We start from the raw sequence: 66,882 nt of genomic DNA on the forward strand, positions 1-66,882 counted from the left end.
CGAATTGCATGCATAATAATTACAACATAACAAAATAGCATGCAAACAAATAAAACAAAAACACATAAAGAGAAGAGAGAGAAGCTCACCCTAGACGTGTGCTTCGCTCACTAATTGAGCTCGGACTTGGAAAACTTCAAGCCCCACAAATGCAAGACCTCCGACGTCTCACACCCTCGATTATCGAACCGGCCCCTACCCCGTAGCTTAGACGGGGCTAGACCAAAATTACTAGAGTTTTACGAACTTAAGGCTTTCTCACTTAATAGGAGATTCCTTTTGATTTCTACTCAAGTGAGTATTCCTAATACCCAAGGTAGGTATTTATAGAGAAATACTCCCAAGAGTTTCCATCAACTTTCCATGTGGGAGAGTTGGTGAAATATGAAAATAAACAATCAATTTAATTCTAAATTAAATTAAATAAGCTGTGCAATAGTCAAATGACAAGTGTCAACATGAGGGAGGGAGTAGGTTAGTACCACAAACCCATCCTTGGAGAGCAAGCATAAACCCACTAACTCACACTTGGTCAACACAAGGAAGACCGGCCTCAAGCCTTGGGCTCCAAGGCACGCCCAGCTGGCGGCCTTACCCTTGGCTGGGCCTGCTAGCACGCCGCAAGCCCACGAGAGCTGCTGGGTGCTAGCGGGCTGCTGCTAGGCCTGCTCGCGTGCTTGCTGGCTGGTAAACAATCACCACGGTAACTAGAGCCCAAAACTGGTTACCGTGCCAGGTAACAGGAGTCCAAAACTGGTTACCATGGCTGGTAACCGGTTTTGGGCTCCGGTTACCGATGTTGTCGGAAATAAAAAAAACCACCACCTTCCCATCGGCGAGGGAAGGTGGTGGGTCTTCATTGAAGGGGATGTGGTGAGTCGCCAGTCAGGGTGGGGGTGGTTGTCATCGCCGGTCAATGTGGTGGTGGTGGTCATCGTCGATCAGGGTGGCGGTGTTAGTGATTGGTGGCAAGAGGGAAGATAGTGGTGAAGTACTAAGAGTATGGTTGTCCATTCACACTAAATGTTGGCGATTTTGATCATTTTGTTGGCGGTATTTAACATCCCCAAATTATACGGAGTAGTTCTTGTCATGCTCATGTTATAAATGTGGACCCTCTGAATATGAAGATGTGCCGTGAGTATGGAGGATAGAAGTTGTGCCGTGAGTATGGAGGATAGAAGTTTCCTGACAAAATGATAGTCTTAATTTCATAATCTTACGAGTTATTCCATCTACTACTACTGACCACTCTAATCAAAACATTCATGAATCTGCTGTCGGTCTGTCTCCTTTGTTAAACCCATCACATGCACATTAATACGAGACTGATTAATCATAAATTTCTATATTTGTTTATGATTATTTCATGTACCTCATATCGGACAATATATTCCTGTCTCTAGTATGTCTTTGCATTTTCCGTACTAATTTACACTAATTGTGATAAGTAGATGACAACATCAAATTGTATTATAGAGAATCTTAATAATAATAAAAAATTAATGAAGATAGAGATTATTAATTATATAAATGAAGAATATAATTGCTTATATGGTTTAAGTATATAATATCATTGTTCTATTAAAAGTCTCCTAAATGAGCTGTTTAAACATCGAAAAATTCAAATGTGATCGATTAATATAATATTATCGAGGAGGTAATATAGGCACTTAATAAAATTGAAAATTTGGATCTTTTGGTTTAATCTATTATAGCCTGCTTTTGAATTTTTGCACATCCCTATATACATATTCCTACATACATATCAAGATATCATATATGATAACTCGATGTTTAGAAAACTAAAAATATGTATGTGAAGCAATGTGAAGTAAATAGAGTCTAATCAAATAAATAAATTAAACACCACTGTGATAATGTTACAAAATTAGGAGTAATAATTTAGTTTTATCACATGTATTCTAAGCAGATATTAACACAATAAACAAATAAATATTAGCCTGAAAATATATATCTCATTTAACTAATAGAGTACAAACATAGAAAAAAGCATCTAACTTGTAAGAACCCTAATTTAGTACTCCGTAGTAGAGTAAAAGAGTAATTTACTTATCCATATACTCTAGTGGGTAAGTTTATCTCATCCACATTTTTTGAACATAGGCTAACATATACTACTACGTACATGTGCTTCATTGTTGGAAACTATTACATCTTACATGATTGATACCACCATTAACACACATTCAAGGTATGTATCTGATTCTAGTTGTGGGGCTAGGCTTCGCCGCCAACAGCTTGGGCCTCATGTGGACCACAACAACGACGACAATGTCCCCCATACCAACCACCACAACAACCACCATACCTACAACCACCACCGTAGCTGCCACCTCCACCTCCACCAGGACCATGACCACTGCCACCATATCCTCCGCCATGACCATGGCTTCCACCACCACCATATATAGCCTCCACCATAGTTGCCACTCACATTGTACTGATCCGGGAATTCCATTGTGTTTGTCCCTTGAACATATGTTGCAATATAATCAAAACAATTAATTGTATGGAATATGTGTATAATTTATGTATACAAGACAATGGAATAATTGTATATCAAACGACTCAATGTACAATATATAATCCGTAGTCCGTACTCTGCTAAATTATAATATGCTCCTCTGCTTTAGATTATAAACCCATGATGATTCAAGTCACATAATTAATACTCTCTTAACAGCCCAACATCTATTGTATAAACATGCCTAAACAAAGATATTTTACAACTACTCCATATATTGTACTCCTTATAAGACTTTTGAGGGAGTATAATAGAATACAAATCAAAGTATATATTTAAGGCTTAATATTGTAGTCAGAAATAGTATGGAGTATAACAATATGTATGTAGTCACACAAGAGGATAGATATAATAAAAAATTTAGAAGACAAATACTTCTCATGATAGATTTAATTCAGTAATTCTATATAGTATACGAGAAATATTTTTCAAAACACCGCACATGTATATAGATAATGAACAAGTTTAGATACTAACATGTTTCTTGATATTTTCCACCAATGCCTCCACCAACCACCTCCTTTTCCACCTCCCCCATAGCCTCCACTGCCACCACCCTTACCACCATGTCCCCCTTTAGAGCCACCTTTCCCCACTCACCCCCACCTCCTACATGGCCACCCCCACCCTTGCCTCCTTGCTTTCCACCACCACCACCACCACCCCCTTTGCCAACTTGTCCTCCTCCAGAGCCACCTTTCCCTCCTTGACTACCTCCCCCTCCTCCATAACCGCCTTGTCCTCCACCCCCAGCGCCGCCTTGACCACCCCTTTACTTCCTTGTCCTCCTCCTGAGCTACCCTTTCCACCACCTCCATAGCCGCCTTGCCCTCCTCCACCACCTCCTTTGCTTCCTCCTGAGCCACCTTTTGCTCCTCCACTACTGCCTTGTCCACCACCACCTTGGCCTCCTCCCGAGCCTCCCTTTCCTCCACCTCCTCCATAACTACCTCGTCCCCCTCCACTTCCGCCCTTCCCACCGCCACCTAGTCCATTACCAACTTGTCCTCCTCATTATCCTCTACCCACTTGTGACCTATCATTGATGATTCCCCCATCCGCTATATATACATGCAAATGACATGCAAGGTCAGTATAATTAAATTAATTTGTATTGCCTCTTGAAATAGCAATATTACTTTAATTTACTCTTAAAATTACCCGTTGATTCTTTATCATGGTCTTATAATTATAAGTTTTATAAAAGCTCATTGTGCTTAAGTAGTAAGAAATACGAGTAGTTTCTTATTGAAACAATACTGCAAGCAAGCTAACCTTTTTCCGTGGATGCCTCAGTTACAGAGTTACTATACTTATTAGATTCCTCATCTTCATCCCCTGCGAAAATTTAAGTATAATATAATCTTATCATCATATTAGTACACTCACCGTCATCATAACATAACAAACTACCCCTTCCGTAACACAATAATTAATTTATGCCGCTTTAATTTTGCACAATATTTTAACGTGTGATATATGTCACATATTTGCTCGATCTTCCAATAAGATAACTTGAAAAGAACTGAATTACCATGCAAAAAGCCAAAAAAAGGCTCCTATTTGAGAGTGATAGCAGATGTTCATGGTGAATACTACTTATGACTTGAGAATTATGTTTAAGTTTTGCAGAGCATTAAATTATGGACATGCAGAAAGTATTAAACAAAACTATACAATTAAGAGTACAAATTTTGTATTACTGTATTATTATTTGTCCAAAATAATTTATAGTAATCTCCATCTCTTCGTACTTAATAGGAATACCAAGACATTCCTTTTAAAAAAAAAAAAAATGGCTAAACATATATTTGGCTAAATAAAAGCTTTCTTATAGTAAAAGTGTTATAATAACTCATTATGTAATCTTCTAACAATATATGTGGGAGCTATCCCACATAGAAAGATTAGAGAAGAATGTATTGGTATAGTTTGTAAAATGTTATTGTACTTTTGATGATGTCAACATTATACTAATTTGTTTGTATCCCACATTAACAAAATAGAATGGGCTTGTAATGTTTATGTTACTTGGACCATTTTATTTTGTATATTAAGGAGTCCCACATTGTTAGTTTAGTTTGGTCATTGGATATTTATAATGTGTTTGCATTTTTCTCTATAAATAAAACATGATTATTTTTTCCAAACTACATTCTTCTCTTCTCTTCTCTTTTATTTTTCCTTTATAAACGTTCGTCGAGTGTAAATTGATTTTTGCAGTCATAAACTCTAGTATCTTAGGGAATATCTTGGAAATATCTTTGCCATCTCCCAAGTGCAAATTTAGTGGGGGCAAATATTACTTTAATGACAGTGATTCTTCACGTGCCTTTGATTATTTCCTAACAAAAAGTGACAGATAAATTGAAACATAAAAGTAGTTAAAGCGAAATATATCTAGATAGAAATTAGTAATAAAGGGAGTTTATAATGAAACTTCGTAACATCTTACAAGGCCTACATACCTTACATCAAAGTAAGAGATAAGATCAAAATGACATAATTAATTTATACTCCGAAATCATAAATTTACAAGGTATTAAAGCACAGTGACAACTATTTTCGATCACAGGGCGTGCTAAGAACATGGATGCATGATTAAATTGGGATTATACTGAGTTAATACTTACGCTTATGTACTTCATTAGCTGTGTTGCTATCGGCTACAGCGGTTGAACAGATGAGAACTGCGAAAGTAAGTAGCCCTACTATAACATAAGCCTTAAACTTCATTGTTGTTAAAGATACAAACTGTCAAAAGTTAAGTTTATTTTTAGAAAATCTAGTGTTTTTTACTTATGATATTACACTGATTAGGAGTTTCCTAAAATTGCAAATTTATAGAGGAAATTTAAGGGACAAATTTGTGCTTGGAATTTTGGTGCGCCGCATAAAGTTTTTGGACATAAATGAACCGATCAATATATTCAACATAATTTCGGACTTATCTTATAATGTTTTAGTGTTCACAATTATATTGAGGTCAAATTTTCATTCATTAATATAAAGGAATTAAAAAAAAACTATGTAATATAGAGTATGTAATTATGTATGTACCATGTATGAGCTCCTAACTACAAGTACATGGGAAGAATATCAAATTTGTAAGGAGTAGTTAACTAATTTTTATATCTCACAAAAATACTCAGTTGTTGCACTTAATTATGTAAAATCAAATGTAATATTACCTCCGTTTCACATTCTATGTAACAATAAAAATTTTAATATCTCACAAAAAAAACCCCAGTTATTGCACATAATAATGTAAAATAGAGATAGTAAGTAAAAAAGAAATAATAGGAGTATTCCGTAGTTAGATTAAATCAAGGGAGTTATTATATCATATAAAACGTGGCGAAAAATCCCTTGTGAAGAGGTTGGGCTGGAGTGATGAAGGGCAGCCAGGCCTGAAAGTGTCACGCTACAATGTCATTCTAATTTTGATAAGCTTCATTTATGATAAAATCATCCAAATCGTTGGTTACAAAATAAGTCAACTCTTACATATATCCAAACATATATTACCTAACATATCTTTCTCCATTAAAGTACCTAATATATCTTTCTCAATTAAAGTACTTATACGAAGTATAAATGAGGGTGGAATACGTACTAGAGATGTCAAGAAATCTATAACAAGGTGACCTACATTAGTTGAACGATAAGCACTATTTGCTTCTTGATAAATATGTTTAATCCAATGCTTGTGATCTGAAATGCCGGTGAAAGACATTTTGTTGAACTAAAAGTAGAGAACATACTAAGTGTTCACCCGTGTGCATAATAGAGATTCTAATGACTCATTATTCTAGATGATATAGTACATGTTAAGAGTAATCCATTATATTTACTGATTAATATAAGTCAAATTGTTATTGAGTTTCTTCATATCAATTCCAAAGTTTATTCTAAAATTATTTTTTAAAAAACTAATTGGAATATCCTTATGCTTATGATGAAAAAAATTTACTTCGTATTTGTTCAGTATTACAAGATTTGATCAATGGTGAAAAAAACTTCTTTGTTTGAGGAAATCTCATCAAAATAAACCATAGAATAATAGTTACATATTTAACCAATTGTTATATTTATTCCAACAAGAGTAAGTAGTAATTCTTCGAAAAAAAGCAAATTAAAGAGAACAAAGCCTACGATATTAGAATAAAAAATGCTTCATTTCTCCCAACTTTTATCAAGAACTTTGTAATATTATATTTTTAGTTACTATAAATGGTTGGCATAATGTAACTAATACTTGTACAATTTTTCTTTTTAAGTAAAGGAGATAATTATTTGGACTTGTAATGCATTTATTCTTTTTTGAATCCTTGTGCTTTGTTTTTGAAGGGGCCAAAACAAGCTAAGAATAAGACATTGATACAAAGTAGTGTTTCGTGGTGGCAAGCTTGGGCAACTCCATAGCTAATTTTGGTGATCCCACGACAGCTAAAACATGGGGATTTAGAAGTGTAGCGAGTTTTTTTTCATGTTTTTATTTTTTGTTTGGTACTTTAATTTGCTATGAGGGTTTTGCTTGCAAATTATTACTTCCTAAGCTAGCTAGTTCCTATATTTCTTGAAATTTAGGACATTTTGATTTGGGCTTGATTGATATGAAATACAAGAAACGACATAATATATATTAAAGTACTATATCGGTTTCTATCAATAATGATTTAACTTATCAATTTCATCTTCTTTTCCGTTAATACTAGGAAGACATTGTTCATTTCTTAGTGAAATTAGGTTCTTATTAGCATGTATAATTAAAATGGTTGGTTGCAATAAGAGTTCTCATAGCAAAATCTCTTTCTGTCCTTGAATTTACATAATGCTCATATTCAAAACTATGGTGATAAGTTGGTTAATTACTTCTATTCCTCGGCTCCAAAGATGTTCTTAATTTGCATTGTACTCTTTCAAAATTGATGGTGATAAATTCGTTAGCTTTTTCCTCTAATCTAAAGTTTTATATCGCCTTCATAAGGCACCGCGCTCTATCCTAATTTCATGAGATTAAGAAGATAATGAAATTAAAGTACTAGAGAAAGTCTCATGCATATATATAAGGGTTACGTTACAAGATAGTATTTTTCTTGACAATCTCTTATTCGATCTCTTCAAGTCTAACATCTATATATACTACATATACTGATATACACTATAACTACGTACTATAGATACTTAACCCCATGGTGTGCCGATCACGTCGAAGGTTGTACGATTTTAGCACTTGAACCCTCATAACATCGATTATCCACCATGTGTTTTATAAAGATTCCCTGAACAACACAAAAACATGAAGAAAAAAAAAACAAATTAATTCATTTACTCTTATATAATAAATTTATCAGCAACTTAAATTAATTACATTACAAGAATTATATAATCAATAACTTTTTACAAAATTATCACTCCATGATAAACTAGCATGCAAAATTATCCATAGATGATTAAAGGCACTTGCATCAGTGGTTGCATTCAATGTACAGGACCTCCCCTACTTTGAGGATTGTCTTCTTAACTTACCACAACAATGCTATATTGCTATATAAACCTCTTTAAATTCAAAAGGTACTAAACTTGCAAGGGAAGAAAAATCAAGAGGATATGCACTTGCCTTCGTACTTAGTTCAATCCTCCTCCTCCACCACCACCACCTCCTTTGCCTCCTCCGGAACCGCCTCCTCCTCTACCTCCTCCTTGGCTACCTCCTTGTCCTCCACCAGAATGACCTTTGCCGCCTCCTTGGCTTCCTCCTGATCCACCTTTGCCTCCCCCTTGACTACCTCCTTGTCCCCCGCCAGAACTACCTTTGCCTCCACCTTGACTACCTCCTTGTCCTCCGCCGGAATGACCTTTGCCTCCACCTTGACTACCTCCTTGGCTTCCTCCGGAACCACCTTTACCTCCTCCTTGACTACCTCCACGTCCTCCGCTCGAACCGCCTTTGCTTCCTCCTTGACTACCTCCTTGTCCACCACCTCTTCCTCCTCCTTGACTACCTCCTTGTCCACCCCCTCTTCCTCCTCCTTGTCCTCCGCCACTTCCTTTACCTCCTGCTCCTTGTCCTCCACCTTGACCACCTCCTTGTCCTCCTTGTCCACCGCCTTGACCACCCCCTTTACCTCCTTGTCCTCCACCTTGACCACCTCCTCTTGCCTGATCAATATCAAATTCTTCTTCTTCTTCAAACCCTCCTCCGCCTCCACCGCCTCTTCCTCCTCCTTGTCCTCCGCCACTTCCTTTACCTCTTCCTCCTTGTCCTCCGCCTTGACCACCTCCTTTACCTCCTTGTCCTCCGCCTTGACCACCTCCTTTACCTCCTTGTCCTCCGCCTTGACCACCTCCTTTACCTCCTTGTCCTCTACCTTGACCACCTCCTCTTACCTGATCAATATCAAATTCTTCTTCTTCAAACCCTCCTCCGCCTCTCCCTCCATGTCCTCCGCCTCCCCCTCCATGTCCTCCTCCTCCCCCTCCATACCCACCTCCCCCGTGTCCTCCTCCACCATACCCACCTCCTCCATGCCCTCCACCATACCCACCTCCTCCGTGCCCTCCACCATACCCACCTCCTCCATGCCCTCCACCATACCCACCTCCTCCGTGCCCTCCACCATACCCACCTCCTCCGTGTCCTCCACCATAACCACCTCCTCCGTGTCCGTTAATGTCTATAGCCTCTTCTCCACCACCACCACCGCCTCCTTTACCTCCTCCGGAGCCACCACCTTTACCTTTTCCTCCTCCTTGGCCTCCTCCTGAGCCACCTCCACCTTTTTCTCCTCCGGAGCCACCACCTCCACCTTTACCTCCTCCTATACCACCTTTACCACCACCTTGACCTCCTCCAGAACCGCCTCCAACTTGATTGATGTCAAACGCGGGTACTTCATCTTGTCCTCCGCCGCCGCCGCCTCCACCTCCTTTACCACCACCCTGGCCGCCTCCCCCTTTGCCACCTCCTTTGCCTCTTTGGTTAATTCCTTCCCTTGTGTCTTCTACAATCTCCCCACCAACTGTGTACGTACACATGCATGCAAATTATTATTACAATAATCATTATTTAAGTATACATACAATCTAAGTCATATATAACATTACATTATCACTTAAATTTATTAGTTACTAAAATTAAAATTCCACTAATATAATTGATTTTAGAACATATATAATATAATAAAGGACAAAAAACATAATCACATAAAAATGCATGCTCACCTTTTCCAAGTGAAGAGATGAAGAGAGCCGAACCAAGCAAAAGTCCTAGCAAAATAAACGTCTTGAACGTCATTATATCTTTTTTTGGTAATGTTTTAATGAAATATATAAGTAATATACTTTACTAAAATGGTAATAAAGCCAATTTGTAGGCCAATATTTTTGGGTAAACCATGATTAATACAAATAGAGTAGCGTATTACGTCATGCAAGTATACACTCTTATCGGGATATTATCGTAAAGTAATTACTACGGAGTATCTTAAACTATATTTTACAATAATTTGACAACTTTTTCTCACATCTTAAAATTATTTATGAATGGATCAACTTGTATTTAGACTAATTCCATATATCTAAATAATGGATCATAAATAACGTTGATTATTATTATTATTATTATTATTAAAGGAAAGATATATAAAAAGTTAGATACGTCTTCTTTTAATAGTCAAGATTTTAACCCTAATTTGTCAAATAAAAGAAAATAATTAAGAAAATTTGCTATCAATAAAAGGGTTAATAAATAAGTCGAAAAAAACTCACGAGGAGTCCAATATATCTGACAATAATAATCTAATATTTGACAATAATATTTTAATATATGACATTAATAATCTAATATTTGACATTAATAATAATCTAATATCTGACATTAGATTTTTAGATTATTAATGTCATATTAGATTTTTCATGTTAGGTATTAGATTATTAATGTCAGATATTAGGTTATTAATGTCAAATACTATGTCAGATATTAGAATATTAATATTATATATTAAAATATTATTGTCAGAAATATTGAACTTACGGTGAGTGATTTCACGCAAAAACTTCTCTAGATAATTAATTGTTTATAAACACTATAACCTTTATTTCAATAATAAAAAATTACGGAGTATTATTTGACGACAAAAAAGACATGAACCTATCCTAAATATCATACACCATTACATAGAGAAAAGAATTGTACTAGAAATAAGGGTTAAGTCGAGAATGATAAGGCTTAATAAATTTGGTATATAGCTTTCACAACCAAAAAAAATAAAAAAAATGAATAAATAAATAAAAATCTAGTATACAAACAAAGACCCATGCAGTGAGACATGGAGAATTTAAAAGCTACAATCTAAATTCTCTGTTAAATACGGGTCTAGGCCGCACCCGTAATCAAAAGAGAGAGTGCAATTTACAAGTTTAATTTTCATCTCAAAACCATATGGCAATAAAAGGGGTAGCTAGCCTCTTAACCTTATAATAAAGTACGTGTTTAACTCTCTCAACTTTTCTCAATGTAGGACACTTATATGTATTGTTTGAGAAATCAACTTCAGCACTCCCCCTCACGTGTAAGGTCTCTTTAATTCCATCACATGTGATGTTTCATGGGGCTAGAGTGCATTTTTCATTCTCTTTTCTGGTTAAGTATTGGCGTATAGCTGCTATTTGCCATGTAAATAGCAGCTATAAGACAAAAGAGTGGTGAATTTTTTTTTTCTTCTAGTGGTACAAATATTGTACCACTGTTACGTGTAATGACTATAAATACTACTATTAAAACAACTTATATTCTATAAGTATAAAATACATGTATAATAGTACATTAAAAATACCACTGTAAGTATAATAGTACATTAAAAATACCACTGTAGCAATAAAAAATCACAAAATTAAGTGAATTTACCAATTAGCCCTCCTATATGCATCCCAAACAAATAGCAGCTATGTGCCTAGTTGCACTCCTCTTTTCTATTATACGGAGTGTATTTTATACTCCCTTCGTTTTTCAAAGTTCTACTCACTTTTTCTTTATTATTCTTTCGATGAAGCTTTTTATTCATTTTTTACTCCACAGTCCCACTTTGTGAAGCCCAATTTTATTTAATAAATCTCTTATGTTCTATCTTTTTTCTCTTTAATACAAAAGTACCTTCATGGATGATCCCCAATTTCTTTAAAACAAGCTAACATAACATTTTTACAAACAAACAAACTTGTTTGGAACCACATAAACTTGTACCCAAAAAGAAAGACAAAAAGGAAATATGGTAGAATGAGAGCTATTTCTTAAAAGTTTGTATCAACAACGGACTAATTATGTATTAATACATATTCACAAACATTATTATAGTAGTTCAAAAGGAAGTTATTACTTCATTAAAAGAGAAAAGATCTAAAAAAAAATGTTTAAATTGCATAAGCTATCATTAAAAGTTTCTGGTCACATGCGATGATAAAAGATTGGAATTGTGGCATATAAAAGAGAAAATACGAGAGATGTCTATTATTAACTAATAATAACTGTTAAATTAGATTCTATAATGTCTTGGGTTATATGATATTCAAGTTATCTCAAGTCGAGTTGAATAGGGTACTAATAAATATTCGGATTGGGTTGATTAGGATAAGGTTGACTCATGTCACTGGATCTATAATAGTTTGGGATGAATCTGAGTCCGATTTAACTCAGGTCGGGTCCATAATGGTGCTTCTCAAGTTCAATCGAGCTAGTTAGATAGCAATGTCATGCGAAGTTATATTGGATTTTGGGTTATTGTCAGGATAGGTGCGGATACAACTAACACCAAGGGTATGCCTTTGCACACCCTGCATGTTCATTAAAATAAAATTTGAAGTAGCCTTATAGCAAAAAATTAAGTGTAGCTTGTTGGTTTTTCAAGTGTCTCTTATGCTTTTTTGAATTATCACTCTAGTCAAGAGTTCGAATCCATTGTTACATATTTTTCCCAACCATTGTTTTTGCTGACTACAACATGTTTAGATCGTTCATGCAAACAAGTTAGGATTATTGTCTATTAAGTATATAATTGTGCACACCCTATACGTGAATCTTGGATACGCTACTTAGGACAAGTATTAGTTCAGTTTGGTTTACCATTATCAAGTCTACATTAGATGTCGACTTTCTTTCAGTTGGGTGCAGATAAATTTAAGTTTTTAATTTGCTGGTCAATTTGAGAATCTGTCGTTAGATTAACATTACAACGGTTCGAGTCGGTTTTAGAGCCCTTCAGATCGATCAAATGATTGTTAATTTTTGACTAACTCTAATTGTATGTTATGTATGAATATATTATATATATAATAAAGATGGAAGGAAAAGAAAGAAACAACAACGTATATCCACATAATATATATTATGAATGGATAACAACGAATTGAAGTCCATAGAAAGATGTAGTCAAAGAGTAAGTACATACTACATTAAATGCATAATGCTCTACTAAAAAATAATTGCAAAACGATTTTTTATCCCTCTACTAATCTAATTTTTTTAACAAAAGGCTTGGATTTGTCTTAGCAATCAGTCAATTGACGATCATTTATACAACGAACCTTAATTTAAATTAGGGAATTTATCAGAAGAAAGTACATCTTGTATTGGCAGGAAGAGATCATTACAATTAGGTATAGCATATAACTTTATAGTTAGAGGATTTAAATGGGTCTAAAATAAATCAATGAGTGAATTTCTAGAATACTCACTTAAGGTGACTTTTATGCGTAAGAATATATATATATATATATATTTCTCGTACCTTTCTAAATAATTATTGACCTTTGTATTAATTAAAAATTTAACTTTAATGGTCAAATCATATTAATACTGACCTAAATTTCTCCCAAATTCTTAAAAATGAAACTTTGATAAAAAAAAATAATAAAAAAATAAAAAAATACTTATATTGTTAATTTCAATTCAAATTTTCGCCAATGCATGATACTAATGCTGTTACAATTACAACAAAATTGAAAGAATATAGGATCAAATGAAAAAGATCAAATTAACAACATATGTAATGAAACTCTTTCACTTACTTACAGTGAATGGCAGATAGCATTAAATATATATGTTCATGATAATAAATTAGATCTATGATTTCAACATCCAACTACAACTAAACTTTGATCATTAAATTAAATCTGGTACGGTACGTTCCTGCACCATGTTTCCTAGGGCTTGTTATATAAGGTATGTAAATGAACACAATATTCATCATCAAAATTTCATCAAATTATCAAATTTGTGAGTTGTTATTAGTTTACAAAAAAATATGGTTTCTAAGGTTTTTCTGCTATTGTCTCTTTTGGCTATAGTTTTCCTCATCGCTTCTGAGGTTGCAGCTAAAGATTTGACTCAAACTTCCACTAACTCAGAAGGAATTAAGGGTAAGCTAGCTTTCCATAATCTTTCATTTCTCAAAAACAAAATATAAGTAGACTAGACGGGTGATTGTTACATATTTTTCGAGTCGGAGTCATTTTTACTATTTGTCCATGTATATATAACTTTAAATGTCTAATTATAATAACGACTTATTGTGGAGTAGTGTCGTCACATAAGATAATAAGATATGTAGACCTTCGAAACTACTTCTTTCGTTTTATAATAATCGCAATAATTTGATTAACACACGTGTTAATACACAGCTTTAACCATTAATATTTTTAATTATATTAGTAAGAAGTATATTGGTAAAACTAATCTAAGAATATTTTATTTATTTTTTGAGGAGAACTGATCTAAGAATATATTACATGGCATCCTATATTTTTTATATATTGGTAACTATATACTACGTAAAAACATTGTAATAAGTATATGAAATTGTGCAAAGTCAAACTGTTATAAACTTATAATTATTATGAAACGAAGGGAGTATAAATTACCTCTCTAAATAATTCTTGTACAACCGTTGTAAATGCTAAGTAAAAATTAATATTTTCTTCAAAACAAAAATTAAAAATTAATACTTGTAAGCAACTTATATTGACACCAAAACAAAAATTTTTATAAGCAACTTATATTGAAGCCAGACCCATTAGAGTAACTAATATTCATATGTGAACGTAACAATATTTTGCAGATAAGAAAGTTGACACCAAAGTAGAGGATGCCAAGTACGGATACGGTGGATACCCCGGCGGAGGATACGGTGGCTACCCAGGTGGTGGTTATGGAGACCGAGGTGGAGGATATGGAGGCCGCGGAGGATACGGAGGCCGCGGAGGATATGGAGGCCGAGGAGGATACGGAGGAGAATGCGGGCGTTACGGTTGCTGCTACCGTGGATACAATGGTTGTAGAAGGTGTTGTGCTTATGCTGGTGAGGCCGTTGAAACACACGTTGAAAACAAGCCTCATAACTAAGAACTAATAATAATAGGCCGGTCTTTGGTTTGTTTATCATTAATTAAGCTGCTTAATTACTATGTAATCGTATGAGTGGAGTTGTGTTATTATCTAATACTACGTACTATGTACCATGTAATAATGTATGGTGTTTGTGCGAAGTTTAAAGAGAATGTAATATGAAAATGTTTTAATAATGTAATATGCATCTTTCCTTTTTCTATGAGTACTAATAAAGTAATAATAGTATCTACTAGCGCGGCACTTTAATTTAACGTATACCTTAATGATGATTTAAAGTAAAACCATGTTCACTTCACCTTAAAAAATAATCCCTCCTTTTCAATATATAGTTCTTATTTGTATTTTTTCACGGGATTTAAGTAATGGGAGGGAAAAGTGGATGTAGTACATTAAAAGTGGAAAAAAAGTTGGATAAATGTACAAGGCAAGTGGATAATTTAAAGGGGACTAAGTGAAAAGTACAATTATAAACAAAAATTAGAGAGAGAAAGTGGAAAAAAGTACATGGCAAGTGAATAATTTAAGGGTAAGTTAGGAAGTTCAATGAATAAAGTTTATAAAATAAGGGTATAATAGTCTTAATATACTATCGAAAAATAAAAACATGAACAACATTTTGGATCTCCAAAATAGGAAACAGGAACTATAATATGAGACAGAGGGAGTAATATTCTGTAAAAATATCATTTCAGCAAAAATAATTTCAATTTAGTAAAATTATTTCTGTTCAATAAAAATCAATAACTTTAAAACGGAAATATTATAGATCGGTAAAAATAATTTTAGTTTAATAAAAATAATTCTAGTTCAGCAAAAATACAGTGAAGTGAACAGGGCCTAAAATAAAGGTATACCTTGCGTCAGTTTACAAACTATTTGTTCAATAAAAATCAATAACTTTAAAACGGAAATATTATAGATCGGTAAAAATAATTTTAGTTTAATAAAAATAATTCTAGTTCAGCAAAAATACAGTGAAGTGAACAGGGCCTAAAATAAAGGTATACCTTGCGTCAGTTTACAAACTATTTCTCAAAAATAGGATGCAAATTAATCGACAACATTGATAATTATAAGTAGTAATGGTATGATGTGATGACTAAATTCCTGATAGTGTTAGTTTATTGGCTAGAATAGCAAGTGAAGAACAAACGACTTGTGTAATGATATTCTTTTTTTGTAAAGGATACATCATTATCATCATTAATTCCTTGATTTTTGGTCTAATGTATCTAGTTATTGTTACTCATGTACTCCCTCCGTTAAATATTATCTGCAACTGCAGTACAATTCACGGTTGTCAATGTAATTTTTGAAAGGCAAAGATTAGAGAAAGTTGATGCACTTGTAATTAAGGTGGAGAGAGATTAATTAATCAAAACCCACTGCAACCACCAAGACCAGGCAACAGCCGCAAGTCTGCAACACCACCTACACCGCCGCCTTCACCACCACCACTACCACCCCCACAAAACCACCACCACTACCAACTCCACGAAACCACCTCCACCACCCTCACGAAAACCCAGAATTCTAACCTTCCCCTCCACCACCAGCCCTAACCACCTCCAACCCAGACCACCCCACCACCCATGTACCTAGACCCACCCACCACCGTAGAAAACCCCTTAATCCTAACCCACCCACCCCCTATACCCACCCACCACCGTAGAAACCAAAATCAATACCCATAAAATCAAAACCTATAAAATCGAAACCCATAAAATCAATACCCATAAAATCGAAATCAAAACCCATAAAATCAATGTCCACAAAATCGAAACCCATAAAATCGAAAAAAAACCCTGAAAATTCGAACGTAAATCACCCAAAAAATAAACGAATAAAGTACAAAATCAAACCCCAAAGTAGATCCGGCTGAAATTCGAGGAGGAGAGTGAATGGTGGTGGGAGTGGCGGTGGCCGTGACTCGTGAAGGAGAAGAGAGAATGGTGGTGGGAGGGGCGATGGTCGTGAAGGAGGAGAGAGATTGGTGATGGGAGGGGCGGTGGTCGTGAAGGAGGAGAGAGAATGGCGGTGGAAGGGGCTAGAATGGTGGTGGGAGGGGCGGTGGTCGTGAAGGAGGAGAGAGAATAGTGGTGGGAGGGGCGGTGGTCGTGAAGGAGGAGAAAGAATGGTGGTGGGAAGAGATGAAGAGGGTGAAGGTGAAAGAGATGAAAGAGGGTGAAGGTTGAAGAAAGAGATGAATGGGTGGTGGTAAATTAGGAGATGAGTAGATGGGGTGGGTAGAATTAGGTTCATGATTTTAGATTAGATTAAAAAAGGTTATTGTGATTAAAATAAGATAAGGGTAAAATTAAGAAAATTAAAATTTTTAGGTAAGGGTAAATATGTAATTTAAAGGGTTTTTGTTTACTAAAAATAGAAAAAAAAAACAGATAGTTGCACATAACCCTGATCGGACAAAAATGACAAAAGTTGCAGATAATATTTAATGGAGGGAGTATTATATATATTCATAGAATTGCATCAGTATAATATGTTTTCTTTATACGAGTACTCTCTAAGCTTTCTCTCATTCTCTCAAACCTTTCCAACATTGTCTTTCTCTTAACTCGATAATATTTAGGTGTTTGGGAACTTTGATCCATACATAGTTACAGATTGTTAATTTGTTACCCATGTTTTGTTTCCTACTACAACATTCCCATAATTGAAAACCGAGAGTCTATCTTAGAGGTAATAAAAAAATCTACCAAATTGGGCCTTAATATCATATATTGTGCCCAAACCTGCAAAAAAATAGCGAGCTTTTCGGATCGGGATTGGATTCTTAGGCTTTTTCAAACCCACCTTATTTTCGGGTCAGATTAGCGGGTCGAGCCATAATTGATCACCTCTAAACTACCTCTTGTGGTTATCCACAAAGACCTTCCTTCAATCCATTACACTGGAAATTATTATATCCTAAATACATGATACACCAAAGGGTATTTTTTTGCTTATATGATAATTAAAGAGTGCTATTGTCAAAAAAAAAAAAAAAAAAAAAAAAAAAAAAAAAAAAAAAAGAAAAGATAATTAAAGAGAAAAAATCATCAAAATAAGCAAACAATACCTTTAAATGCATCATGGCCCCAAGTATATATAAAAATCACTAGTACTTCGTACCGGTATCAGTTTGTAATAAGCCCACTCCATATACTTATAAACTCCAAGTCATCACTAGTCTTCCTCGACTATGCTTGAGAATTGAGATCTCCTATACCAAAATAGCCAAACCCTCCAATTAACCAATACATTTTCTGACTAATGTTGCTCATGCTCATACATTCAACTAATACAAAATAATTGTAATACGTAGTTGTAGTAGCCCTCCTGAAATACATTAGAATTAGATGGAAGTCCGTGCGATGTACGGATTTTTCATTTAAGATTTTTAATTATTTGATTTATTGTATTTAATAATTTCAGACAAAATTACAAAAGTTTAATTTTTTTTTTTTTTACTCTGATTTACTCCCTCTGCCCAAGGTTATTTGCAACAAAGGACAATATTTCGGACTCCTAGGCAAAACTTTTAGGAGAGTTCTAATTGAGCTTTAGTGGGTTTAATTAAGGTTGAAAATGGAGGGAAAAGGAGTGGTCCCACTTAATTTTTGTTTTGAGTGGGTTTTAGTTAGTGGGGAATAGGTGGTGGAGGGGACCACTAACCAAAAAAGTGGGTAATTGATAGTTAAATATTACCCAAAAAGGAAAGAAAAAAAATTGTTGCAAATAATATAAAGCACCCATTTTAGGTAAATATTGCAGATAATTGCGAGCGGAGGGAGTATAATGAATTATTAAATATAAATAAATTGTAAATATGATATTTTTCCGTTATATAAAATCTTTAGCGTGAAATGATAAATTTTTAATAATAAATCCAAAATCATTATTCATTGTTTTACCATATCATTTATTTCGATAGAATCACCAACCTAGTCCACAACCAACCTACTACATCAATGGATAAATTGAACTGTGAAATGTTAGCCAAACTGAAATTGATATAAATTAAATCATTACATTTATATAAAATAAATCAATATATTTACCAATAAATAAAAAATTGTTGCCATATAAAATCAAAGCTATGCATTGGAATTTTTTCATCATCTCAAAAAATAACCAAAGCCATCCATATATAAAATTCGCTTGATGGGGTTTTGTATTGATACGAAATTTATTTGTGTTGTATGATGTGTTAGATCTGCATGTAAAAAAACATTTATTAATAAAACATAAACATATAATCGTTGAGTATCCCAAATTAATACAATGTAAGTAATAATTAGAAATACTAAAATTTAAACATTGGATTTTAAAAATTAAGCTAAAAATTACCCGGCCATCGATGACCCAAAATTAACACAAAATTACTAACACAAAATTCGCTTGATGGGATTTTTTATTGATACGAAATTTTGTTTGTGTCGTATGATGTGTCAATTTATAATGGTAGGTATCACAAAATTTAATTTAATTATAATTAACGAACAATTTGTATTTCTTATCATAAATACTATCAAAATTTATCTTATAATGATAGGTATCAAACTTTATTATAAGCGTTTATCATTTAAATATTTCTTAGTATATTTTTTTTGAATTTCTTATACTCGTAGTATTGAATTAATAAATTATCTTTTCCTATATTTTTACTTTATTTTTTTCATTAAAATAATTTAATTCGTGAATTATAATCTACGTGGCATTAAAATTTTAGATATATTCGTTACTTTTATCTAGGTGGCAACATAATTTTATAATTCAAAAATAAAATACAAATCTTTCTTCTTATTGGTCGAAATAAGTATATTTCTTACGTGGAGCTCTAAATACTCTCCAAAAATACCTACTTTTTATATATATATAAGCTTCATCACATTGAGAATGTAGGTCATAACTCATAAACTTGGTGCACTATCTGTCTATTGCTAATTATGTTCTAGATCAACCACCACAGCTTTCCTGCGAGCCAAAAACCGCTTCTTGGTGGACACAAACTCAAAAGTAATGTATTAAACACAGGATTCACTGCCAGCCAATCATAACCATTTCACTGGTTTTGCAGCAGCAAGCCAGCAACACAAGAAAAAAATCCTGTTGTACTCACAAGACAGCAGTTGTATCAGCAATATATATTCAAGATCAATGCTTGAGAGATGGCTCTTCAAGTTTTTAGTAGTTGAACCCATATGTTTACGAACCAAAAGGCATTCTGAAATTATATTATAAATTAAAATACTGATACATATCCTAAGAAAGCAAATAAAGACATCCATAAGAACATAGGCTAATGCATAGCATTGCAACATCAAACAAAACTTAATTGTTTTTCTATTGAGTATGTTCCTATCAAAAATGACAGAGATCATCTAGTTGAACAAACATGGAACAAAATACAAGTTAAATGATTCCGATCTTGTTTGCAACGTCCAAGGCATCATAGTCAGGTGTCAAACGAACATACGCCTTCTTGGTGCCATCAGGCCTGCAAAAGGAAATAAATCATAACAATTAGAATGACAGGAAACTTTCAGTAAACCCTAGTCAATGATGACAAGCTATAAATCAGCAAACAGCATTACAAAAACTGCAAGGATGGCACTACTTAGTTCAATTTAAAATTTATGGCACTACTTAGTTCAATTTATAATTTATGGCACTACTGAGTTTCGAGTGATTAGTTTGTCATTTGTAAAAATCAGTGCCACGAGAAAACTATATCGTGAACAGTATGCAATTCTTCGTGATGAATGAGGAAAATAAGTTCTTTCTATAGAAGATACAATTATGTCTTAGTCTCACACTTTTAACCTTACGTGTGAAGAGAGAATCGAAACATAATATTAATGAAACACAGATAATGATATGAAGCAAAGAGCAACAATTTGATTTGCAGAAAAATTCACCTGATCAAGGTATTCACTTTCTTGGCCTGAATGTCATACATCTTCTTGACGGCAGCCTTAATCTTCTTCTTGTCAGAACGGATGTCAACAATGAAAACCAAGGTGTTGTTGTCCTCAATCTTCTTCATTGCAGACTCAGTGGTCAGGGGATATTTAAGTATCTGGTAATGATCCAACTTATTTCTTGGTGTTGCACTAATACGAGGGTACTTGGGGTTTCTGTCCTTCTTCAATGTCTTTGGCCTATGGAAAGTAACCTTGGTCCTGATCTTCTTGGCCTTCTTCTTCAAGGTACTTGAGCCAGATTTCACAGCTTTAGCAGCTTTCAAGGCCTGTGCCTTGGGATCAGCCTTCTTTACATCTGCCAGATAAATGATGTCAGGTATCGTTCAAGTCTTTTAAAGATGTAATACAATTTTATCACAGCTAAACAGAATTTGTGACACAACCATGAGTGCAACTGTCCGGAAGCTCGGAATCGAAGAACAAATAAATAAACAAAATTGAAAATTGGAAAGAGAAATTGCATAAGTAACTAATAAATATAGCAGGGTACATGAGTAATGCACTGTACAACAATCAAGGAAGAATTTTTCCAACACTTACTAACTGATTAAATGTACCCAAAATATTGTCAGCCTTAAAATAAAACACTACCAAGAATTTGTATAGCCACGCAGCTCTCAATCAAGGAGAAGGGACAAACCCCGGTAATAGCAATTAGAAGTTTAGAACGGCAATCTTGGTTTAACACAATATCTCAAGGCTTTTACAGAACATAGTCACACAACTCTCAATCAAGTAGACGGGACTAAGCCCCGGAATAGCGATTAAGCACGGCAATCTTATACTTCATACGGCAGAACACTTTAAAACTTTCTGAACCAAATCAAACACTCAAACTGACATAATGAAATGCATCAACAACGAACGCAGCACACTATTAAGCAAAAACATTTGCATTTAGAACCATTTGATTCTTCTCTATACATAAGATTTCTCAATGTATAGCACAAGGTAGCAACAAACCCATTGTCAACCATCTGTCTAACATTCAATTTGCTATAATTCCAAATAAATTTACCAAAAAAATTGAGCAACAAATGAATAAATGAAAGAAAAATCACAACAAATCTATAGCAAAACTGCAATCATACGAATTCACGAAAGGGCACGAATCGTTAAATACAAAGTTCAGTTGATTAAAGAAACAGCTAGTATTCTAATTATCACTTAACATATACAAAATAGCTAGGTTTATCAACCATAAGTATTGTAATAACTATAATCAAATTGAGCCCAAATTAAATTGATACTGTTAATAATTCATAAATTTGCAAAATATAATCCAATAATTCATGTGTTCCTAGTCAATTATTAACATTAAAATTAGAAATTGATAAGAAATGGAAGAATAATACCTTTCGCAGGAGGCGCCATTGATGCTGTAATAGAAACCCTAAATCAAGAGAAAATCAATGGAATTAATATAGTGAAAATGTGGTAAGATAATTGGTAAAAGTAGCAGAAGATAGAAGAGAGAACCTGAGGAGAGAGATGAGAATAATATACGGCGCGGCAAGTAGGGTTTATGAAAATGAGCTAGGTTTTTTTATTTATATCAGTCTTACAAATCTTACGGGCTCATCTCGTTTGCAATTACAGTAGTTAGTTTTTGTTGGGCTGGGCTACTCGATTGTTGCCTACAAAAACACACACACACTCTTATTTTACTCACTCACAAGTCACAATTGCCATTCAATCTCTATTATTGTCCGTCATCGACTCAATTCATTTCCTTTTTTCTTTTATAGATTAATTGTTTTAATTGTTTTTCCGATAGCTAAACATATAATATTACACAATTAGAATAAGCAATACTAGTATAATAAGGGTGAGAAATAATTCAAGTGGTTAAAGCTCCTCACTCGATTTTACGATATATTAAAATCGATTCTCATCACCCACACAGTGTATCCGTACTCAACATGTAGTAGACACACAATCACATGATGATTGGCTTAAAATTTACTTAAGTATCCCTACTTTATGAAGCGAAATGACGGTATTACTCTGAGATAAATTTCATATGTTTGTCTAGAAAGTTAAAATTTCTCATGAAAAAGTCGGGGGGATAGATTTTAATTTTCCTCTTTGTCTCATATAAAAATCATTAATCTCTCCATCATTTTTTTTAATAGTAAAAAAATTCATTAATAAAAAGTCATACGACATCTACAAAGGAGAATTCAACTTTAACAAATACATAAGATATTGAACCAAATAAAAATTTCATTTATAAAACTACGATCGTCGATTAGATCTTGCACTGTGAAAATACAGTCTTGTTGGAGAGACAATCTAAGGATCCTTTGTAGCTGTGAGGATGTTTTCCTTTTGATTCATCCGATTGTATTTGAAAGCTTGATAACCCTTGCGATCTCGCATAATTTTTCATCAACGAAATAATTTCATGACAATCCATTAGATCTAATTTCATGGATTCAAACTTAAGAAAATTCTCCCCCGAAAAGAGGAGATAAACCTTGTCTTTTGAAGGAGGTTGAAAAACCCTTGTCTTTCGAAGGAGATCGGAAACTCTTTCTTTCAATGAAGAAAAATTCCTCCCAAAAGGAGGAAGCATTATTATAAACCTAAAAAAACTTTTAAAGAAACAAGGATTGGGGCTTTCCACCGGTTAAAACCGATGAAAGCCCCTTCAAAAAACAATAATGAAGGCTAGGGTTTAGAAGAGAGGAAGGAGGAGAGAGGAGAGGTTTCTTTTAATAGATCTCTCCATCATCTTTTTAGTATGGAAATGGTTGTATGCCCTATAATTTAAATAAGACTTGAGATCTCATATACCACAAATTTCATAAATTAGATACTCTAAAATCTTCTTTTTGTTTAGCTGTAGTCAACATTTTTCACATCAAAACTTTGTACAAAATTAGTTTCATAAATTAGATACCCTAAAATCTACTTTTTACTAATAAAACTAGTAACATTTTTCACACCAAAACTAGTTCATATAATTCAAATTTTAGATTTTAAAAATTACAAGTTTGACTCAAATTAGGTCGAACATTGGTTAAGATTTAAAAAATTACAAGGTTGACTCAAAATTAGGTCAAATCCGTGAAAAAGAATGTACAAAATTTATAACTTTTGGCTTTCGCACTGGCCTATAACTTAATCGTGGAGGCAAGAATCAGATGCAAATTTGAAGCATTTGTTCCTGCTTGCGCCTTTTTAACCAGCCCATTGAATAAAAAAAAAGAGTCAATTAACTCTTTAATCTTTGTACTTTGAGCCATTATTTTTCGTCCTCTGATTTTGAACCCGTTTATTCTCTCAACTCTAAAATGTTAATTAAAACTTCAATATATTAATCAACGGTCAAAAACTACTTGACAAGAAAACTTCCACTCGTTTTAGAAACCAAACTATATATATATATGTACGCATGCCATACTTCTCTCTCATCACAACAAAATCAAACTTACAAAGACTAAAACCCAAGTTTCTTTTTAATTATTCCGAAAATTTCCCAATAAGCTTAATATTAACCTACAAGAATGAGTGTGGAGCTCTTGGATAGTGCCACAATCACAAATTTTGTGGAAGACGAGGAGGCTTTCAATAGCTCAATTGAAGACCATTTCGCCCTCCTCGACACCAACCATGATGGAATCCTTTCTTATCCTGAGATGCTCAAGGAGCTTCAAGGTCTCCGTGTTTTCGAGACCCACTTTGGGATTGATGTTAAGATTGAACCAGAAGAGCTTGCCACCACATATGGGGCACTGTTTCTTCAGTTCGACCATGATCTCAATGGGGGTGTTGATATAGAAGAATTTAAGGCTGAGACTAAGAGGATGATGCTTGCTGTGGCTAATGGTCTGGGGGTCTTACCCATACATATGGTGCTGGAAGAAGATAGCCTCCTCAAGAAAGCTGTCGAGCGGGAGTTAGCCAAGATTGCAGCATAGATTATTTCCATTAACATTAAGATGTTTTTGTATAATCAATACTAGTTTACTAAAATTATGAATTTCTTTCTCCCTCTATTTAGGAGAATCATGTTGGACGCAAATAAAATGTATACCAGAAATGTGATAAGCAATTAAGCAGCGATTGAACAGTTAGAGAACAAGAAAGACGTCCCAATGTAAAAACAGGGACTCTTTTCTATGCAACATATGGACTGGAAATGAACTTCTCTTGCAATTACTTGTTAATACCACCCTCAAGCCAGCCAATCACCCCCCCCCCCCCTCCCAACCTCCCCTCTCCAGTTTTTGTAGCTCTAGCGCAAGCTTTTGAGCAGAGTCTGAATGCCGTCTTTGTCAGTCAGGATGCTGTCCTTGTTTTTCCTCCAGTTAAGGACACATGATTATGTACAGAGAGCCTTAAAATTCTTAAAATATCATAAAAACAACGACAACTCAGGAGTGGGAATGAAGGGAAAGATGCTCTCACCAAACAGCTCAAGCATCGATACAAGAACTTGTCCTGATTTCAAGTCATCCTTCCAAACCTGATGCAGGACCGCTGACAGCTTCAGTAACTTTTCATCGCTCTTTTCTCTTACATTTCTGCTGCCTACTTTCTCAGAATCAGTCATCTGCTTGGAGGTTGACGGTAGATCTGAGGCAACACTAGATGATGCAGCTACTTCTCCCTCAGTTTGTTTGACAGAAGGTGAGGTGTTGTTGTCCAGCAAAGGGCCATCAGTAGCTACTCTTTTGAGAGGCGGTTGCTCTTCTGTGTGCTCCATGCTTGCCTTGCGTTTTCCTAGCACCCAAAAAAATAAAAAATAAAAACAAAATATAACAGTGAAAAGAAGTTAAAGCCTCAAACACCTATGAAATCTCCAGTATATGTAAATTTCATCAAATCAGATTTTTTTTAAAAGGATACTACGATGGGGACCTTTTTTAGTTGGAGAGGGCAAGGTGGGTAAAGTGCCACTACATCCCATCTAAGAGTCATAGTTTAATTGTAACACCAAATGTCTAAATAAAGAGAGAATATTGATGCACATCTAATTTCCTCCTTAACCTTTCACTCTAGTATGCATGGGTACAGATTACAGAACAGATGGAAGCCGAAGATTAGACTAAGCAAGAACAAAAGATGACATCTTAGGTTCTCACCAGGCGCTAACATATTGACTTTTTCCTTCTTGCACCAAATTTCATGACATGGTGATGGCAAAGTAGGGAACATTTTGAGTATACCATAAATGCATTGTCCAGCTGCATGCTGAAAACCAATATACACAAGTGATTATGTGATAATTGACTTGATGATACGGAGTACTTCATAAATATAGTCTGACAAGGAATTCTTCAGCATATAACCAGATCTTCATACTGAGTTGAGAAGAAAAAGAACTAACCAACAATGCTCCATAAACTCTCCAAGCCTCGTGCCTTTTCATTTCATTCTTTTGACTCTCAAGAGACATTTCATGTTCAAGAAGCCGCATATATGGCCCAAGATTTGGCAGAATAAGATGCCGAACCTAATAAGCAATGTAAAATGCTCCAATTGTCAATAATTATGTTAAGAGCTGATATCCAAATCCAATAACATGTACTAACCAAAGTTTTGTAAACCACAAAACTGCGCAAAAGAGAGTGACAGATGAAATGCCAATGAAAAACACGTAATAAGTAATCATACCTATAGGGGAGAACTGGGTGGGGGGGTTGTTTATAACCCTAGTTTACTATTAGTTTTTCCTTACAAAAATTCAAATGTTGGGAGGGTGCCAGAGCTCCCACCCATCCCCCCTGTGTTCCACCCCTGAACTCCACCACTGCAGCCCCAACCCCCCAACCCACCTTAAACCTTACATTTAAAAAGGGAAAAGGGCAAAAGGGACATTCTCGGAGGAGCAACAATGAAGCTTTTCTGCTGAGCACAATCAACTTGCAATGACAATAAAAAAGAACATCCACCCCCCCCCCCCCCCCCCTTCCTCAGGAAAACCTACCTTAAACCTTAAATAAATACAAAAAAGGGGAAAGGCAAGAGGGAGATTTTCAGAAAAGCAACACTCTGAATCTTTTCTGCTGAGCACAATCAAGTTGATATTACAACGAAAACAGAGTTTATGAGGCAGAAGCGGTAGTGAAGCATTTTCTCACCAACATGCTTTGCAGCAGAACTTTCTTGTCATCGTCAAGTAATAATGGTGAATATGATGCAGATGATGGATGACAATAATGAATTAATGATAGTGACAATCACCATGCTAATTCCATCTGCACTTATAGATGACTATCCCCTTTCTCCCATTATTCTTCCATTTGGGCTTGGAAGACTTAGAACTAATCCTATCAGTATTTGCAAAACTACCACAGCACAAAGGACATGCCAATTTCATATAAGTACATCATATAATAGTAGCTGCAAATTCACAATTTTGGAATATACCACATTGGGCCCTAGGGCAGCTAATCCTTGAATTGCACCATAGTGTTGAGTGATGGCTCGTTTGGGGTCCAAAAATGCATTTACCAACGTTCTTGTTAAGCGTGGCTGGAGATTGCTATATGCATGCCCAAATCTGCAACTCATTTGAAGTAATACATATGTTAAATTTAATATTTAAGTTGAATACCAATATATTGAATCTTGTCTTTGAATTTTATCATATGACCCTTTCAAGAACTGATAGGAAGGACATGGAGCAGGTAGTCCAGTCCACCAACTAATGTAGGCAACTTGCACCAACTTATTTCTCCCACCAAAATAAATGAATAGAAATATTAAGGCCAACTAGGCACAACAGTTGACAAGCAAATCGTAATTTATGTTCCTCAACGACATCCCAAATCTAGAAATTTATTAAACAGGTCTAATGGTCACAAAAGATATAGGAGGTGTCAGACCAGAATATCTGAATATGAGACACGCATTTCAGCACTTTAGCCAACTGAGCACCGTTATTGAGATGGATGTTACATACCATAACTCTAAGAAGAAAACTAGACTAATAGAAAGCTGAAAATGGTATATATCAGTCATAAAGATGCAAGTAGGTATAGTATGCTTACCTTTTGCAAATTGAAGCAACTAGTTTTGCTGCAAAATCTCTCAGCTCCCAATGGTTATCAGCCAATCTATTGCCTAGTCTTTTGGCCACTAAACAGGAAACCACAGAGGGCATCAACTGATGTAGCTGATTCAAAGAAAAGTATATAAAGTCAACAAATCAAGGCAAATCCTGATGCGTGAATCACCATTAAGTAGCCAGAAAAACATAATATTTTACAATATATTTTCTTGCATGTCCTTAGAATTGCAACACTTTCTTAAAGGTGTCTTTCCCAAAAAAAAAAAATATATTGTAGGCATAAAACATTCTTAAGAGTTGTTGTTGGTGGGGGGGGGGGGGGGGGGGGGACTGTGATGACATGATGTGAAATATGACATAATGTGATAAGTTAAATTATCCTTTTAGGCTTCCCAAAAGGATACTTAAACATATAAAATATCACTTATTATGCTACTAAAAGGGGAAATATGCAAATCTACACTATAACAAGAGTTGGCTCTAGTGGTAAGCAGCTTGATGTCGCTTAAGGGGAGGTCTCCAAATCAAGCCAGGTGTGCAACTCGGGTCGGATCCGGATGTAGTCGGAGCTAAGCTCGAGTGAACCGGGTGGGGCAAACTCATACTATAGATAGTTTAGCCAATATTCTATAATATTGAGCTTTAAGTTGTAACTTGAATTTTTCTTTGGTCTCCTTCAACTAATGGTTTTTCTTGTCCCATCCCAAGCCATTTCTTAAAATATATGACTTTGAAATAGTGATATTTGCAAAATAAGATTAAAGAATAAATATATGTATGCTACAAGACTGCAAAAAAAAAAAAAAATGATACATAAGAGTTGTGTCTTTTAGAATGATATAGGAGGGAAACCTGCAAATTCAAAGGCACACTCTTCACTCCTTCATAATCTTTAATTTCTTCTTGCACAGATACTAAGATTTGTGAATTTAAATTAAATGTGCAATTGCCACCATTAAATCAAATTATCATTTTAGATTATTTGTCAATTTGATACACAGCTCAGTAAGAGAGGTAAATTTCTAACACTGTCTACAGATAACAGATTATAAAATTATTTGTTGAGCAAGCAGCAAGAAACTGAACTCACATAAGGCTCTATTTGTATGTTAGGATTTTTTAGCAGACTACGAACAAGGCGCATCAAAGCAAACAGCAGATTAAAATCCCCTAGACCACGAGCAACCTGGCATAATAGCAGTCAATGTTAGCTGGCACTTTATGATGAAATATTCCAACACAACTTTTTTTCCAGAACATAGAAAACTTAGTACCTCATCGGCAATGAAACATGTAAAGTAGGGGACTAAGGGATGAAGCCCGGCATCAGTTGCCAAACTGACCAATGCTTCTTTGAAAAGAATGGTTTCAGAACCTCTAATAGTAAGCTCTGTGATTTTGTCAAAGTATAGCTGCATAACACATAATTTGAAATATTTAGTAAACAGCATTCAAGATGAATAATATAAGAAAAGAAAACAATTCATATGGCTACCTGAAGCTCTCTAGATAGTACATGCTGAACTGGTACTTTGATGTCAATGGGAAGACTGTCATCCTTACATTCAGACCTTTTCCCGTCAGGAATGGTGATAACTAAGCATAACAAAAGAATGAAAGAAAAGCTTTAAGGTTGAACACTTACGAGCAAGAAAATCTACAACAAATCGAATATGGAAAAGATTGGCATTTAAATTTCACTATGCAAGATAGATAGAAAATGGAGTTAACTTTGCCAATTTGCATTTTTAGTAACTTAGCATGGACAGCAGCTCCCATCAACAATTCCAAGGTGATAATCACCTAGAAAGCGGAATGATGGCCAAGTAGGACTATAAAGACAGAACTAAAGGGATTCAAAACCTTGAAGTTAAGAAAGAACACTAACTTGCATTTTCTAATTTTTGGTACAAGGAGTTCCTACGATACTGAGCAAGTTGATTACAGTATAATAATTTTAGGGAGTTTGTTATGGAAGGCATCTAAATCAACACTGAACTGCAAACATGTCAGACATTTATTATACTGTGCACTCATTCCATATCATATTAATACATGAGCTTTCATTGATTTCCTAGTTCACAACTCTTAACATTTTTGTTGATGCATCAGAATACCTCATGCAGTTGTGCTATACAACAACAACAAAACCTTAGTCCCAAAATGATTTGGGTCGGCTAACATGAATTGTCATAAGGGGTGTGCAAAAAAGGACCGAGACCGGAAACCGGACCGGAATTGGACCGGACCGTTGGATTCCGGGTCGGTCTTCAGTACTCACAAATTGTTGATTCCAGGTTTCCGGTCTGGGCCAGAATGGACCAGAAAATGTATTTTTTCTATTATTTGGTTGAAAATTTTGAATTTTATGTTTAAAAATATCTAAAAAATTTAGGTATACAACTTGTAATTTATAAATTCTAGGTGCAAAATAGGAAAGCAAGCAAACAAAAACAAGACGTTAAAAAATGATGTATACATAAAGATATTAAAATGCAAAAAAAAATAAGGAAATAATATAACCGGTCCAAAACCGGACCGAACTGGAATAAACAGGTCTAGACCGGAACCCGGACCGGTTGATTACGGTCCGATCCCCGATCCTCAAAAACAGGCGATTCCGATTTCCGGTCCCGGTCCGGTTTTGGACCGGTGCACAACCCTAGTCATAAGGAACCACCCAACACAAAAAAAGGGACATAACAAGATAATAAGTTTAAAGAAATTGGAAAAAGGTGTATAAAAGTGAGAAAAAGAAAGAGCATCCAAGTACAAATTAAGAGCTTTTTAAAAGAGAACCAAGAATAAAATTCAAGGAAGTTTTAAAGGAGTGGTAAAAAAGTGAGTTACAAACATAAAGGTTTGAGAAAACTTTAGCAAAGGAAATCAATACGGTTCATGGCAGTCGTGCTATGATACAAGCAATTCATGCAGATCTGACATTAAGAGGAAATAAGGTTGAGTTTTTTTTTTGGGGGGCAACTAGTAAGTAACCATTATACTTTGCTTATAGGACTTGTAATCTTGATATCACTTCAAGAATGATCATAATGCTGTGAAATGTGTACAAAACACACATACAAAAAAGGAGCCTCAGCAACTTACCTTCCACAGGGGCATTTTCAGGAATTGCAGGTTGCACCCCTTCTATGGCTAGCCAATGGCACATGATTGATGTATCAAGTGGAGCTCTTGGTAAAGGAGCTTCAATAATCTACATTATGAGAAGAGGTCAAATAAAATTGGACTTACAATCCTAGCCATAAAGAGAATTTAGGTCATCTTACATCTTTGAAGTCCACATCCTTATCCTCAATGTAGAACAAATCCATGTGCCCCACAGCTTTTTTAAACCGTGAAGGGGTTCCTAAAGCAAAGCCATAAACTGGCTGGGACAAAGAAAGACAGTAGAAATCAATAGAAAGGGGCAGGTCAAAGAAAGCCCTGCAATTAGTGGCTCTCCACCAAAATAATAAATAAAAAAAGGTCACTCGTGATCTTATCAGAAAATCGATAAATGGACAGCTAAGTTCTTTTTAAAAAACCAAAATAATGTACTAATTCATAGAAGAGCAAACAATCTCAAAGTTGCCAATATCACTATTGGGAAAGGTGAAATAATTTTTTTAGTTTATGAACCATGTATAAGAGCAAAGAGCTTTCACGAACAAACACATAATAAAATTGGGGACAACTTGATACCTACCTAATTCCATTAGTAGTTAGGTTCTGCATCTTAACCAAGATATACTGATATAGCATATCTATAGCCTACACAATGTAGAGTGATAAAGTTACCAAAATTACATAGATTTTGAATTAGATATCTTGACACATTTCACTGATATCAAAATAAATTTTTAGATTCCAAGCCTCATAACTTGGCATTGTTGAAGCTAATTCTAAAAGAATAAAGAAAACTTATAAGCTAATAGAAGCTTTGTTCCCCCCTCTAGGAAAAGGATTTGTTAAGTATAACAGAAAATCAGTAATTCCACATAGCATTAAAAATGAAATTATTATATATAATGATTATCGAGTTATAGTAATGAAGGTAACCACCATGTAACATTCACACCCCACACCCCACACCCCAACAACAACAACAACAACAACAACAAAAAATAAAATAAAATAAAGTTTGATAGCAACTAATGTCCACCCTCTATGATAATCATTAGTGTAGTTATCCTCGGGGTCTAAGAAGCCATTTAGCACCAATCATCATGGTTAAATAGCAAGACTATTACATCCTGAATTCCTGATGTCTAAAGTACATTCATTCCCCACTTATATCACATCACGTAATTAAAAGCTCAAACAATCATGAACATCTACCAAACTCCAAACAAGAAGAACAATGAACTTTAACTGCCGTGATAAGTCAATTGAAATTGGCAATGAAAGTCATGAATGTCTTGATTAAATCAAACTACATACAAACTGCAAGCCCCTCTATCCAAACACCTGAAAACACACCTCAACGTTTCTAATGCTGAGTGCAGTATCCACATCATCTGTAGTTAAAATAGTTCTCCTTGAATGACGCATGCATTTAATAGCTTCCTGTCCACAATGGAAACATAAATAGATGCTCGTATAAGAAACTGTAAACAATAATGTAAGGTAAACAGTGGATTAAAAAATGGAAAGCAATTCAATTAGCATATAGAAACCTGCATAAGCTCACGCATTCGGTACTCAACATCTGGAGCAAGAGTAAGTGCAGCATCTACAGAGAGATTGTTGATCCCTACACTTTGTGCTATAACTTCAATAGACTCTTTGGGCACGATGCTCATCTTATTCCTCTTCTATGTTTTATAAGATGTGTAACTCTAAACATTCAGCTCTGCATCAATAATAATAAAGATAAATTGAACTGAACAAATCTTAGAAAATAAGCAATACCTGCTAAATGAAGTAATTCTGATGATTAATCTGAAGTTCGCTTGTTTGCGACAAATCCTAGTTTCATGGTTCGATATCTTACTATCAAAAACATAAAATTTACTTTATTTACACTCTTCCAACTAACTTGTTATGATATTTCATCTCAAATTCGATTAATTTTATTTACAACAGTAGCAAACTTGGCAACATAAAGCATATTCATCAGATACCATCAAAATTTATCCTCTCTTGACTCTTACTATTATCTAGGTATCATTTCCCGACATCAAATATCATTATTGACTTGGCACTTTACCCCGCCATTGAATATCATTGATTTAATTCACATCCTTCCTAACAACCTGGTATTATATCCTGCAACCAAATACCATCATATTATACTTAAACCTCTTCCTATTAACTTGGTACTGCATTTCACCATCAAATCCCATCAATTTGATTTAGATTCTTCCCATTACTTAATCACCAAGTTCGATAAGGGGTGCTAAACCGATCAAATTAGCACAAATAGGAGTAGGCTCGGCTCGAGCTCAATAAGATTTAGCCAGACTCAGCTTGAGCACAAAGCTCAACAAGCCTCAAAAACGAAGCTCGGCTCGGGTGCTAACTTCTAATAACTTTAAAATGGTTCAGCTCGTGGAATCGATTAAGCTCGACAAATGCAACACATTAACAAGCAAATTTGACTCAATACTCAAATTTTGCGCGAAAAATCATATCAAATTCTTCTCACTTAAGAATTTCAATGTAAAATTGCGATATTCGAGCAACAAATTGCGCATTATAGTCTTTTATAACTTCAGTAATTATAAACAATAGCTCATTAATCCACCTTAGAAGAACCCTAAATTAAGTATACTGATAATTAGATTAATGATAGTGTGAAACAAAACCCTAAATTGTGAAATTAATATTCGATTATTTAGAAAAAGATGAAACGTATCACCTCAGAAGCTGCTTCAATGGAGGAGAGAAAGCTCAGAAGTCGCTTCAATGGTGAACTCAGAGTACGCTTCAATGGCGGAGAGGGAGAGACAGAGAGTGCAGCGTAATACTCGTAGTTAAAAACTCCGATCAGAAATTTTGTTAAAAATGAAATGAAACGCATATAATGTCAACCGTCAGATCTGAATAATATCAACGGTCGGTCATTTTGCAATCTAATGAAGTAGATTACCATACCGGGCCCTTTTTTATTACGTCAGGTCAGCTTCCCAAGTTTTTTAAGAATCTCTTACTCCATATAACTAATTTGACTATTTAACCCTCTAAACCAATCATCAAACCACGTTATCTACATGTAAAAAAGAATTATATAAGTGAAAAGCACAAGGTTCAATTTTTTTTTAAAAAAAAAGCTAAAGAATAAACTCAATATGTATTTAATGTACGTGTTACCTTATACCTCATGGGGACGAAAGACCGGTCAAATTCATCTATATAAGTATATTACATGAAAACTATATTGGCAAAAGCTAATGAACGCCCCAGGTGTGTTGGAAAAGCTAACCAAAAATAGAAATATTAAATTAAAATGAACATTAATTACACTGATCGACGCGTGATTTTGACATGCATTCTCAAATTAATACCAGTTTAGGAAATGTTTTAAATGCTTGTCTAACAGATGCCCGGGCTAAATACTAGTTATGGTCATAAAAACTTATTTTAAGCAACAACCAAAGTTAATGTTGAATACGGGTCTAGGCTGCACCCGCAAACCAAGAAAGAGATTCTACTTCACGAGACTAAATAAGGTTTCATCCCAAAAACATATGGCAATAGGTGGAGTAGCCTCTTAGCCTTATAAAGTAATTAACTCATTTTTCTTCAACCAATGTGGGACACTTACATGTGGTGATACTTGAGAGGTCTATTCTTCAACAAAAAAGAACAAATATGAAAGTGGGGGTGGATCGTGGTTTCAGATGTGAAGAAGGTGGAGGTGGCCCTTCGTCCGTGAATATCAAGACAAGTATTACGAAAATGTCATCTGAGTAACAAAATTTGTTACTCAACAAATTGAAGTTTTAGCTTGTTTGTGGTCATTTTTTATTTTCAATTTTCTACTTTTTTGTAGTTGATTTTCAAAATGATTGTGACAAATTTGACCAATTTTTTTTCATTATATAACACATATCATATGATTTTATAAAACAAAAAGGCAACAAAAAGCTATAGCCATACAGAATGGACCCTTACATGTCTGATTTATCAAAATTTGTGTCTTTAAACAAAATTATCAAAGTTTGTAAATCAAGGTACTACAGTCATTTCATCTAATAGATTTAGTTAGTTTTGTCATTTTATCTTACTTTTCTTCCCTATTAAAATCCGTCTCAAATTATTTGCTTTATTTAAATAATATTTTACTGAGTACTCCGTATGAATTAATTTTCTTATGAGTTGGCTTAGCCAGTTAATAGCTCATTTTAATTTCAATCTTCATATATAAATGGTTATGGGTCTAAGTAAATTGTGAGAAATGGAGTATAGAGATAAATCTAAAGATTCCAAGTTGAAAAATAATTCTTTGTAGGAGAGAACAGCAATACAAGGTGGATAAAATAGTTTGGCAATACCATTTAATGGATACTCGCTCTCTCCGTGTTTAAATAAATGAAACTATTTCGTGGTATACGTATGTCACGTACTTTGACTAATAATATTTTTGATTATTAATAAGTAAAAATTATAACAATGGAATATTAATAAATTATTCATTGAGACAGTTCCAACAAGTACCCACAAGACTACATTTATTCTTATGTATAAATCACAAACATTAGTCAAAGTGAAATAGATTAATAGTGCAAAATCAAAATATTTTATTTATTTAAATACTAAGGGAGTATATAACTTAAAGTATTCATCATAAATTCAAGTTTTTAACCTAAAAATGTCATGTATAAAATAGCCAGTTCAAAAATCGTCCAATTTGTCAAACTATTGTAATTAGTTAATTTGTAACCTGAAAATTAGGGTTTAATTAGAAATCACTACTGCCTATATATCTGTTGTAATTGGTTTATGAAAGTTTGTAATGTCTCATACATCTACACACCTAGCAATTTTGATCATTAAATGATAATTAAACCAAAGTTAGAATAATCGAATTGCAATAAATATTTTAATTTCCAGCTTGGACATAAATTCGTACACAACTTTTTTAAAATTTGACTTATATCCTTCAATATGACATGAACCAAACATTCTTGTGCTTGATCACTTTTTTTTTCGCTGATTAATCACAAAGTAATAAGAATCTTTGAACCACATTTTATGTAAACAATTATTTTTATTCTGAATTTTTAACAATATATGAGTTCGAAAAAAAATACAATTGTGTTTCTTATAAATGAGAATGTGTTTTGCTTCATAGGGATTGTTATGATTCGATATTTCTCATTAAAGTTTATAGCCTTAATTTGACAAGTGAATTAAAATATTGGTAAGTCGTACACCAAAGTTGTTTAAATTGAAATTTGATCAAAACAAATCTATGATTAAACTTGATCTTTCAAACAATCTTACTTGACAATACAGCCTTAAAGTTACTTGATCCACCTAATCCAATTCAGGTCGAACAATTCATCACTTAAACAGGACCTAAACCGAACCATATTTGAACATCCTATAATACTAAAATCACTATAGTGTTTTTCATACATGATACAAATTAGGCAAAAAGAAAAAGTAATTAAAAAGCAACCCACAATTTCATGTGGGAAACTTCGATTGTATGGGGGAACACTTAGACAGTGTATAAGAGGATTACTCCCAAATAATGTCCAATTCCTTATATTTATAGGTGATATATGGAGGTATAATAAAATATGTGTGGAAACTTTTGCACACATGCCTTTTAAATTATCCACATAAATCTTGAATTTTCATGAGCATTCAACAAATCCATGTTCTTTCATAATTCTCTGTCAATTCCTGAATTTACTAAAATTTTCCATAAATTTTTGGAGACCTTAAATCATAATACATGACAATAAAACCTGCAAATTAAAATCAGATAAAAGAAATGTGAAAAGAAACGTGAAGTGTGATAGAAAACACTTGGTTTTTGATAGGATGTAATAAAGCAGTGATCATGAAGGCACTAGACAAAGCCTCCATTTGAAGCAAGCTTTTGTAAAGGTCATTCTTTGATGTAAACCATGTGCAGAAAAGCAATTCAACATAGAATAAAATGAAAAAATGTAAAAGAAAAATAAAAGTGACAAATTAAATCAATTATACACATATTATTCCATCAGATGCTCCCCACAAAGGTATATTTTTTTACCATCGAAATATTAGGTCACGATCAAATATATCACAAGGGTACGTAATTATTATTTTTAATCCATTTTTTTAAAAAGTGACATCGGTCAATTATATTGTGACGAAGCGAGTACAATATTATTTAGCAACAAAGAGAGTATTTACATATAACCTTCTTTCAAAAAAAACTAAAAATTGATCATTATCTTCACTTAATTATGTATTATTAACTTGTAGTCCAGCTCTAAAGTTCTGAGACTCTGCAGGATCATCATACAAGTAGCAAATTTCCCAATTAAATGTTAATTAATTAATACAAGTATGCTTTTGTGATGAAGCATAAAATCAAATTTAGATCTCCACCAATCAGTTTACATTTTTGTTCACTAATCACGTGTAGTACTACATTGATTAACTAGTCTAAATTTTAGATATTATTCCCATATAATACATAAACTTCATTCTATTTAATTTGTAATGTTTTAATTTTCACACTTATTATCAATGTATTACTTTGATCATTAATATCTCTATTCATGTATTAATAAAAACTAATGGGTATAAAAACTACAAGGTATTTTTTCAAAAATTACAGGGTATTAAAATGTTTTATATTTACTGAGACTAATTCAAGCTAACAATCTTGTACAAATTCACATTTATTTTAATAAATAATAGTAAAATTAAATATTGTTAAAATAGGGTATGTATTATGTAAATAATACAAAAGTTAAAATGTCGGGATTAAAAGAAACGGGGAAGCATTAAAGTATAAAAAAAAGGGATGATGGATAGTACATCTCATCTAGCTTAAGCTTTTGGGGTTGACAGATTCCCTCCAATCTCATGGCTTACATCTTTATAAGGTATAAATAATTAACAATAATCATATCTTCTGTTTTCTAGTTTCTTGCTCTTGAAGCATGGAAAGTATGTAATTATAAGTAAGTAATTGCTTATATCATTGGAAAATAAGCACATTAATTACTGGAATGGGCATCACAGGGGAGCTAGTTAGGAGTGTCTTCTCCAAGAGCAGGTCCGTTAAGACTCATGAAACTAATGTAAGTCATCTGTTTCTTAAACACACACTCGAAACCCGGGAATTCAGGGGTTAATGGAAGTATGTTTGTTGGGTACGGTGCTTATACATTGCTATACTTAAATGTTAACTGATATCATTTTTATAGATGAAATTCAATGCTGGAGAAAAGAAAAGATGGAAAACATCAGTAAAGTCATACCTGTGTGGGGATGAATTATTCGACTCGGTTATAGCAGAAGAGGATTCAGCTTCTGTTAAGAGTTCAGAAGCCACAGTTATGCAGATGCTTCCAGAAGATGGTCATTCAACTGAAGACATCCAAAGCCAAGATACATTCGATACCTTCAACCATGATAATACAGACCGAGATCACTATAGTGTTAGTCACAGATCATTCGACGAAGATGCTGCAGCAACCATCATACAGTCAGTGTTTCGCGGCTTTAAGGTAAGTTCAACCTGCTACAGTTTCCTGTCATCAAGACATTACTGTTACCATTAACCGAGTCTAGAGTATGTGGCAAAAGTGAATTTTATGTTTGGCTACTTGTACATGTTTTGTATATGCAGGTCAGGTGTCTGAAGGGGACTGCAGGTTTTCAGAATGACGTCGGTGAGGGAATGAAGAGTCCTAGCAGGGAATCTTTGGCGACATCCATTGAAGTTCAAACTGGGAATTCGACTGGAGTTGTTTCAGTGCAGGAAGAGGATCAATCTGTTTCTACCAAACTTCAGCATAAACCCAAATATTCAGCTTATAAACCTAAGGTTACGAGATTTTAACCCAACTGCATACCTCTGCGTTTACAGAATATTTAATTTATACTTACCACCATGCTGAAAATAAATGGTGTTTTTAGTGTCACGTCAGTACTTTAATTTCACTAATCCAAGAATGGTTCCAAAACTGCATTATATCTTAAGCACTTGAAGATCTTACTTTTTGTTGCACGCGGAATAACAGGAAGATTGGGATGACAGCATACTAGACAGTACCAAATCAAAAATGAGGTATCAGAACAGACAAGAAGCAATGACTCGGCGAGAGAGAGCACTGGCATATGCCTTCTCCCAACAGGTACACTGCCTTCCAATAAGGAATCAATTGTATTTCTATGCACATTACTCCCTCCAACCCACAGTACTAATTTATACATCAAGGATATGTATGCATAAAGATTAAGGAGATTGAAAGATTAGAAATTAAAAAAAAAAAAAAAAAAGGAGTAGGGATCCAAAGGTTGTTATACATATGTCCTGTGTCTTGACTTTCAACGAGAATAATTTGATCTGGTAAGTCATTCATTCAGTTAAGAATCTGCTCAAAGAAGAAGCATACAAAATCTGATGACACTGAACCAAACATGGGTTGGAGCTGGCTTGAACGATGGATGGCCACTCGCCAAGTAGAAGTTTCTCCTGTGGAAGACTACACCAACAAGCAGCTTATCAACAGTGAAGCAGCAATTTCTTCAAAAATAAGACCTTTCCCAAGGAAAAAATTTCTAGACCTGTCATTTGATGAAAAAGAGAGTTGTGGTTCCAATGAGGTACCTATCCCAGTTGAAAATTCATCAAATCCAGAGAGTGAAGAGAAACATGGCCGCGAGTCATCTAAAAATAGGCTGAAGGCTCCAAGAAGTATTTCCAGAAGGAAAACTGCACCAACCTATCACTTGCAGAAAGAGTATTCTAAGGTATCATTTATTTATTCCTAAATCTTAAGCTAATGACACAATTGAGAGACAAATTTTGTTCTTTTTGTTGTGGAGAACAAAGGAATCCCAACCCATAAAGAAATTCTAGGGCGATTTAGCAAAAGGTAACAACAACTATAGCGTCCAACCATGAGAGTGATGGAGGTGAGAATCGAACCTCCAGCCTTTTGGTTGGGAAGCAGGACATTTGATTCTCACATAATAAGACATTCGATTTAAGCCCAAAATATGACATGATTAATTTTGGTTTTGCATTTGGTGATTTTTCAACACTGATTATGTTTGTCCGTCCATTTCAGAAACAGGTAAGCAAGAAAGATGGATCAAAAGAAGCTGAAAAGAACAGAAAGCAAAAGGCCAAGCAATCAAAAAGCAGCAGTGTTTGCAACGATGATGCATCTTGGTTACCATCTGATCATTCTGTGTCTGGTCAGAACTCCAAATCAGATCCCTAAAAAACTGGCAGTAGTGTTTGTGGGTGTGTGTATATCAGAATGCAAGCGTTTTCAAGTATTGTAACTATAGATTAAGTCCTCTTGTAAATTGTACATTGGAAGTATGGTACACTTCTTGCAGTATTGTATAAGAATAGCCAACCATATGGCATGTTCATTTGTGTGCTTTAAACTGATAAATGTCATGCAGTGACTAGGACTAGGGACAGAGAGTTCAGTATTACTCTAAGCAAATAAGACAATAATAAGGTGAGGAAAACTTAACGCGTTTAATCTCAGACAACCTATTAAGATAACTAAAACACATATATGAAAGGAACAGATCGAGTATCTAATTAATTTAACAAACGAAAAAATGCTAACGAACTGAGCTATAAGTTGTTGAAAGTACACCTCTAGAGTTCCAGGTTTTAGTTCCCTGATTTTGAGCCAAGTCAGTGCAGGCAAGACATTTCTGCCTCACAACTAACATGGTTAAGAGAGCAGAAGTTACTGGCTTGGAAACTTTTAAGGGAGAATAAAATCAAACATCAGAAAGCCCTCACAGTATAAGAAAAATATATGACTACAGATTGACAATTTTTTAAATGTCTAAGACGATTAAGAAGAGGAGTGTCGGCAGTAACTCTTTACCCGCTTATTATTGTGCACAACTGCATCATCACAAAATTGATTATCAGTGTATTACAATGGCAGGCTCAAGCAGTTTCTACATATAAAGTCTGGACTCGAATGTGGCAATTGCCAAATTCTTTTTATTCACATATACAGCTTTTAACAAATTCAAGATAACATTACCAATAAATAGAGAAATAAGATACACTCAGGCAGGGAACTAGCCTAATAAGCATCGATAAGAATAGTATGTTTCTGTATACACAACTATTTGTAAAACGGAGATGAATATTCACTTTTACTTAAAGAATGTCTTGAGCCAAAGAAATTCCAACTGGATAGGACCTGTGTATTCTTGTTTTCACTTTCGCAGAAGAAACAGCTTTCACACCAACTGAATCAAGATCATCTACCTTGGAGCTTGTAATTGGTTTCTTCACAACACTTTCAAACATAGTTGAGTCCGTTAAGAATTGCAAGCCCTGCAAAAAAGTGGCGAATTATATCAGAAACGCAAATTCGTCAAAAGAGTACAATGGAAATTCCGAAACTTAACAAACCTTCCGAGAATTGTCTTCGCATGTAACTTTTGGTGGGTCAAGCTTTGATCCGACATCCTACCAAAAGAAGAAGAAAATAAAGATCAAACATTGAAATTGAAATGTGTATTTCTAGTTTAATATAGCTCTGATAAGAATTAAAAAAAAAAAAAAAAAAACACTTCAAATTCCCTCCTGGTGGTTCAAATTTATCATCATGTATGTTGGTGAAGGCCCTATATATTTAAAGCTTAAGTAAATGCAGACCTCTCTGTCAGAAAATATTACTCAAAGGTATGTAAATTGAGCCAATTTGAGACCAAAACCCAGTGTGAAGTTGCATATATAACAAGGAGAACACAGATACATGAGCTACAAGAATGTTGCCATTATTTTGCAGGCACTGAAAGTTAATCCCCCGCCCTCTTCAATTCATAAAGAAGGGAGTTGGCAAAATCAGCCACTTCTAAAGGCAAAAGATCAAAAGGAAAAGGGAGGAACCGTCTAACCTGAACAAGTTTAGCATTCAGTCCTCCTGTGATTCCTCCAGCTACTTGGCATAAATAGTATACACCTGAATTAGTCAAGTCCTGTGGCATAGGAAGAAGACAGGGGCCATAAATTATTCCAGGATCATTAAAAAAAAAAAAAAAATGAAAACAAAAACTAAAGTCAAGCAATTTAACATTAAGCACAGATGCCCGAAATGAGAAATGCACATACCTGCTTACTTTCAAGAAGTTCAAGCTTTCCTTCCTGTCAACATATGAACACAAATTTGCCATGAGATGAAAGCAATTTGGTGGATCACAGGTACACTACAAGATAATATAGTAAATCAAAAGGAAAATGAACAAGTACAATCTGTATTACAGAACTTCTTTAATAAAGTGAAGCGGATTATATAATCACAAAGGTTGGCTATGTTTTGGCAAGCTTTATGCTTACATCTAATTAGAAGTATTACTTCATCATGTCTCATCCAATTCACCAACTTTGCTTATCCATTCCCTTTATACTCTAGAAGTAGAATGTAACTCTTTAGTTGCCCTACTAATTGGTACTCCGTACTTGACAATACTAACTAGTACAGATTGCAGCATTTGTCAGTATATTACATGGAAAATTTCGATGCCACATCCATGAAAAATATACGATCTCATCACATAAAACTTAATATCCCAAAATTTTCAATTTATAGTGTCAGCAGAGCATCCCACATGAATTAAATGCTTTTAAAAATGAGCTGTTCAATCCCATTTTCTGAATCTATGATGTGTTGATTAGTTTAAATTTAGAGATCACAGTTGTTTGAAGTTGCTGGGTGCAGCATTGAAAGATTAGAATTCGAGGAAAGCAATATTGAGTGAGGGTATGTCTAGTCACACAAAGAGAATACAGTATGAAATATAGTGATTATACAAGGGCCTAAAGATTTTAAAGAGCTCCTTCAAGAAACTCAAAAACTTCCAAAAGGGTTATTAAAAATATATATGAGTAAATATAAATCAAACGTGGATATACCAAAGTCATTACATGATTACAAGTCCTCAATTTTACATCCTATCATAAATACAGCATCCAATAAAGTTGTAATCATAAGAAAATTAAATAGAAGATGTTCCGAAATAGCATAGATTCTAACCGATGGATCAGCCTACTTCCAAGTTCCAACACTCCCTCTTAAGACAACACGTGGAAGAATCCCTGTAAATAGGGAGTTTCTCTCCAAGGCACACTCACAGTTGTTTACTTTAGCAAAATTGTTATTATAAAGCCCAATCTTCACAAACATAAACATTATATTTTGCACATGAAAGGTACTGAAACACAAGTACTTTAAACTCTAACCACTTCCCACTAAGATTACCCAAGATGCAACTTTAGAGACAGTTTACTTAAAAAAAAAACAGGTCCGTGACAAAACAGATTTCAATTAGCAAGGTTATCAACTAAAGGAGATCATCTTACCAGTCCATTTACCATCTCCCGGATTGAGTCAATGTCTAAACCAATTTGGGAAATGTTTGACCTGACACCAATTACCTACATATGCACAAAAAGTGAACAGAAAGTAATCATGTGAGCCAAAAGAAATTTATGATGGTCCAGATAACTACAAAATACTTAGTATTTTATAATAAAGTTATCTACTTATAGCCAAATTGAACCATAAAAAAAAATAAAAAAAAATAAAAAAAAAAAAGGTCTAGTTCTCTTCATCTGATTTCACTTATTAAGTCCAAATAAGTTCAAACAAAACAAGTTCCAATAGGTTTAGACAAAATAAGTTTTTTTCCAGAAAACATTGCACACAAATAAGACATTTTAAAGCAAAATAAGTTGAAGAGAACAGAGCCCAAGTCCCAGCAAAACAATGTTATACCCAACAATTGTAATGTTTGAAGGCATTTTGTGTTTATATATCCTCACAATCTTATAATATCAGTCGGGTGAAAACGGGTTCGATCAGGTGGTTTGACTCAGTTTTTTTCGAGCTTATTCAAGTTCAGGAATGAACCAGGAAAAAACGGGTTTTGGATCGTGAAATCTTGTTCATGACCCACTTTTTTCAGGCCATGTCAAATTTTGAATTGGTTTGAGCTACATTACTAAATGAAATAATTTAATTGAAAATCCATACATCATTATGTATTTGACCAGAGATCTCTTTCTGCTCTTCCAGCTTCCAATCCAAGGTCTCCAGCCTTTTTGATAAATGCTTTTTTGTCGTCTACAAGTGCCAGCAAGTAGGAGTTAAAATGAAATTATGGGAAGAAATTCGAAAGCAAATAACTCTAAACTGTCTAAAGTCTAAATATTGACCAAGTTGAGATGAAACTAACTGCCAATGCATCAGTCAAGTTGTCCAGCTGTTTCGAAACATTAGCAACAGCATTTGCCATATTTTTCTTTGTAACAAACATGACATCTGAAAATGACAATCCCTGGAATGATGGCAAAGTACACATTATAGGAGAAAAAGACATAAAAATATCTCAAAAGATATAGAATTTATGAAAGAACTTGAAAACAATTCAAAATAAAGAAAAGATTATCAACTGACACTAAAAGCTCATAAGTTTGACAGCATGGGTAATTAGTCTGATAAACAAGTCTACAGCAAGTAGAAAAACATTATAACAATGAATTATAATGGCATGTAGGATATTGAGTAAAAAATAGACCTTCCACCACATGTAACAGTATCCCACTGCTCCAACAGCAGCAGCTGGCACCAAATAGGAACCATAGCCCCCTAAATTCAGCAAGAAGAAACGAGGGTATAATACATTAGTCGCAGAAAAAGGTGAGATGACATCTTAGGAAATAAAACTCAGAAGAGTATAATTGTATAATAAAGAACCAACTCAGCAATAGCAGTCCAACACTGATACGAAGTGCTTCATTAGCAGAATATGAAGACTCCCTTTCCCCATCCCAGAAATGAAGTAAAATGATACTAATAAAGTCAACATATGACAAAAATGGAAGCATAACTCTGCCACTCTCAGTCCCTCTCAACTAAGGAAACAAATCTCACAGAGCTAATATTTGTCAATAATATTTGAAATAATTGTCTATTAATTATAGGAAGTGGATTAAGGCTATGTTCAGTTCACCTTATCTTTGTTTATCTGATTTGAACTCGTCTTTTTTAACTCTAAGCTAAACTCTTTTTTTTTTTTTTCCGATTAAACTTTGACCTTATATATACGCTAATCCATAAGGAAGAAATATATCAAACGGGGTCTTATTCGAAATGTGTTAAATATGTAACTTTCATAATTTTTTTCATTATGGATTTAAAGATATTTAGCAATGAAAAATCGCATATAAAACGATAAAATAGATCTGAATTTATTTTTTCTGACCTAATCTGAAATAAATAATAAGGTCCTTAAACAAGGTGAACTGAACACAGGCACACAGCCTAAGAAATCAACATAGTGACTGCACCCCAACCCGAATGAGATTATGTGGAAGGCCAATGAAGAAAGGAATAGAAACATTGAACCACATAAAACCTTTAAAGTATGGTCTGACAGCCTGTAGCAACCGATCTAATATTTCTCTATGCTATTATGTACAATGTATAACTATTACTAAGACCACCCATTACTAAACCATGTGTCAACTTTTAATCAAATAAAATCCCGCCTAGACTACTGATGCCATCATCTCTTTTTTCCCCCTAAATTTGTCCTTCCAAGTTCTATGACTGGCAAATTTGCAACTAAAAATAGATGAAATTGTGACAACACGTTTCGCAAATAAAGAGTAACTAACCTCTTTCCAAAAAAAAAAAAAAAATTAATAAAATCATTCAATGCAAGGGCTAACCTAGCCAGTGACTATAATAGGTTGTAATCAAATAACATGAAAATCAAATAAAAGTAGAGAAATGACATTCCAATTGGATGGCTCTCTTTGTTAGAATATATGTTAATATACTCGGTTTTATTGTGTATATCCTTATTTGGAATGTATATATCTAGTGCCTAGTTTGTTTCCTAGATTATAGCTTAATTGATTCCTTGTAATCTTGTATATATACACGTTTGAATCAATGAGAAAGGCAACCAATTATCTCTTGTAGGTGCTTTTCACTTGACATTTCATGTGCAGTTCAACACGTGTATGATAACTTGTTATTTGATATGATTTTAGGGTGTTTTTAAACCTTGTCTACTTGATAAATTTGTATTTTGGTTCACTTTTACTCTATTATTATGCAATTTTTGTGTATCCTATGCTTCACAGGTTGTTAGTGTTTTTGTTGAGATTTTAGGTCCAAAGACGACCAAATGAAGCCTATGGATAATAAACCGAGGTTAGAAGCAAGAAGATGATGGAAAAAAGTTAAGAAAAGGAGCAAAACCAAAGAAAAGGTGAAGAAAAGGGCATAGAAGACCCTGGACGGCCTAAGGGTTTCAAAGCATGCATGACAGTGCAGAGATGCACGTCCATGCAAGACACCCAGCGCATCCGTGCAGAAAGTCTGCACGTCCGTGTAGAATGCCCAGCCCAAATCAGTAGCTACTGATTCTGCAATATAAGGCCTGCACGGCCGTGCTTAAGTTGGCACGTCCGTGCAAAAGAGGTTGCACGTCCGTGCCATACTAGGCACGTCCGTGCAGGATTTCCAGCCCAAAACAATAGCTACTGATCCTGATTCTCTTGCTTTACACGGCCGTGCATAGGGTGGCACGTCCGTGCAGACCTGCAGTCGAGCCCGATTCTTGTTTTCTCTGTCCTTTTTATTTAGGGGTCTTCTAAATACCCCTTTGAGCTCATTTGTACGGCATCAAAGTTTTTAGAGCTTTTCTCTTAGTTTGTAATCTTAGAACATCAAAACTCTCAAATCATTAGTTAGATTTTAATTATTAGCTTGGAAAACTCAATTTCAATCATTGTAGAAGACAAGATTCCACCATTGTTGTTCAAGTTTGAAGCTTCTAGTAACATTCTCTTTCCTTACTCTTCTATCTTCTCTCATCTTAGTTGTTAATTACTTGTTTAATTCTTACATGCTTAGATTGTTAATTAGTTTAATTCCTACTTTGAATTTGTTCATGAATTGCTTAAACCCTTAAATTGCTTTATTTTCCATGGATTGTGAGTAATCTATTTTCTAGGGTAGGGTAAAACCCTCAATGTAGTCGTAAATAATTTGTTGCATGTGCTAATTTGGTAATTATTGGGTGTTAATTAGTTGAGCTTACGTGGTTTCATTATTTAGTTCTTATATATGATCATTGCTAGAACTATTTATCCAACCTTTCTCAACGAAGGATCGTAGCTCCTTTATGCTTTATTTTCCATGGATTGTGAGTAATCTCTTTTCTCATAGTAGTTGGGTGCCTTAGATGATTTCCCCTATTTTATCCCCTTAATTCACCTTGATTGTTGCATGCTAATTGTGATTTGTGATGAAGTTGAGTAGTATAACCCGAGCCCTAGATTCCTCTTAATATTGTTAATCTCCCCTTAGCTTTTAGTTGTTTGAACTAGTATAAGTTACTTAAAACCAAACCAATATCGACTTCATTTAGCTTATTTAAACGGTAGTATCTCGGTGGTTGATTCAACGCCTCTCTTGGGTTCGACTCTTTCTTACCCTTGCTATTAGTTAGTGAGACCAAGATGGGATTTATTTTTGGTAGGCTCGACCAGTGTGTCTTCACATGCATGATCCGCGCAATGCGCATATGAGTGCCTTTGAAGCGTATCATGCGCTATTTACAGGGTACATTGTCTTATGGTTTGCATCTATAAAAATCTTCCATTGATAGACTTATCTCTTATACCGATGCGGACTGGGGAGGATGCCCCGACACCAGGCGATCTACTCAGGTTATTGTGTGTTCATAGGTGATACTACATTATCAAAAATCAAGTGCAGAGGTTGAGTACCGTGGAGTTGCTAATGTAGTTTCGGATTCATGTTCGCCCAGGTTCCATTTTCCTATTCAGAAAGCAACTCTTGTTTACTATGACAATGTGAGTCCCATCTACCTCTCTGGGAATCCCATGCAACATCAACGCACAAAACACATTGAGATGGACATTCATTTTGTTCGTGAGAAAGTCGCTAAAGGCGAGGTACGAGTATTACATATTCCCTCCCGTTATCAGATTGCAAACATCTTTACGAAGGGCCTTCCACGAGTTTTGTTTGATGATTTCCGTGCCAGTCTTAGCGTCCGTGATCCTCCCGCTACGACTGCGGGGGAGTGATAGAATATATGTTAATATATTCGATTTTATAGTGTATATCCTTATTTTGGAATGTATATATCTAGTGCCTAGTTTGTTTCCTAGATTATAGCTTAATTGATTCCTTGTAATCTTGTATATATACACGCTTGAATCAATGAGAAAGACAACTAATTATCTCTTTCACTCTTGCATCAAGAAATTTCCCTTTAATCTAACACAGTGAGAAAGAACTGCTCTGCCAATTGAAGAAATTAAACAAGTCAAGCAGATTATCAGAAGATAGCAAAGAATCATAAAAGAGAACCAACTTACCACTAGAACCAGAGCTCCCATTCATAATAGTAATGGGATTTGATAGGGATAACTCCCTGATCTCCTGAGCCAATTGCCGAACCTGAAGGTAACAAGAACAGCAAGTAAATCACTATAGAAATTTATACGCTATTCAACAGCTCATTGAGTCATTTCCATGGAATTAAATATTATTTGTTGGTGTTCTTTATAGTTTAAATAACCTTCTTTGCAGATGAAAACTGACAAAATTTCAAAAGGAAGCAATTGAAGCCACATGATGCATTGACCAACTTATACAGGCAGTTTACATTGGTGAAAACCAAAATTTTTAATAATCTCTCTTATGTTACAATATTCATTGCATAAAGTTTGGTACTTAGGTGATCCCAAAAGTAAAAAAGGGCCCCCCAAAAAAAGTTACTACCTCAAATCTTATCTACCACTAGTTCTTCCTTCTACCTCATCTTTGGAAAACCAATATTACCTGTGCTGCAAGAAGTGCGGGATCAATTGTGGTTGAAGAGATATCAACATCATTGATGCCTTTTATGAATTCCTGAAGTTGCAGAAGGACATCAGATAATTGTCCATTCTTCAGAATTACTGAACCAGTCAAACCTATTGTGCAAGGAAAAAAATACAAGGCCAAATTAATTAGAATGATTCAAGAAAAACAATTTGAATATTTTTAGTGAAAGTAGTCTTAGCAATGAAAGCAATATGAAAAAGAAGACAAATCTCCTCATGTACAAAAGTCTACACTTAACTTGATCATTAGCTCAAAAAAATAATGCAATACAATGTAAATTTATGATAACATAAATACAAAAGCCAAACAAATACATTCTTCCTTGAATCCTAGACCAGGCCAGAACATGCTTTACATCCTTTAGGCTGATAGCCCTACACATGGATTCTTATGAGTTATTTCACTGCACTAAACAGAAGAAAGAACAATCTGATTTTACTCTATTTCCTACTCACAATCCCAAGCTTCACGCAAGCACCCATCAACAGAGTTGGTGGATCAAACATCAACAACCAAAAAATCATTGCATTGACAAGCATACAGGGCTAGACCATATCAAATCCCCACCAGAAAATGAAAAAAGTGTTTTAATCTGAGGTGTCACTTTACAATGGAGCCAAAAGATCAACTATTCTATAGCTTTTAAATACCATGGACTGTGCCAAAATGACTCATTAAAATGTCTGCATTAATTATTCCGAGTGAAGACTTTTATTAACTTATTAACATTTGGGCCAAGGGTCTTATAGTAAGATTGTTTTTTTTAAAACTCCTTAGTATGCCCTAGACGGCATTGGGGTGATTTTGATGTACTAGTGTCATTCAAATAGCATTATGGCTCCATTTGGATCAATTGGTTTTGGCTAAAATTAAATTGTCTAATCTTAATATCTTATTTTAACCGTAGCAAAAACCTGTAAGACACACACACACACAAACAAACAAACAAACAAAAAAGAGTTGAAACAAAGTAACAAACAAACCCTAACACTACTATACAATGATTACAAAAATATAAGAAAAGGATTAGAAAGAGAGAAGTGATATAGAATGTAAGGTTATTAGAAAGTGGAGCCTCAACAAGGAAAAAAACTTCCCAGTCATCATTCACCATATCTTATTATCTAATCTAACCTACTATGGTTCTCTTTTTCTTGAACTTCTAAATTGTCTCTTGGTAGCATTTACACAATAACAGAGCAAGAGTAATTTTGATAGCCCCCTTTACTTGTAAGGGAAAGTCAATATGCATTTAATTGCAATTATGCCTTTTGCATGGATCTGAGCCAAGCCCTAAGTTTTGTAAGGATCCTCTTAACAAGCTAAGCCCTAAGTCTTGTAAGGGTCCTCTTAATAAGCTAAGCCCTAAGTCTTGTAAGGATCCTCTTAATAAGCTAAGCCCTAAGTCTTGTAAGGATCCTCTTAACGAGATAAGCCCTAAGTCTTGTAAGGGTCCTCTTAATAAGCTAAGCCCTAAGTCTTGTAAGGGTCCTCTTAATAAGCTAAGCCCTAAGTCTTGTAAGGGTCCTCGTAATGAGCTAAGCCCTAAGTCTTGTAAGGGTCCTCGTAATGAGCTAAGCCCTAAGTCTTATAAGGGTCCTCTTAAGGCTTCATACAGTTGTATTAATAGAAAATCCACAAAGCTAAATTGTGAAAGTGAATGTAGACTACATGTGAGTATGTGACATGGCAATGTTTATGTTTAATTTGGCATGTGGAAGTATGCAAAGTATCCATTTCCTCTTTAATGTAAGTTTAGTCACAAAAAACAAGTTAAGAGGATACATGGATGTTTTGGTCTTATTCCCACTGCATGTTTAATAAGAACGATGGAGATTAGGAGGGGCGTTGGAGTGCAAAAAAATTGCTCCCTCCGTTTCAAAAAGTTTATGCTATTTTGATTAAGCATGTTTGCCAATGCATTACTTTGACCATAAATATCTTTAGCTGCATATTAATATTACTACAGTAAATATCTTTAGTTGAATAATGAAACTTTGTTCTTCAACAAAGTACTTTATCTATATTAAATTAGAATTCTAATAAATTTAGGTGCATATTACTGAAGATATTTACTACTCCGTAATTGAAGATTAGCCCAGTGAAGCTTCCTTCTTCGAGAAATTAACTACTAACCATAAAATTAAAGCAACAAACTCACCCACACCCAGAATCCATGATAATCCGGTACTATCTCCATCATTTTCTCCGATTCTACCCCCACCTCAAAGGGCCACAACCACCGACCCCACCCCTGTAGTTCAGCACCTATATTCTCAGCTTTCACTTAATCTAACCACCATGGGTGATAGGTGTTAATCTGATCACTCTAAAAACACAATTATAACCTGGATGGCGTTTTACCCCTAACTGAAATGTAAAAAAAATAAAAATTCCAAAGGGTAAAACGCCAAAGTGGAGGGCGTTTTTGTCTTCTTCATAAAACTCCAACCACGGTGGAGTTTTTGCACAGGGGTAAAACGCCAACCACGCTGGAGTTTTTGCATCGGGTAAAAACTGCTACTTCACTTCAGTCAATTTGGGGTAAAACGCCATCTAGGGTAGCGCTTTACCCCTAACTGAAATGTTTAAAAAAAAAAAATGCCAAAGGGTAAAACGCTACCGATGGCGGATGGCGTTTTACCCTCAAGCTCGGTTTGGTAAATAGTTTTGCCACGCGTCTAATATGGAGTATAGTTTCTTAACGAAGCTTCCTTTGGTAATTTTTCCTTATAACCTTCATACAATAGTTCAAATCTCATAAACCATAAAAAAAACATACACAACATTTCAAAGAAATTGACTTTATTGGAAATAAAACTATGAATTTTATCAAAAACCCAGAAATGAAAACAAGAAACATGGTTGGATTAATAAAGTAATTACAAATTTTAAGATGTGGGGCAATCAGAATAATGAAAATTTGAATTAGGTTTGATAGAACAAAGAAATCTGAAAAGGGGGTAATTCAAAAAGGTTAAGAAAGAGAGAAAGAAGAAACCTGCTCCCAGAAGAATAAGAACTTTGGAAGGGGCAACCCCAGTTTGCATCGCCATCGCCATCGCCGAAATTGAGCTCAGCTTCCACGCATAATCTTGCTGGGGTTGAGAAAACTTGTAATGGCGTTTCGATCACAGCTTCAAGTAGTAAAAGACCAAGCTTTGAAACGAGTTGTTACGACGAATCGATGACATTGCATTGTCCGAACATAAATCTATTTAAAATAATTTTTACTAATTTTTTTTTGTTTTTTTTTATTTTTTTTCCATGCTACATATAGCCCTAAGGCTTATAAATAAGCATCAAATACACTCTTGGAAATTGTATAAAATTAGGATTAATGACAACAACACGCGTAAATCAGTGTAATTAGCGTTTATATTTTTAAGATTTCTTAACTTTATACGATTTTCAAGTATATATTTAATGCTTATATATAACCCTAAGGGTATGTACAACATTTTCCTTAAATTATTTTTATTGAGAATGAAGAGAACAAGTACCATATTTTAAAAAAATTGTGTCATAAACTTATACGGAGTAATTTAAGTTTAAGGAAACTATTTATTGGCTTGGGTGATGCTCAAAATGTTATACGGAGTAATAAATAACTTTTAATCAAACCTTTACAAAATTATCATGCTCAAATTAAGAGGAATTATGTATGTTAAAACCCTTTCAAAATTATCATGCTTAAATTAAGGGTATAAGAGCAACTCCAGTGGTTGGGAAAAGGGACTAGCTTGCAAATATAAAAAAAATCTTAAGTTATTAGCTATACCATTTTTGCACATCTTGTTGATTAGCTTTGTCAAGCAAATAATTAGCCTGGTAAATATTTGTTAGATAAAAATTATTATTAAATTAAAAATAAATTAATTTACAACTAGCTTAATCATTGGAGCAACAAATAGCTAGAATTGTTATACCTTAAGAAGATGATGCGGCATGACAAGCTATTAAAAGAATTAACCAACCATTGTAGTTGCTCTAAGGAATTGTGTACAAGTATATTAAGACCCTTTCAAAATTATTATGCTCAAATTAAGAGTGTAAGGAATTCTGTATAGATATATAAGGACAATACATTAGATATCTTGCTTGAAATGACATATACAATGTACTTTGCATTATTCTGTAACTTTTCGACAGTCTGTTAATTTAGATTCTAAACTGTTTTGGATTTAAATAAAAACAATCTAACAAAACCAATTAACAATTATATTCGACAATAAAAACATTGCTTCTAATATGAAAGGCATATAGATTAAAAATTAGTCACTCGTATATAATCGATCAATAAACACATAGTTGCAAAGTAATAAACAAACAAAATTGATCATTAAAATCGAAAAATTGAAAGAAATACAATAATAATTACTTAAACTCAAGGGACAAAAATACAATGTTCTCAAATTAAAAAAAAAAACATGATCGTGCCTATGACACGTATACAGCTGTGCCCCAACTCTTGGATTTTTCAAAACCCCCTGAATCGCTTTATTTCTATACCGAATTTTTCACTTGTACCCTTACTAGATGAAATCATCTTCTATTTTTAATCTGATTTTGAGTACTTATTTTGCTTAAATATGGGTTTACATTTGTTTTAAATATATTATCAATCGTTATTTAAAGGTTTGTTCGATAAATTTCATGACTTGAAGTCGAGACCAACAAGTATTAATATACAAGTCTTACCATCTTAGCTATTTATTTATTGTGCTTTTCCATCAAAGTATTTTATAGTTAACTTTGATAGGATAATTAGTGTTTACAAATCTTTTTTCAAGTCATGAAATTTCAAGATGATTATCAAAACAGTCGAACATGATTAGCAAACTAAACAAGTACAAACTAACATGTTATAACAATTATAACAAATATTTAAACCACTATAAACTAGGTGTCAATTAAGAAATGATCTTTCATTGGGCTTGTAGGGGTCCAACCCCCGTAATTATTTTAAGAGTTTATGGACATGAGGAATATAGTCAGTATTATTTTATTTTTATTACAAGAATATACAATATTGATATAATGTCTTAGATATATATTCAAACGTTCAATTAGAGGTTAAGTTTCAAACTTTGGCCCTCCATATTTATTGGTCCAAAATCCGCCACTGGTGTCAATCAAATTGTAACATTTAAAAAGATCTAAGAGAGTATACAATTAGTAATTTAGTTTTTTTCATAGGTTTTAATTGTTGATAAAATACGAAATCTATCGTTATTTTGACATATTTCCTCTATTCCAAATTAATGGTAATTTTTAAAAAACGTTATTTTGACATATTTCCTCCATTCCAAATTAATTGACATACTAGATTCTCATTGATAATTTTTGTCAAGAGAAATATAAGAAATTAAACCACATGCTAAACATAATATATTTAGTTTAGAATGGACCTCTTGAATTAAATCAATGCAAACTATATAAATGATATGTCCAATCATCCTCACAAATATAGCCAAAGATGTCATCACAAATCACAAACGTGAGTAGCTATAAACGATTCAATCGTTGAAAATAAAGCATATATGTCCCCGAACAAGCTACCAAAATTTCAACTAAAACCGACCACAAATGACCTTGGAGCGGAGTTTATCTTTGGGATTGCTCCGAGAAAAACGTGAATATAATAATTTTCCCAAAATATATTTTTCTTCACACCATACAATCTTTCGACTAATATCTAGCCGTTGAAAAAAAATATTCGTTTTTGAAATTTAAATTAAGGAAAATTATCATTTTTATAATTTTTTTTTGGCACTATTTTGATCATTTGTATGAAATTTGTACTAAGAATGTTTATGACTCAAATGATTTGGAAGTCCGCAGTGCGAAAAATTTGTCATGCCATGGGCCCTATTTCTGAGATCCATGCATATATTCTTGAATAAATGACCAAAATTTATTTAGGAGTATTAAACTGAAACAAACAATGTAAGGCCTTGTTCACTTCACCGTAAAAAAAAAAAAATCAGTAAAAATTATTTCAATTTAGTAAAAATAATTTCAGTTCAGCAAAAATAAGTAGAAATCAGTAACTTTAAAGAAGAAATATAACAGATTATCAGTAAAAATTATTTCAGTTCAGCAAAAATAATTTCAATTCAATAAAATTAATTTCAATTCAGTAAAAATAATTTAAGTTCAGCATAAATAATTTAAGTTCAGTAAAAATAATTTCAGTTCAACAAAAATAAGGTGAAGTGAACGGGGCCTAAGATTGCACTTTTGCAATCAAACTGTCTACTCAATTTAGTAAAACAACCAACAACTAATAGACAATTAATTGTGTTTACACTCCCTTTTTCCTCCTCTAATCTCAATTCTAATTCTTTTAAAAAAAAAATATCTCAATTCTAAATCCCCAAACAAACATAGAGAACACTAACTATTTCTTTCCTTCCTTGAGTTACTGCCATCTCTCTAACTCTATTTCCTCTAACTTTTCCATAAAACTCCCACCAGATCAGATAAATAAAAATATGGTGAACTAAAAAAGTCCTAACAACCAATTAATCGCGCTTAACAACCAATTAATCGCGCTTACACATCCGTTCTCCCCCCAATACAATTTTTCAACTAATATCTAGCCGTTGAAAATAAATATTCATTTTTGAAATTTAAATTGAGGAAAATTATCATTTTTATATATTTTTTGGCACTATTTTGATCATTTGTATGAAATTTGTACTAAAAATGTGACTCAAATGACTTGAAAGTCCGCAGTGCAAAAAATTGTCATGCCATGGGCCCTATTTCCGAGATCCATGCATATATTCTTGAATAAATGACCAAATTTATTTAGGAGTATTAAACTGAAACAAACAATGTAAGGCCTTGTGCACTTCACCTTTAAAAAAATAATATTCAATAAAAGTAATTTCAATTCACTAAAAATAATTTCAGTTCAGCAAAAATAAGTTCAGTTCAGTAAAAATCAGTAACTTTAAAGAAGAAATATAACAGATTATCAGTAAAAATAATTTCAGTTCAGCAAAAATAATTTCAATTCAGTAAAATTAATTTCAGTTCAGTAAAAATAATTTAAGTTCAGCATAAATAATTTAAGTTCAGTAAAAATAATTTTAGTTCAGCAAAAATAAGGTGAAGTGAACGGGGCCTAAGATTGCACTTTTGCAATCAAACCTGTTTCGGGGTTTTCTGATGTCCTGCGGGAGAGTTACAATTCCGAGACTGGAACCGGACGCCTGTACCTGCAAAATAACGGAGACTCCTGAGAGCTCCGCCTCCAACGGTCAAGTTAGTACCTGATTAAGGAGTAATTAATACGGAAATTAAAGTAATAAGGTCTCTCTAGGTGAGAGTGCTTAGTGTTGGTAATCTGCTTTGTTAGCGAGATCAGCCGGTTATTACTGTGTGTAATTAATGTATTTTTTCTTCGATCCCTCAACTAATGAGGATTAATTAAGTATTTATAGCCTTGAGAAGCGTGCCACTCTCTAGGTTTAAGGTAAACCTAGGGCTGATCGGGCCTCTAGACTGGATTGGGCCTTGATGGCCGGTTTTCCCATTTGGCACGGGTGGACACGTGGCGTGTCTCAATTGGTCCGCAGAGGACGAATCTGTGATTGACACGTGGCAGGCTCCTATTGGCCTACGTGAAGGACACGTGGCGGAACCTGGTTGGTCCACTTGTCAGACGGTGATTGGAGGATAAAAATCCCCTAATCATTTGCCCCTCACAGGTGGCACGTGACTGGTCACGTGTCGCCTGTGACAGGTGTCGCACGATGACAGGCGACGGCCTGCTACAGGTGTCACCTTGCAAACGGCCGAGAGATTTTCCCGCCCAAATTTTGAATTTGTAAGCGACCCTTCGCCTTCTCACTTTGCCTATAAAAGGAAGTGTTGACTTCGGTCATTTTCACATTTGAGAACTTTGCGAGAACATTCGGACCCCTGAACTTGCTCTGACACTTCGGACCTTTTCTGCCTACCGCCTGTTCTGACAAGCCGACTGCACCGGATTTCCAGAACTTCATCAACCGTCACTCGTTCAGGTAACTCAGTTCTCTTACTCTTAATTTTCTTTTTATTTTTTGAAATGGCCCCACGGAAGCACACGACACGACCTAAGTTAGTGATCAGCCGGTCACCGGGGACGGCTGAATCTAGGACTAGGAGTGCCGCCTGCCCTTTTCTGGACCCATCTTTGCCCTTTATACAAAGTCCGACTGTATCTGTGTCTATGCAGAACGTGATGGCCAGAACGAAACAGACTGCTATGATATCAAAATCGGACGGCTCCTCCCAAAGGGTGCTCCTTAGTGAAACATCTGACCAGGCGCCAGATGTAGAATTGAAACGAGGCGACTGCCAAGCCGACAGTTCCGAAAGAGGGGCCAAGGTGGTCCCTTCCCATCTTACCGTTGACTTGTCTAATTTTCCTCCTGCCCCTTCTAAGGGAGAGGAGGCGGGCCCCTCTGGGAGTGGGGAGGAGTCGTCCTCTTCGGACTCATCCTCGATGAGTCCGAGTCCAGCTCTTCTGGCCACAGTTCTCCAGGCTCAGAAGAAAAACATAGCCGCCTACAAGAGGCGAGACTTTCTCACGCAGTTGAGAAGGGGGACAATTGGGCGGAGCCGTCCGCCTCTTACAGAGAGGAAAACGCTCCCTACTACTGCAAGGTACCCCGGGGCCGGATCGCAACCATGCAAGACAACGTGGCGAGCTTTATTGCCAACCACAGAATGGGCCCGAAATTTTTACTGTTCGTGCCGGATCCAGAAGACACTGTCGTCTGGCCGGCTGGTACCAGCTATGATGACGGCTGCTTTGGCTGCTATGTGGCGGCCATCAAAGCTGGACTGCGCTTCCCATTACATCCGGCTGTTCAGCGGATTTTAGATGGGTATGATCTGGGGTTATGGCAGTTAGCCCCCAACTCTTGGGTAAACGTACTCGGCTATGTGGCCGGGTGCGAAATGTACGGGGTGGAGCCAAGCTTTGAGGCTTTCGCCCACATGAACTATCTCAGCCGGACCCCTAAGTCGGGTGGTACCGGCTGGTATCAATTAACAAGCCATAGGGGTTACCTCATGACGAGAGGTAAAGCGAACAAATGGAAGGATTGGCGGAACACCTTCCTTATCATTGAGGGTTCAGACACGGAGCTGAACAAACGCTTTAACAAGTGGAATAGGGATCCGCCTCTTCTCGCAGGCGGCCGCAGCATGCCGCCTGTTCCCCCAAAGGCTAAAAAAGAGATCCTAGACAAAGGACTCTTCAAAGTAGAGACTAGGGTGAACTCTACTTCAGGGGTACGAGAGCAAGTACCCCTAAACTGCGTCCCGAGCTTCAAGTGGCTCTATGATGAGTACTTTTTGGCCGCCTGTGGCCTCAGCAGTCGGTGCTCTAGAGGTAGCCGGCCTGACAAATACTCTGTTTTTTCACGCCTTGTTTACTTGGGATTTTTACTAACTTTACTGTTTATTTCTTGCAGCTGACGCCATGAGTAAAATAACAGCATCCAAGACTGCGGCGACCATGTTGCGGGCCTCGCTCATGAAACAGTCTTATGCCGACTCCCCCAACAAGGGGGCACCCTTGGTAAGCTTCGAAAACTTCCTCTTTTAGTTGTCTTATGCATATACTAACTCTTTTTGTTTTCAGTCTGGCACTCCAAGGGCTTCTTCCTCGCAACAGCCGGACCCCAAGGCCCGGAGGACGACTGTTGCAAGCTCTCCTGGGTCTTCCAGGAAAACTGTGGCGGCTGAGAAGCAGCCGGCCACTTCTTCAAAAACCCCGGCGGGGCCGCCTAGTAGTATGGACCCTTACTTGTAAAAACTCACTCTTGCTTCCTTCTTGACTAGGTCTAACTTATTTTTCCTTTCGCTTAATGCAGCCGGCCCTCAGGGGCTTGACTTGGTTGAGGTAGCCAAGTCCATGGTTAAAGTAGTTCCTCCATCTGAAAGGGAGGCGGTCAGGGGTACCGGCACCCTTGACCTTGATGGGATTTCAGGGATCCTTGCTGAGGTATACTTAGCATATTTTTGAGTTTTTGAGTTCCAGGACGCCTGTTATCTTTTTTGTTTGGAAGCTGACGCCTGTTTTTCTTTGTACTTAGGCCCTGCTCCGAGTCAACAGCCTTCGCAAGCCGATTGATCGGAAAAACAAAGAGGTAAAGGCCGCAAAAGCTATGGCCGCCTCCAGCTGTGATAAGGCAATGTTTCAAATTGCCCAAAATGAAGTACTGACCATTGATCTTCTTTATTATCAGGCGCAGGCTACCGCCGCTGTTCGGGCTCAGTTAGAGGCGGCCCAAAAGAAGGTTGACGAGCTGGAGGCGACCGTCACAAACCTTAAGGCCGAGCTGAAGCCTCTTCGCCAAAAAATGCACTCTTACGAAGCCATGGAGAAATCTTTGGCCAACGTAAAAGAACGCTTGGTGAACCAAGAGAAGAGTCTTACCCAAGAGCTCTCGGAAAAGGCCGAGCAAGAGAAGAAAGAGCTCGTCCGGGAGATGGTGGAAGACTCCGCTCAAATCCAGCGCATGACCTGGGAACGACTGTTCCCCAGTGCCGACTTTGCCTCCTGGGAAAGAACGTACCGCCAGTGTTCGGAAACATATAACCAACAGATCCTGGCGGCTGCTGAAGAAGAGGCATTGGAAGGTGCATTGGAGGAGGAAGAGCCGGTTGTGGCGCTTGTGCCACTTGGGGGTAAGGCATCAAAAGTGGGTGCAGCTAAAGCCGAGTCCAGCAAGAAGAGTGCTGACCAGGCGGCAGCTGCTGATACTGAACTGCCCCCTTCTTAAGCTTTCAAGTATTTTTTCCACGGCCTGCGTGCCGTTTGCTTTGTAATTACCCGGCCAGGGGGCCGGGGTTTTGAATATTTTTATCTTCATTAATGAAATCATTCTTTGCTTGAAATTTGTCTAAGTGTTGAATATTTGATATTGCATTGTACACTATATCGACTGTTTTTCATGGCCGATTGTAGACAGGTACGGATGGTCCGCCTATGCCCCTGGACGACTGGTTGTCTGTTTCCAAGCTGGGCGATCAGTCGGCCATTTATTCAATCGGTCTGACCAAGTAAATAGAGTATTACCTAGTCGCCAAGGAATTAAGTTGGATAACAAGCGGCGGGTACCGGTTGTTTCCCTTTATTGCCAATGTTGGCTTTTAACTCGTAATTTGTTAACCTAGCAAGAGTAGTGGTCGAGAGCCCCTGTTTGTTAAAAACAGGCGGACGACTCATACCTTTTAGGCTCCATACTAAGTTTGAGTGACTATTAAGTTAACATAAGAGTTACTTAGTCTTCGTCACAATCTAGATTGAGTAGTAGAGGTACCAGGCGGCGTAGGCCGGATAGACCCCTTGATTCGCCAATGTTTGTTGGCTATTAACTCAATAGGTTACCTAGTAGGAATAGGGGTTTGAGTGCCCCTGTTTGTTTAAAACAGGCGGACGACTCCAACCTTTTAGGTTCCATACCAAGTTTGAAGGAGTGACTATGAGTTAACGTTGGAGTTACTCAGTCGCCGCCACTTTTGTTTGAGAAGTAGAGGTACCAGGCGGCGTAGGCCGGCTAGACCCCTTGATTCGCCACTGTTTGTTGGCTATTAACTCAATAGGTACCCCCTGCATTTATCCCAAGTAATACAGGCGGTCATCTGACTCAGATGTCAACTGCTATCACTGGTTTGGTTAGTGATAGAGTTATCCTTGTCTCAAAAACGGCTACGTGGTTGCCCTTGGGGACAGTCGTATAGGTGCCGTGTAATTAGTTTATAGAACAATGTTCCACCCAAAAGGGAGCTGCTCTCTGCGACGAATTTCATCCGGAGGGATGCCGTCGGACGCCTGCTATGATGTTGGGACAGGTCGTATTAGTTTTGTAAATTGATCAGGTGGCTTGGCGCCTGGTCTGATCATTCGGCCGGTGGCCTTGGTAAGTTCTTGGTGAACGTAGGTGCTAAGTCAAAGAAGGGTAGCCGCCTGTTAGGCACTGGGTCGGCCAGGCCCTAATCTTTTTAGCAAAGTAGTGAGTAAAATACTCAATGGAGAGTAGCCGACTGTAAAGGTACAGACGGCATGCCCCTCAGAAGAGTGAAAAACTCAATGGAGAGTAGCCGACTGTAAAGGTACAGACGGCATGCCCCTCGTAATACAATTAAATAGTAAGTGCAAACTTTATTAAGTAGCTCTTTACTTTACATCATTCAGAAGAAATATTTTTTGAGGTTATCTACATTCCAAGTTCGAGGCAACGGTTGTCCGTCTGGTGTTTCCAGACGGTAGGTACCGTCCCTGACTTCCTCATAGATTCGGTAGGGTCCTTCCCAGTTGGGAGTTAGTTTGCCAGACTCATTAGCCCTACCAACTGCTTCCATTTTTCTAAGTACAAAGTCCCCCACTTTGAGTGGACGCCTGTGTACTTTTTTGTTGTATGATCTAGTCATTCTCAGGCGATAGATCTCATGGCGCAAGACAGCATTGCCCCTCTTTTCAGGAAGTGAGTCTAATGCCAGGCGCATGGCTTCCCAGTTTGCCTCTTCGTCATATAGCATTACTCGAAGAGTCGGCTCGTAGTGTTCTATTGGAAGAACAGCTTCCGCACCGTAAGTTAGGAGGAATGGAGTTTCTCCAGTCGCCCCTTTTTCAGTCGTCCTAATGGCCCAGAGAACATGTGGTATTTCATCCGCCCATAGGCCGCCTGCTCGTTCAATCTTTTTCTTGAGACCGTCTGAGATGATTTTATTAAAGGCTTCTACCTGGCCGTTTGCTTGTGGACGGCCGACAGATGCAAAGTAGTTTGAAATTCCTTGGTCACCCAACCAGCTTTTGAGAACAGGCGTCTCAAATTGGGGACCATTATCAAAAACCATAGACATGGGAACCCCGAACCGAGTGATGACGTTTTTCCAAATGAATGAAATTACATCTTTCGTCTTGATTCCCTTCACAGCCTCCGCCTCTACCCATTTAGTGAAGTAGTCAACGGCAACAAGTATATACCTTCTGCCGCCTGTAGCAGGCGTATATGGACCCAGAATGTCCATGCCCCACTTAGCAAACGGTAGTGGGCTGTGAATGGTAGTGAGGTCAGTAGCCGGACGGTGAATTAATTTGCCAAACCTTTGGCACTTGTCACATTTTTTCACCATCTCCATTGCATCTGCTTCCAAAGTAGGCCAAAAGTAGCCCTGCCGCCTTGCCCGTTGAGCAAGCGTCCTTCCACCTATATGTGAAGCACAGTAACCAGAATGGAGATTGTCTAGTATCTCTCGTCCCTTTTCAGGAGTAACACACTTTAAGAAGGGTTGTAGGTACCCCCTTTTGTGAAGTTCTCCCTTTATAATTTCAAAATTGGTGGCTCGTCTTTTCAGTGCTGCCGCCTGTTGAGGATCATCCGGCAGTGTACCGTTTGTCAGATATGCCCTAATTGAATCCATCCAGGTTGAGCTTCTGTCTAGGACTCCAATAGGGTTTTCCTCGATGCTTCTCTTCTCCATTACTTCCCAAAAAACAGTTCGAGGAGTATCGGAGGAGGCGGATGATGCTAATTTTGACAGTGCATCTGCCTGGTTGTTTTCTGATCTCGGCACTTGGATCAGATGGAAATCCTCAAGGGAGCCGACTGATTGTCGGACCGCCTGTAAATACTTTATCATGGCCGGATGGGTTGCTCCGTATTCGCCATTGTACTGACTCACTATCAATTGTGAATCAGAACAGGCGTCTATTTTTCTTGCCCCTGCCGCCTTGCACATGCGGATCCCGGCTAGTAAAGCTTCATATTCTGCCTCATTGTTTGAAGCCTGAAAACTGAAGCGTAGAGCATATTCGTACCTGTCGCCCTCTGGCGACTGACATACGACGCCTGCTCCACAACCATTTGAAGTAGAGCTTCCGTCCACATATACCTTCCAGACTTGGTCTGGAACTTGAGAGTCAGGAGGACGAGTCATCTCTACAATAAAGTCAGCAAAGGCTTGCCCCTTCACTGCTTTTCTAGGCTCGAAAGTAACTTCGAGGCTCTGTATTTCTATGGCCCATTTGATCATTCGTCCTGACGACTCCATGATGGTAAGGGGCCGTTTGATTGGTTGGTCGGTATACACGACGACTGCATGTGCCAAAAAGTAGGGCTTTAATTTTTTAACAGCCATGAAGAGTGCAAGACCAAATTTCTCCACTAGGGGATACCTCAACTCGGCATTTTTCAGTACGTGACTGACAAAGTAGACCGGGAGCTGACAGCCGTCCCTTTCAGCAAGGAGCACAGCGCTTAACGCATGATCAGAGACAGCCAGGTACATGTAGAGATCTTCTTTGGGCAAAGGGCTGACCAGCCTCGGCAAGGAATGCAAGTGAACCTTTAATTTCTGGAAGGCGGCCTCAGCATCCGGCCCCCATTCAAACCTTGCCTTTTTCTTAATTGCCTGGAAAAAGTATAGGCATTTGTCGCCTGATCGGCTTAGGAATCTCCCCAAGGCCGCCAGACAACCTGTTAACTTCTGAACCTCTCGGACGGTACGAGGCGACTGCATGTCAATGACCGCCTGTACCTTCTCAGGGTTCGCCTCTATTCCTCTCTGATTGATAAGGAATCCGAGAAATTTCCCAGACTCAACTCCAAATACACATTTCTTGGGATTGAGCATGACACGGTGCCGCCTGAGTGTGGCGAAAGTTTCTCGGAGGTCCGTCAGATGATCTTTCTGAAGTTTAGTCTTGACAATCATATCATCAATATATGCCTCGACGTTTCTCCCAATTTGATCAAAGAACACTGTGTTTATCATTCGTTGGAAGGTAGCCGGGGCATTCTTAAGACCAAACGGCATGACCGTGTAACAGTATAACCCCTGATCAGTGACGAAGGCCGTCTTCTCCTGATCTTTCTTCCATAAGGGAATTTGATGGAAACCAGAATAGGCGTCCATGAAGCTCATCAAGGCATGGCCGGCTGTTGAGTCGACCAGGTTATCAATTTTAGGCAGAGGGTAACTGTCTTTGGGGCACGCCTTGTTTAAGTCTGTGTAGTCTACACACATTCGCCAGGTGCCATTCGGCTTTTTAACAAGCACCACATTTGCAACCCAGTCTGGGAAGTAACATTGCCGAATGAACCCTGCATCAAGTAATTTTTTAACTTCGGCGGCTGCCGCCTGACTTCTTTCTTCGCCATGGTTCCGCTTCTTTTGCCGTACCGGCTTCTTTTTCGGATCCACAGCAAGTTTATGTACCGCCAGATCAGGACTAATGCCTGGCATTTCATGGACTTCAAATGCAAAGATGTCCTTGTATTCTTTCAACAGGTTGTGAAGGTCGTCACCAAGGTTTCTCAGAGCAGTCGTCCCAACTTTGACTGTTCGGTCAGGACGTGAGTCGTCTAATATCAGGTCCGCATGCTCACCAGCCGGCTGAGGGCGGAACTCATCCGGCCGCTCCTCTGCCAATGATTGCTATTTTCTTGCTTTTCTTGCGGACTCTGTCTGGGACGCCTTTCTCTTTTTGTCGCCTGTTTCTTGAACAGGCGCACTCTCCTTGACATTGTCAAGGTCTGTTTTTCCTCCACTTGACCCAGTGGCCATAACAGTGGGCTTGACATCCGAGAGATAGCACTCTCGGGCCATCCTCTGATCTCCCCTTAGGGAGCCGACTGTTCCATTATCCCTCTCAAACTTAAGCAGCATAAGAGACGGGATTATAACAGCCTTGGAATTATTCAGGGTTGGTCGCCCCAGAATCATGTTGTAGGCCGAGAGTTCCTCTACTACTAGGAACCGGACTACCATGTGTCGTCCTTCCCCTTTTTCGCCCAGGCGAATGGGTAAATCTACTCGTCCCAGTGGGTGGACGACTCCTCCTCCAAACCCTATTAAAGGGTGGGAGGCCGGATGTATGCAGTCCGTCTGATATTTCAGTTTTGACAGACATTTGCTGCTGATGAGATCTGAGGAGCTCCCGGTATCTATGAGGATTCGGCCAACTCTCTGGTTGGCCACTTTACATTCAATAACGAGAGGGTCGTCATGCGGCCCCCTTACCCCTCCTAGATCCTCTTCAGTGATAACAATCTCAGGAAAAGTATATTGGGACAGCCGTTCTTGGTGAACGGAATTTACATCTAACCGCCTTATATTATCTTTGTTGCCCCTAATAGTGGGGCCGCCTCCTGAGAAGCCGCCTGCAATGGTGTAGACGACTGCATCATCAGTGTCGGAACTGTCGGCCTGTTGATTCTTTTTGGCCGACTGCTTTTTTGAGGAGGTGTTCCCCGTAGGTTTCTTGACATAAGTGTCAAGATCACCCTGCTCAGCCAAGCGGTCTAGGTACCGCATGAGACTGATGCAGTCATTGGTGTGATGACCAACGTCATCATGATAAGCACAGATTTTGTCTTGGTTCCGGTTGCTTACAGAACCCTTCATGGGGAGCGGCTTCTCAATTGAGAACCGTCCCTTCATTTCTTTTAGGATAGACTGGTTATCCTTGTTAAACACATACTTTGGGGAGTATGGTTTGAATTCTTTTTTCTTTTTCTGAGCCGGCTGTTTAGAGGAATCAGCCGCCCAGACCTCTTTTCTTTTCTCATCTTTGTTGGACGACTGTTTCTGTCGTCCCTCTCTTTTGTCGAACCTCTTTCCGTCCGACTGTTTTATCGTACACAGATCAGTCGCCTGTATATAGGCTTCTGCTTCAATCAAGGCCTCTTGAAGAGTCGCCACCCTTTTTCGAACTAAATCAAATTTGAAGGTAGACCCGTCTTTGAGACCTCTAAAAAAGTCAGTATAAGCTACCTCATCCGGTAGCCCTTGAATCTGTATTCTCATCAGGTTGAATCGCCTGATGTAAGAACGAAGCCCCTCCTTCTCGCCCTGCTGAATTGTTCCCAAATCAAGGGCCGTTTTCTTCGCAGGGATGTTCATAGCGAAGTTGGAGGCAAATAAGTAAGCAAGCGTCCTGAAGTTGTTTACACAACCAGTCGGCAGGTTGCCGAACCATTGCTGTGCAATTCCCTTGAGAGTCGCTGGGAAACACTTGCACCAAGTGGGATCATCCAACCCTTGAAGGTACATCAGGTTGGTGAATGCCATCAGATGGTCTTCTGGGTTAGTAGTGCCGTCATAGGCGCCTACTAGAACATTTTTTACTTTGGCCGGCTGAGCGGCTTCAGTAATTTCCTTGGAGAAGGCCGACGGCTGTTCACCAAGTCTAAGCAGCCGTAGCTGCCAGTCCATAGGTTGGACGTTTTTTGCTGCAGGTCCACCAAATGGAGGTGGCTGCATAAAATACTGTTGTTGCGGCACAAATGGTAAGTTTGGTACCGCCTGGGCACTATGAAAGCCGGACTGACGGGAGGTGCCGCCTGACTGACTCTCATGGTACGACTGAGTATGCCTCATCGAGGCATTTCGCAAACTGTCTTGAAAATTTGAAGTAGAAGCCGACTCTGATAATCGGTCACTCTTCTTCTGCTCTAGCAGGAGCCGAGCATCTGTGAACGTTTGCTTTGACCCGTCCGCCTGAATATGACGAACCGGTTTCCTATTTCCCGTAGGATAACGGAACTTTGTGAAATCAAGAGCAGGTGTCTCCCGCTTTTTGGATTTAGGATGAGGAGTCGCCTCTCGCCCTTGAACTGGCTTCCTCTTCAGTGAAGTGGAAGGTTTCTTGGCCGACTGCTCTTTGACTGAAGCAGGCGGTTTTTTGTTGATCAACTCTTGAATCTCTCCCTTGAAGTCCCTCATGAAGGTCATGAGTTCGTTCCTTGTGATGGGAGCAGACCCATCAGTCGGCTGTTGCCGAGCAAGCGGTGCGC

At 36.4% G+C, this 66,882-nt stretch overlaps 7 protein-coding genes across 8 annotated transcripts; 3 read left to right on the forward strand and 4 right to left on the reverse strand.

The window, feature by feature from the left end:
- Positions 1 to 7,636: 7,636 nt before the first annotated feature.
- On the reverse strand, positions 7,637 to 9,933 carry LOC110692031 (circumsporozoite protein-like). The gene is made up of 4 exons (XM_021869024.1): positions 9,776 to 9,933; positions 9,043 to 9,573; positions 8,172 to 8,918; positions 7,637 to 7,833 (listed from the first exon to the last, which is right to left on the reverse strand). Exons 1-3 carry the CDS (start codon positions 9,846 to 9,848, stop codon positions 8,185 to 8,187), a joined length of 1,338 nt encoding a protein of 445 aa, XP_021724716.1. The 5' UTR covers positions 9,849 to 9,933; the 3' UTR covers positions 7,637 to 7,833; positions 8,172 to 8,184.
- A 3,834-nt stretch (positions 9,934 to 13,767) lies between these two features.
- Positions 13,768 to 15,151, forward strand: LOC110692065 (glycine-rich protein 3 short isoform-like). Its single transcript, XM_021869054.1, has 2 exons — positions 13,768 to 13,966; positions 14,665 to 15,151. The coding sequence occupies exons 1-2, from the start codon at positions 13,852 to 13,854 to the stop codon at positions 14,946 to 14,948; spliced, it is 399 nt and encodes a 132-aa protein (XP_021724746.1). The 5' UTR covers positions 13,768 to 13,851; the 3' UTR covers positions 14,949 to 15,151.
- Positions 15,152 to 20,159: 5,008 nt separating this feature from the next.
- LOC110691875 (60S ribosomal protein L23A) lies at positions 20,160 to 22,511 on the reverse strand. The gene is made up of 4 exons (XM_021868846.1): positions 22,421 to 22,511; positions 22,297 to 22,334; positions 20,876 to 21,236; positions 20,160 to 20,454 (listed from the first exon to the last, which is right to left on the reverse strand). Exons 2-4 carry the CDS (start codon positions 22,313 to 22,315, stop codon positions 20,370 to 20,372), a joined length of 465 nt encoding a protein of 154 aa, XP_021724538.1. The 5' UTR covers positions 22,316 to 22,334; positions 22,421 to 22,511; the 3' UTR covers positions 20,160 to 20,369.
- A 1,775-nt stretch (positions 22,512 to 24,286) lies between these two features.
- LOC110691877 lies at positions 24,287 to 25,116 on the forward strand. Its single transcript, XM_021868849.1, has one exon. The coding sequence runs from the start codon at positions 24,454 to 24,456 to the stop codon at positions 24,865 to 24,867; it is 414 nt and encodes a 137-aa protein (XP_021724541.1). The 5' UTR covers positions 24,287 to 24,453; the 3' UTR covers positions 24,868 to 25,116.
- Positions 24,913 to 34,013, reverse strand: LOC110691876 (transcription initiation factor TFIID subunit 6-like). Of its 2 annotated transcripts, XM_021868847.1 has the most exons (13): positions 33,826 to 34,013; positions 32,642 to 32,817; positions 32,445 to 32,531; positions 31,253 to 31,354; positions 31,071 to 31,179; positions 29,461 to 29,561; positions 29,240 to 29,377; positions 29,056 to 29,151; positions 27,946 to 28,070; positions 27,323 to 27,455; positions 26,280 to 26,405; positions 26,035 to 26,143; positions 24,913 to 25,672 (listed from the first exon to the last, which is right to left on the reverse strand). In XM_021868847.1, exons 2-13 carry the CDS (start codon positions 32,765 to 32,767, stop codon positions 25,305 to 25,307), a joined length of 1,620 nt encoding a protein of 539 aa, XP_021724539.1. In that variant the 5' UTR covers positions 32,768 to 32,817; positions 33,826 to 34,013; the 3' UTR covers positions 24,913 to 25,304. The 2 variants fall into 2 exon arrangements, with proteins under 2 accessions (XP_021724539.1, XP_021724540.1); XM_021868848.1 differs by lacking the exons at positions 32,642 to 32,817; positions 33,826 to 34,013 and having other exon boundaries at positions 31,253 to 31,350; positions 32,445 to 32,534.
- A 3,949-nt stretch (positions 34,014 to 37,962) lies between these two features.
- LOC110691878 (protein IQ-DOMAIN 1-like) lies at positions 37,963 to 40,529 on the forward strand. Its single transcript, XM_021868850.1, has 6 exons — positions 37,963 to 38,218; positions 38,345 to 38,647; positions 38,770 to 38,967; positions 39,164 to 39,277; positions 39,510 to 39,896; positions 40,217 to 40,529. The coding sequence occupies exons 1-6, from the start codon at positions 38,147 to 38,149 to the stop codon at positions 40,370 to 40,372; spliced, it is 1,230 nt and encodes a 409-aa protein (XP_021724542.1). The 5' UTR covers positions 37,963 to 38,146; the 3' UTR covers positions 40,373 to 40,529.
- A 456-nt stretch (positions 40,530 to 40,985) lies between these two features.
- Positions 40,986 to 52,266, reverse strand: LOC110691880. The gene is made up of 11 exons (XM_021868851.1): positions 52,074 to 52,266; positions 49,028 to 49,161; positions 48,562 to 48,643; positions 44,715 to 44,785; positions 44,373 to 44,474; positions 44,171 to 44,260; positions 43,498 to 43,572; positions 42,250 to 42,282; positions 42,036 to 42,116; positions 41,548 to 41,604; positions 40,986 to 41,469 (listed from the first exon to the last, which is right to left on the reverse strand). Exons 1-11 carry the CDS (start codon positions 52,132 to 52,134, stop codon positions 41,290 to 41,292), a joined length of 966 nt encoding a protein of 321 aa, XP_021724543.1. The 5' UTR covers positions 52,135 to 52,266; the 3' UTR covers positions 40,986 to 41,289.
- Positions 52,267 to 66,882: the final 14,616 nt, after the last annotated feature.

This window comes from Chenopodium quinoa, unplaced genomic scaffold, assembly GCF_001683475.1.
Source record: "Chenopodium quinoa cultivar QQ74 unplaced genomic scaffold, ASM168347v1, whole genome shotgun sequence".
In the NCBI taxonomy this organism is placed as follows: Eukaryota; Viridiplantae; Streptophyta; class Magnoliopsida; order Caryophyllales; family Amaranthaceae; genus Chenopodium; species Chenopodium quinoa.

Coding starts and splice junctions, on each gene's coding strand:
- LOC110692031 (XM_021869024.1), bottom strand. CDS start 9,848: ATGACGTTCAAGACGTTTATTTTGCTAGGACTTTTGCTTGGTTCGGCT. Junction 9,574..9,775: donor CATCTCTTCACTTGGAAAAG/GTGAGCATGCAT, acceptor GTACGTACACAG/TTGGTGGGGAGATTGTAGAA. Junction 8,919..9,042: donor TGGAGGAGGACACGGGGGAG/GTGGGTATGGAG, acceptor TGGTCAAGGTAG/AGGACAAGGAGGTAAAGGAG.
- LOC110692065 (XM_021869054.1), top strand. CDS start 13,852: ATGGTTTCTAAGGTTTTTCTGCTATTGTCTCTTTTGGCTATAGTTTTC. Junction 13,967..14,664: donor TAACTCAGAAGGAATTAAGG/GTAAGCTAGCTT, acceptor AATATTTTGCAG/ATAAGAAAGTTGACACCAAA.
- LOC110691875 (XM_021868846.1), bottom strand. Junction 20,455..20,875: donor AAAGTGAATACCTTGATCAG/GTGAATTTTTCT, acceptor TTCCTTTTGCAG/GCCTGATGGCACCAAGAAGG.
- LOC110691877 (XM_021868849.1), top strand. CDS start 24,454: ATGAGTGTGGAGCTCTTGGATAGTGCCACAATCACAAATTTTGTGGAA.
- LOC110691876 (XM_021868847.1), bottom strand. CDS start 32,767: ATGAGCATCGTGCCCAAAGAGTCTATTGAAGTTATAGCACAAAGTGTA. Junction 29,378..29,460: donor TACTATCTAGAGAGCTTCAG/GTAGCCATATGA, acceptor TGTGTTATGCAG/CTATACTTTGACAAAATCAC. Junction 26,144..26,279: donor GAGTTTATGGAGCATTGTTG/GTTAGTTCTTTT, acceptor ATTGGTTTTCAG/CATGCAGCTGGACAATGCAT.
- LOC110691878 (XM_021868850.1), top strand. CDS start 38,147: ATGGGCATCACAGGGGAGCTAGTTAGGAGTGTCTTCTCCAAGAGCAGG. Junction 38,648..38,769: donor CAGTGTTTCGCGGCTTTAAG/GTAAGTTCAACC, acceptor TTGTATATGCAG/GTCAGGTGTCTGAAGGGGAC. Junction 38,968..39,163: donor ATTCAGCTTATAAACCTAAG/GTTACGAGATTT, acceptor GCGGAATAACAG/GAAGATTGGGATGACAGCAT.
- LOC110691880 (XM_021868851.1), bottom strand. CDS start 52,134: ATGGCGATGGCGATGCAAACTGGGGTTGCCCCTTCCAAAGTTCTTATT. Junction 44,261..44,372: donor ACTTGACTGATGCATTGGCA/GTTAGTTTCATC, acceptor TGGCACTTGTAG/ACGACAAAAAAGCATTTATC. Junction 41,470..41,547: donor GCGAAGACAATTCTCGGAAG/GTTTGTTAAGTT, acceptor ACTTTTTTGCAG/GGCTTGCAATTCTTAACGGA.